Source organism: Calidris pugnax, unplaced genomic scaffold (genome assembly GCF_001431845.1).
Source record: "Calidris pugnax isolate Ruff unplaced genomic scaffold, ASM143184v1 scaffold42, whole genome shotgun sequence".
Taxonomy (NCBI): Eukaryota; Metazoa; Chordata; class Aves; order Charadriiformes; family Scolopacidae; genus Calidris; species Calidris pugnax.
The window spans coordinates 9,029,496-9,101,584 of NW_015090920.1; the positions used below are offsets into that span (position 1 = coordinate 9,029,496).

General features: G+C 38.3%; 1 long non-coding RNA gene across 1 annotated transcript; it reads right to left on the reverse strand.

Moving 5' to 3' along the window:
- Nucleotides 1-40,154: 40,154 nt before the first annotated feature.
- LOC106892536 lies at nt 40,155-45,809 on the reverse strand. The gene is made up of 5 exons (XR_001412872.1): nt 45,686-45,809; nt 45,332-45,421; nt 43,500-43,740; nt 41,660-41,703; nt 40,155-40,441 (listed from the first exon to the last, which is right to left on the reverse strand). It is a non-coding gene; the product is annotated as an uncharacterized LOC106892536 (long non-coding RNA).
- Nucleotides 45,810-72,089: the final 26,280 nt, after the last annotated feature.

Here is a 72,089-nt window from a genome sequence, read left to right on the forward strand (position 1 = left end):
TCAGGAATGAAAAGCATGAGATTTAGAATATAAAATAGAATGTAAGGGAATCCTGCTTCTTAGAAAAAGAGCCAAGAGGAGACAGGGAGTGAATAACAAGCAAGTTATAAAAAGATAATGTGAAGATTTTTACTGCTTATGTGCTTCTTTAAATGATCTCTGTCTGTTGCTAAAAAATAGAAGAGGGGGGAAGACAGAATCTACTTCACATCAGGAAAGAATGATGTAAACAAGAAACAGCTGTGCTATTTTGTTTTTACTTATTCTTAATTTCTCTCTTTTGCTGATACTGTCAGGTAGTGTCTAGCAAGCTGACAAATCTGAAAGAAACTGATAAAGCAAAAGAGATCACGGAATTCGAATTACACAAATGAAGCATAAGGGGTTTTTTTAATATGTTCTTGAGAAGAAAATGTGCTTTTACTGTGGTGCTTGCTGTGACCGGTGACCTTTCCATACTGTCCAGTCATAAGGAGTTTGATAGACAGGTTTCATTTGCAGGGATGTTCTCACAGAGACAGAGCTGAGTATACTTGTTCAAAAGATTTGTGGAATGGTTCATATTGCAGATCTCTGTGTCATAATTTAAATTTTTCACAAATCAAATTCTCCAAAAGTATGTTAGCAAATAAACGCTAAGTTGAAAATAACCTCTTTTGTTTAGAATGAAAATAGTAAGATGAGTTACCTAAAAATTGCTACAAAGCTCATACAGGGATAAACAAGTTTCCCACATGGTTGACATTTCTCCATACAAACAATATCTCAAACAAAAATCAATTACAAAGAAATGCACATGAAAAATCAAAAACAATTCAGAAATAATTTGCAAGCAGTCAAAAAGACTAAATTCCTGGAATAAACTGATCACTAGTAATAGCCTTTCTCTAATTTGGAATGACACCAGCTGTCAGCAATTTGCTGAGAATTCAGATTTTGGTGTGGAAACTCTTTTCACTTCATCCGTCACAGTCTGACATGAGAGGGTTAGAAGATAAAGGGACAAAAAGTAAATAAATTCTGCTTGTTGCCCAAGGCAAGATTTAGTTTGTTACACAGCTTGTTGCAGTATGCTTCACTTTTAATGAACTTTTTAATGAAATCCACTTATTTGATTGACTATGTATTTATTTCTTCTGTGAAAGAAAAAAACATGTTTGTATGCCTTAGAGTTCAAGAAGTCCCGTGTGAATGAAATGTGAAGAATGAGACTGCCATGTTTGTTGAGATCTTGCAGCATATTGTTAATTAAGAGGTTAAGGTGGCACTTGACATGCTTGTCTCCGATCTCCATCAAGACTAAATGCAGGAACAATTAGTATTCTCTTGATTATCAATAAATGAAACCAAAGAAACTGTTGTCCAAAGACCAAACAAAAAGAAAAAAAAAAAGACCAGGATTGATTTAATTGCCATTGTGTGAAAGAGTCAAAAGACAACACAGACCACAAGCGGAAAAATGTGAAACCTCAAAAAAACCCACGTGTGCTGTGGTAGAGGGAGAGTAACAAAAAGAGTGGGAGGTTTCAGAGAAATCTCCGCCTTCTGTAAATAACCAAATCAGTCAACTTTGGTTGCTCAGGTAATATTAGATAAGAGAACTTTGGAGACTATTTTCACAAGTAAATCTTGTTGTTGGGAAAATCTCCGCCTCCTGTAAATAACCAAATCAGTCAACTTTGGTTGCTCAGGTAATATTAGATAAGAGAACTTTGGAGACTATTTTCACAAGTAAATCTTGTTGTTGGGAAATGAGGGAGTAACCAACCTTCACAAAAATTGCTTCCATTTGGCCAGTCGTCCTGATGGTGGCACTCTTCACTCTTAGATTCACTCGCTCACACCTGCCATGTAAAGAACAAGAAATAGGATTGCTTTAACGTTCAGAAATACGTAAAGACTAGCTTCCCCCATTTTTTACATGCCTGGCTCAAAAAACCAGCTGTATAAATGTGCTATTTTAAAAAACAATGAATTTTAATAATGACAGAGCAAAATCATGTCATTCCAATCTCAAACCTTTTCGAGTCTAAAAGGACCTCTCTTCACTTTCTCTATATTTTTCTCCTCCCACTGTGAATGGCTGAGAGAACTATTTTTCCTACTCAGTGCTTTTATTTGATCTTTTCGCTCTCCTTTTCATCAAGCTAAAATGTTTCTGCAATATTCATGAATTCAGCAGCAGCCCAGGAGTGGGTGTAGGGTGTTGTTTTGCTCCTGTTTCTCCTGCTGGGCCCCCTGCTCAACTAGAAAGTATAATCACATTGTAGAATTTAACGGGCTTTAAACTGGGGGGAGGTGGGGTTGGGTTTTGTTGTTGTTGTTGGAGGGGTTTTATGTGTTTTTTTCTTCGTGGGTGGAACATGCTGGTTGTGGTGGTGGTGTCCTTTATACCTACGCCTGAAGGAAGAAATGTTCTGAACATGATAGGGCTTTGCCGATTCTTGCATTGCTACATTAATACCTTCCCATATTAGGTCAAAACTACATCTGATATATATGGGTCTGGAAGATAGTGTCAAAAACCTGTGAGCAGCTTGAAGGATAGCCCCAAATTGCTGTCAGAAGAGTGGAAACGGCGTGTTTGTATGTACATGTTTCCATTTACATGGTGGAAATGAGTACGTTGAAATTTACATTTATATTGGAATTTCTCAGAGAAATTAATCCCGTTCTCAGACAGCAGTTCAGTTCATTCCTCTACAAACTCTTGTGCAGATCAGCCAAACAATTTGTCTTGTCAGATGATTCAGATTAAACGGATACAACCAGCCCAAGTATGACTAGACAGGTATTTTAGCCTGAAATAAAACTGATAGGCTCTTCTCCTTCTCTTCTTTTTCCTTCCCTCTTCTCTTCCTCTATCATAACATTAAAAAAAAAGGGGGGAAAAGTAGAGTATTTTCTAGCCTAATTGACAGCAGTGAGCTAAAGACAAGATGTTGCCTTTATTTGACAGCAGTATTCAGCAGCCTCCCTCAGGTTTAGGGAACCTGAGGGTTGTGCTACCTGTACGAACAAGTGAGGAGAAGGCAAACCTTGGTCCCCAGCAGACTTAGAGTCTTAGAAGGGGCAGCAGATGGATAGGTAAGAAATACAGCCACAATGTTGAAGTAAATAAAGAAAGGGAAGAATTGATATAACTATTAATTATATGTTGTTGGGATTTTTTTTTTTTCACTTAGAGGGAGGGTAATGGAGAGTTTAATTAGAAAAAAGAAATAAGAAAAGGAAGGCAATTACTGTTACAGTCCATCACTTCCCTCAACATGATTAACAGCTAGAATTTTGTAGGCCTTAGGGCAGAGTTGAGTCTTGAGGAAGTATTTGAAAGAGATATCATTTTTATAGATCACATCAGGAAAAAAATTCACACTTTTAAGTCATATCCTGCACAGATAATACAGTCAAAGAAAAATGACAGTATTAGAGATATTTATCAGTTGGAACAGTATTACATCTGTGAATACTGTTGCCAGTAAATTTGGTATCTGCAACCTTAGGGAATATAGGATATTTATGATAAAAACTGGTGAAAGGTAAAGGCAGCTGAATTTTAGCAAGTGCAAGTCAAGATTATGTTACAGCATTTTCTAAGATGAATGACTAGCATGGGAACAAAGAAAGCCAATCAAGCAAGGTTGATTTGAAAAAAAACAGCTTACAGGATTAAAAATTACAGAGAAGTTAATTTTAAGTATACTAAAAGAGGAGGGAACATAGAACTGTATCAGAAAGCAGCCACTGCCGCAAGAAAGGTAAAATCCAGTTTGGAGAAAGAAAAGCATGAAGGACAAATTCAAGACAAGGTGGGGTAGATGTCACAGCTGAAAAGGTAGAAAGGAGAGAAGAGACTGAATCATAGGATCGTAGAGTCGTTTGGGTCGGAAGGGACCTTTAAAGGTCATCTAGTTCAACCCCCCTGCAATGGGCAGGGACATCTTCAAGTAGATCAGGTTGCTCAGAGCCCCTTCCCACTGGATCCTGAACGTTTCCAGGGATGGGGCAGTTGCAGCTGAAGGAAGGTTATGAAACAGTAAGGTATGTTAATCACTGTGAAGTGGTGTGCTCTCCCTGTGTGGCAGGACACTACAGAATAGGTGAAAATCCAGCAAGGATTACTCAAGATGTGTGAAAGATAGTGTGTTTGGTTAGCTTGTTTCATTTTTCCCTTCCCTTTTTTTTTTTTGTTGAGACTGAGGAAGATTATTCACTGTCTGTCCTGATGTCATGAAGGTACCTTTGTGGAAGGCATTCACTGTATATCCTCTTAGAAGGGCTGCATGCTGTGTTATTGGAAATAAGTTACCACTGCTTTTAGAGACAGAAAATGAGCTGCTAGGCTGATTCCTGATGATGCACAATGGGTCTTACATGGCTTCCTAATGAAAGGCAGGGTTCCTTCTTCCACTCGCTGGCAAATGGCAAAAGAACAAAGGTAAACTATATCCTGGTTGTTACAGGCTTGGTCTAAGGTGTCAAATACATTTTTTTAAGTTTTCTTTGCAACACTTTTCACTGCTCTTTATGAACAGTATACATTGTTAATAGTTCCTCATCTAAATGTTGTTTGAAGAAATGATGATTATTTTAGCTGTCCTTGATGTGCCTAAGAACAACACAGTGACCTTCTTTAAAGTAATTCCTATGCGGTGTTCTAAATACAGTTTTAAATAGATGTACAGAGAACAGCCATTTCCTCATATCCAGAAACTAATAACACTGCTGCCATCCTCTGCTTTTCATTTACGTACACTCATCTTACACTCCTACACAGCTCTCCCTGCCTCTGCCTCTGCACGGTTTTGAAGAATAAAAATGGAAAAGTCTGTAATCACTACCAAATATTATTTAATTGCCTAGAAGCAGGTAACAGTGTGTCTGCGTGGCCAGTTGCAGAAATGATGTAATTGTCTAGGAGGCTGATAACATGCAAGGCAGCTAGAGACTGCTTTCCTATTCCCTCCATGGTATCCAGCTGTACTATTTGCAAAACTCCTGTTGTGTTTGCATTAGTCTGTGTGTGTGTGTGTGTGCACAGCTGGTTAGCAAAGAATGCAGACACTTATGTGTATATATATATATATATATATATATATAAAAAGAGTACTCTAATCTCACTTCAGAAGATATTTCTTCATCTTGCTAAACAAGAATACAATTCACCAGTCTTGGCAGAGCCATTTCAAGATATCCTAGAAGGGCATAACAGAATCGTGAGAGAACATAGCCAAGATCCACAGTCCAGAAGCATACAAAATAGCAAGCACAGTACCTGTCTGCTGGCCTCTGTGGAATTTTCTGACGCCTTATTTGCCTGAGAGCTGTAATTGTACACACACACACATTCGCTGTCCTCCCTCTGTTTATGTCAGAAGCTGAAAGAGAACTATGGATGTGCAATACCTTATCATAAGAAAATGATAGAGAATATCTCACTTCTGGCTGAAATATATCCTCGTGAAAACTATCCAGCCTTAGTTCAACCTGATCTCTGCAAAAGATTACCAGTGAGAGATTTCTAGTGTCAGTGCAACTTAAAGTGCACACGAAAATGCAATTTTTGTGGGAGAAACTAAGGTTCATCTTGTTGTTTGTTTTTTTTTTTCTTTCTTTTTAGTCTGGGTTCAGCAGTAGATGGAAACAGTGATTGCTGATACATAGTTACTCACCTTTCCAGTAGATGGTAGTACAGATGTGCTTAAAAGAATATTACATTTGGGACTGAAACAAACAGTATGTAGGCATTTTCAAATACTGAATATGGAGGAATTTTTAGCTCTGTCAGTTCTTAAAACTAAGTCATGTGAAACTGCCATTGGGAAAAAATGAACATCAGGACCTTTTTTATTCTAGCCACTGATCTTTAGCAAGCTACTGAAAGTTTTATTTTGATAGAAAACTTGGTTGAAATGCAAATATTCATAACTGCTAGACAGGGATCTCTATAAACCAGTGACACTCCAATTTATGTAGTGTTTTATATTCTGAGTGGTGGTGCATGATAGTCCCAGCAAATGCAAAAGCCTATGACTGTATTATGTGTATTATAAGCTGCATGTGTTCATTTTTTTAACCAGGCTTGACTTAGCTATATTGGTAGAGACAGAGATAAAAATCCTTTGTGTGACCAGCTTCACAGATTTTCCCTCACAAATTTGTTACGCCTGTACATGCTGATTTTATCAGCAATAACTAAACATGCATAGGATAACAAGGGCAGTTCATTAATGTTCTAAGTATAATTTAAAAAGTAAGCCATATAAATTGGAGATATTTCTTAGAATAACAGTTTAATTTATAAGCTAAGTTTTTAATTTTTTTTACAGTGTTATAACTTTTTACCAAATTGTGACAGAAGAATGACTGAAGGAAGAGAAACGGATTACAATTTTTCTGAAAACCAAAAGTCAGAATTTATTGAAGCCATTTTAATTATAACTTAAATGTAAAAAAACAGATGTCAAAGATTTGGCAGTTATTTAGCACATAAATTTCTAAATTTTTCCTCATGGGGAATATTAACATATGGTCTGTTAATACCTACAGAATATTTTCATCAATCACATCTATACTTAAGTTCCTTGGGATGCTTTCTGCCATTATTGTTGCTACTAGTTCATTTCAGAGTTATGTAGAGGTTACTGGATGCACTAAAGCTTGCTTGGAATAAATCTCCATGTACTTTCTGAACATTGATTACCAGCAACAGCTGACATAAGTCAATATTGCAGTCATATTACCTTTGAAGCCCTACAGCATTAACATAAAACCCTAATTAATGACAGATGTAAATATAAGAGAGATAGGAAGGAGTATAAAAGCATTAATTACCTGTTATATTTTGCTGTTGTCTGATATATTGTAATGATTGCCACTGAGGAGACTCCTGTGTGGGATTTAGACCCGAGGTAAAAGCCAGTGGTTCATTTTAAATGACACACTCAAAGAATCAAGATCGGTGGCGAGGCAGAAGGGGAGTAATTACGTGGAAGACCATGGATGCTGCTCCCATAATCTGTTTCCAGCAAAAATAGTAGAGATACGGCAATAAGAGCAACTACCTTCTGGATGATGTCAAAAGAGAAATTGTCTTGACAAATGAGGGAGATTTTAAATGGGAGTTTTCTCTGACCTACAATACAAGGAAAGGTTATGCTAATGTCTTAAGGCACAGGCCTTTACTAATGGCTGAGCTGTAGACAAGGCTGTGTAGCTCCAGATGAGAGTCAGGTTTCTGTGCTTCTTTCTCCCCGAGTGACTGAGAAACACTCATTATCCTATCCTAGGTTAGCCTATTATAAATGCTCTTAGCTTATTATAAATGTTCTCTGATATAAATCTTGCAAACAGTGATCTTGGAGAAGAAAGTGTGAAGTTAGCATCTGGCACAAAGAGGACAAACTACTTCTGTTTTAAAATTAAGGACAGCAGTTGTCTTGTTTGAGCCACATTCTGTTCTCATGAACAATCATCTGTCAATCTATGCAACCAGCTATAAATCTATTTTTTCCCCAAAATACGTATTTTTCTGATTAAAGCCAGATTTGGCCCTGAATTATTCTACTTGCACTTTTCCCCGTGCACAGTGAACTGAAAAAATATTAATCTTTTTAAAGCACCTTGAAGCCCATTTCTCTTTTCACTAATGAACTATGTAAAGGAGCCTCAGTTGCCTCAGGGAAGCTTGTCAAACCCATCACAAGGAGCTTTTATAAAGCCTAAAGGACATGTATCATAATGTATAAAATTTGTCATAGCATATCATTATTACCTTTTGGGAGGCTTGTTACAACAATTACGGATGATTAAGCCGTATTAAAAAAAAAAAGGCAGTTCCGTGACCAGTAGAACAAAGGAGGCGAAGTTTCCCATGTTTGCAGCTTTTTTGTTATTGTTTAGTTTAGTGGGATAGAAAATGAAATCGTCATTAAAGATTTTCCTGGCGTAAAGGTGTTTATAGGAGCCCTCTCCAGGCAGGATTCTTTGGTGTCCAATATTGCATTTATGCAAGACTCTGCAGTTCCCCTCCCTGGGTTGTCTGCGGCTACAAAACTCGAACCCATGTAATTATTTTGGAGACCTCTACCTTCCATGAAATCTGGTTGCAATGAACCGTGCAGAAATGATCAGAAGTTACTGGGGGATGTGGGAGGCACACAGACGGGCACACAGATGCATTTGGAAAGGTATACAATTGCAGCCTGATGACAACTGTGAGGAACAAGGCTGAAAAAAGTACTGACATTCAACCTTCCCCATTTTTTTTACCATCCTGAGTGTTTCCTCTCTCACTTGTCATTTCAGACTGAAGACCAGCGTGCGCCAGATTATGCAGAGGAATGCGTGCAGCTCTGCCCTGGCAGAAGGATGGGAAGGAGAGTTTGGCCCAAGGGACAAACCCAGACTCCCCACATCACTGCAGTGTCAAACTCAGGCGTGCCCTTCGCTCTCCACAGCTCCTGTGCAGTGAGCAGTCCCAGTCTCAACAGGAGGAGGGAGGTAGGTGAGCCTCGGGCGGGCTTGAGAAAGATGAGATTCAAAATCTTTGTCACGAGGAGGGAACAGCACTCAGGTCCTTAACTGCTCAGCTAATGTGTAAAAAGCATCTTAGTTTTATATCCTGCAGCCAGCCTTGCTCAGTGTGCTGACTGTTTTGAATCTCCAACAGAAACTCTTAACTCTCCCTCTGCACTGTAGGCTTCCTTTTGTGTTTTTTGTTGTTATTGTTTTTTAATTGTAGCTAAGCCTAAGATGAATTTGATGCCTGTGTACAGTGTGTTTTGGAGCACCAGGCAGCAATCTCTAAACCCATCGTGACCAAACCAGTGGCAATAAAGCTCATCAGCTCAGCCATAATAAGCTGAGACAAAGTACTGCACTAATAGCGCTCTGATGCTTTCGAGACAAACCAGTAGATGATACCGCACAGGAATGTGCTGCACTGCACCACGTTCAACATATTCATACTGGTTTGCATAACCTTGCATTTCTAGGAGGATTTCACAAATTCACCTTGCTTGGCACCATCACTGACAAGATAGATAACAATAGGTATCCCTCTCAGTGGCAGAAGAAGGTGTAAGTGCCACCATTGCTAGTGGAGACTTTTGTGTCAGCTCACAGATTCTCCTGCAGTCTGGCTAACCATCCAAACTGAAACACATTTCAACTTGCATTTTAAATATTACTTGGAAAATTTTTTTTCATGAAATGGAATTAATAAAGAGCCTTGCTAAAGTTCTCATCACTGTCAGTAACCTGATAGGGTACATAAATTTTGCTATATAAGCTTTCAGAGTGAAACTTTGAAGAAGACTAGGTTGTCTAGAAATTATCAGTGTAAATTAGTTATACCTAATAGACACTGCAATTATCTTCTGATATAATTATGGGCCACCTTTTTAACTCTGCCCATTTTTTTGATCTTCAGGAATAACCACATCAGCTAGCAATCACTAATACAATGGAATAGCAAGTCTACAAGCCATCTATCACAAAGACAATATTTTTTTAAGTGTTTATGCAAAACAAATAGCTGTTCTGTTCCATCTTTTGTACCTTTTTGTAATGAAAACCACTGCCTTAAGTTATTTTCTTAAATCACGTCTTTTATTATCCATGTTTTATGCCAAATTTCCTTTTTTGTGATAGCTATTTATCATAGCAAAAGCAAAACAGAAACATACTTCAATGTGGGAGTTTTATTTTTATAGTAGGAGGCTTTAGTGGAGATGGGATTGATACATCAAAGTCTTATCCCATGATAACAGATGTATTTAAATATTTACCTTCATTTTTGTCCTCTACAGTTAATACAATATTTCCCTAACATAAGCTGCTAAATGTATTTTCCTCTTTTTTATTCTTATTAAAATTGTGATTTGAAGATATATTCCTAAAGCTGTGAATAGTTATTAACATTTCTTTAAAGGCTTCAATATTTGAATGGCCAAATTCCAGCTTGAGTAATTACATTCTGCCTACTTAAATTCCCCACACAGTTTCAATTAGATAAGTTATTCTTCTACTTTTTATGTCCTAAAACTGTTCTGCAGCATTGCTGCCACTATTAAACAGCTGCTGAATTTTGCCCCAGAGGTGACTGAACTGATCCCTGTATGCAAAACACAATATATAAAACAAACTGAACTTTTGCTGGATGGAAGTTGGTAAATATATGTTTTATGATGGCCAAGTATTATTTTCGAATGCCCACTTTTTGCGCTTATTTTAAGGGTAACGATAATGAAACCTTTCCCACAGCGTCCAATTAACAGTGCTCAAGAAAGGAAGAAGAGGAGGATTTGTCTTCCGTACATGTTCAGAGCATTTCCAGGGACTATTATCAAGAATAGTGCCCTTAAATTGTAGGCACATTGCCATGTGGGTACAGAAATGACCTCACCAAAGAGATAAAAGAACTGTAGGCTACATTTTATAGATACTTAGGTACTTAAAGCCTCAGAAGGAAGCTAATATCTATGTCAGACATACCGTGGAGGACTCTTCCCCATATGCTTTTGGAAATCCTGCTAGGGCCTTTAAAAGGAAATACAACCCCAAATATCTTTAAAAGACTTTCCCCATATACTACAACCTCAGCCTGGAACTGTCAAGTCACACGTAATTTTACTTTACCAAGCAAATCCTTTTCTTTCTTCTGTTGTTAAACCTGTGAGATTCTCTTCCTTGAAGAAATAGGTGAGAAAGGATCTGAAGTAGCAAAGGGCACTACCTGCATCATTTAAGAACAGTTTTAGTGTGGTCCCAGGCTGGCAGCGTGCTGCAATGCATTAAAGATTTTGTTCATATCCAGACCTCTATTTCTGCTCTTTACAAGGGACCTGTTCAGATTACAGTGGTTACTGTAACTTCAAGGTAATCTGATGCTGCTGGGAGGTTGTGTGGGAAATCCCTGTGTAACTGCACATCAATAATTAAGCCAAATTCTAGAACAGGCTTTTGGATTTAGGCCTTTGTAAATGAAATCCTCCCTTCTTCCTCCATAAAAGATTTCTGTAGATAAATCTTCAAATAGTCCTAGGACAGGTAGGCCCTGGGCTTATATATAAATTGAAATTATTTCTGGGGTCAATTAAAAATGCAGGTTTAAATACAGAACCTGTGAAAGCAGAAGGAACGCTTAAACATTTATAAATTTGAATGCTGCTGTGGCTGAATGGGGCCTCTTTTTGTTTTCCTTCTTCGTGTTTCCTGCAGTAGGTGACAATACACTTGGCGAATATGTACCTCAGAACAGGCATTTCTCTATTTCTTTTTTCTTTTTTGTTATTCTCTCTTGCAGAAGTCAGCCTGCTCTCTAGAAGAAAGATAAATACTTTTCTTGTCTGCAGTATTTCTTTTTCTTGAGGGGATATAAGGCTTTTCTCTTTTCTTGATGAACTGATGACGTTTAGGGCATCACCTAAAAGAGATTCTGCACTTTGAGATTTCTGCTCTTCTTTTTTTTGGCCTTTTTCTTCTGAATTCTGATTTTTTCCTAATCTCCAGTCTTCATCCACATACTTTCCATATCTGTGAATCCTCCCTCCATACAGTCCAATCTTTTTCTATATATTCTATTTCAGATAGCGAATCTCTTCTCTTGCTTATCCATCCCCATTCTGTGTCCATTTCGGTTCCTTCTCAGCCCCAGGCTTTTCCTTGCTGCAGCATTAGGGGCAAAATGCTGCCTACCAATCCTTCTGATTATACTGAGCTGCACTTCAGGATGCAGAGCTGAGCTTGAACACCACTTGCCGCCTTCTGCTTGTGCTGAAGAGCTGAGGCAAATGAGGCAACAGTCCTCAAACCCGGGTAGCTGCTAAACTCTTCTTCACACCACCATCTGAAACACAGATGTTGAGAAGGGAATTGCAGAAAATGTCTGGACTACAGAGTCTTAGTGCAACATAAGAACTTGGAGCAAATCAAACAAAGGAAGGACATGGCAGTTTATGAATCAGCACAATATGCTACTTGCAGCGCAAACCCACAACAAAATTAGTAGTTTACTAGGACTATGTCAAGTATCAAAGTATCAATATCATTTTAAGTAAAACTCTTAACCAAAGCATGCCAGGATTCCTCTTAAAAGTCAAGGTTGCCACAATATTTCTGTAGAGTCTCTGTCTCTACTAATAAAGCTACTCATGGCTTCTTAGCATTTGCACTCACCAGAGGCAGAGCACAGACAGCGTTAAATGTCCCGTGGTGCTGCTGCTGCAGAGATGGACAGCATCGGTCCCGTCTGCCTCCTCTTTGGTGTTCCAAGAAAAGCTCTGCCGTGGATGTGGGCTTGACTTAAAACAGCAGCTCTTTGCAAGGTTTGTTAACTAGATCTTTTAATTTCAAAAGAAACATGCTCAAATTTTACAAATTTCCCTGTCAAAAAAACACCCAACACCTGATTTCCACAGCGCAGCTGCTGTTGTTAAAAAAAAAAGACTATTTTCTTTGTCCATAAGGAAGAAAACACAGTAAAAGTCAGCGCTGAAGAATGCTCATTCTTGTGAACTGTCCCAATGTGTATCACATTTCTTAAAACATTACCAAACTACCAGCTGTACAGTTTAGCTGGCTGATAAAAAATAATACTCTCATAAAAAGATCTTATTTTTTAGACAGACTTCGTTATAGACCTTCTCAAGATGAATTTGGAATAGAAATTTTCACAAAGCAGGGTATGGAAACTATTCAGACATTTTTCTTGTCCTCCAAATTTTCACTGTACTTGAGTTAAGTTAGTTACATATATAAACAGCTTCACTGTACTTTCTTCTAATTAGTATAATAACTGCAATAATTGTAAGGCCAGGATTTCAAAGTACAGAAGAGAAACTGAAAAACCTGTACTTTTTCATGTATTAAGATAGACAGTCAAATGCATTAGTCATTATTGAAGACTGAATAATTATATTTGCATTTTATATTCAATTTGATTTTTAAAAATGATACTACTTCAGCACATTTACCATATGTTACTTAAGAAGCCATTATCTAAAGTTTGAAATAATAGAGAAGACTCTGGATCTCTATGTATAATTTGCCAATGTATTCTGCATTTTTCTAAAAGCCTACAAAGAAAGCTTTTCTAATTAGAGATTAAAGGGAGAAAAGCATTTCCCTCACAATTGCAAGAAAAAGAAAGGAAGTTTTAATTTTTAAAGAAACTGCTCCAGAATCTGATACAGCTTATATATTCACTTATATTTTAATTAATGATTCTCCAAATGTGTCAGATCTATAAGAATATGTGCATTGTTAGTATTAATATATTTCCACCATATATCCATTGTTAAGAGAAGTACAGTATTGCACACAAGGACATCATTGAATGTTAAAAGTAAAAAAAAAATACAAAGTTTAATATTCTGGGCTTTGGTCAGGGTATTGAAAGTTATACTGACTTGATGCTTGTCGGTGTATTTCATATATTAAAATATAATTTGATTTTTAAACTATTTTTTATGCATACAAACGTTATCACATTGATAATGAAAAACATGCAATTATTACTGAAGTACTGTGTCACAAAACAAATATAATTTACATTAGTTCATTGGGTTCTAACTTTACGAGGAACGTTAGGAATGACTGTGCTTGAAGGGACCCTAAATATTTCTTGAGCAGAGTCCTACCGATGGCATTCAGGGTGAGGCTGAAACTTTACTTACAGTCGTTCCCTGTAGTTCTATACTGTGGCATATTCTTTCTATCATATAATACTTGTTTGTTGACAGATCACTGTAACATAATCAGAACAGAGGATTGCTTTAACCTTCTTATTGCCTAGTCAAACGTGAACTCATTGCATGGCATACAGTACGGAGGAACACACAATGGACTGTAATAATGGACAAAATTAAGTGCTTCCTTTACGTAGATGTTTTGGTATTGCCATTTTCTAGTTAAGATTTATATGTTGGTGTATATATACATGTACGCTCACACAGATGTATATATATATATAAATATATATATAAATGCCACCAGCTCTCCCTCATAGGTAGGTCTGGGAGTGAATGAAATGCAAGGACCTAGTCTGAAACGCTTCAAAGTTTGAACAAAACTCAGCCTTTGATCTCGATTGTGACTGTTATGGCCAGCACAGAATCAGTGATGGGGAAATCTATCGCTTGCAGTTTGCACCTTCACAAGAACCCTTGCTTGCTTATTTTCATCAAGCTTCATTCTAGTCTCACTCCCCAAACATAAGGCAACTGCTTATTTACCATAAAGGAAAATACTACAAAACGATTACTGACTTACATGCTTATTCATCTATTTTTGCGTTCATATTATACTAATAAACATTTGACATATTTTTGGCCTACAAAACATTGGTCATTATTTAGGTGGCCAGTATGTATCATGATGATAAGCTTAGTTTCACTGTTTTGTCATGATCCTTTATCTTACTATACAGACCTAGATAATCTCTTCTGAATGTACTCAGTCTGGTGGCGCCCTCAAATCCATACGGGAAGACTCGAAAGTGCTATGATAGGATAAACAAGAAAAGGTCATTACAGCAAGAGTCAAGCCTAAGCTATAAATTGGAGACCTAAGCTTCTTTAAAGTGTGGGGTTTCTGGTTGGCAGTTCTCCAGTACTGGACAGTTATATCCATGTTTAGCATTTTGCTTACAGTCGTCTCGTAATTAAGTTATATCAATGCCATCTCGTGCGCTGCTGTGTTCCCTGTAGTTCTATACTGTGGCATATTCTTTCTATCATATAATACTTGTTTGTTGACAGATCACTGTAACATAATCAGAACAGAGGATTGCTTTAACCTTCTTATTGCCTAGTCAAACGTGAACTCATTGCATGGCATACAGTACGGAGGAACACACAATGGACTGTAATAATGGACAAAATTAAGTGCTTCCTTTACGTAGACGTTTTGGTATTGCCATTTTCTAGTTAAGATTTATATGTTGGTGTATATATACATGTACGCTCACACAGATGTATATATATATATAAATATATATATAAATGCCACCAGCTCTCCCTCATAGGTAGGTCTGGGAGTGAATGAAATGCAAGGACCTAGTCTGAAACGCTTCAAAGTTTGAACAAAACTCAGCCTTTGATCTCGATTGTGACTGTTATGGCCAGCACAGAATCAGTGATGGGGAAATCTATCGCTTGCAGTTTGCACCTTCACAAGAACCCTTGCTTGCTTATTTTCATCAAGCTTCATTCTAGTCTCACTCCCCAAACATAAGGCAACTGCTTATTTACCATAAAGGAAAATACTACAAAACGATTACTGACTTACATGCTTATTCATCTATTTTTGCGTTCATATTATACTAATAAACATTTGACATATTTTTGGCCTACAAAACATTGGTCATTATTTAGGTGGCCAGTATGTATCATGATGATAAGCTTAGTTTCACTGTTTTGTCATGATCCTTTATCTTACTATACAGACCTAGATAATCTCTTCTGAATGTACTCACTCAGTCTGGTGGCGCCCTCAAATCCATACGGGAAGACTCGAAAGTGCTATGATAGGATAAACAAGAAAAGGTCATTACAGCAAGAGTCAAGCCTAAGCTATAAATTGGAGACCTAAGCTTCTTTAAAGTGTGGGGTTTCTGGTTGGCAGTTCTCCAGTACTGGACAGTTATATCCATGTTTAGCATTTTGCTTACAGTCGTCTCGTAATTAAGTTATATCAATGCCATCTCGTGCAAATTGTTTATATAAGAAAGAAGCCATTCAAATGCATTGTGTATCCATATATGAATTTCAAAATCAGTTAAGATAATCATGTCACATTAAGTAGCATAAGGTGACAGAAGGTTCAAGTGGGAGGCTTTGGCAGTTTTAGCAGACATCCTAAAATCAACAACATAAATTTTAATATAGTAATTGTATTACACCAAATGGATGTGTTAATAGGATACTGCTTCCAGACTATTTACAGAGAATGCAAGAGAGAAGTAAAATAATACAAATATATTCACATTTTTTTAACCTCTTTGTTTTTTAAATCTTCTGCAAACAATCCAGCCCAAACAAATCTTTGGTTTTATAATCTACTCCATTTCTGAAACCCCTACTGGGTTAGACTTTCCAATTAAAATATGATTCTTTATGCATGTTTCATAGAAGATGTTTACTCAGCCATTGTGTTTACTGCAATGTATGGCTTTGGCATTGCAAGAAAACGAAAATTTCCAGAATCTTGTTTACAGCTCTTTTCTACTAACAATTCACATACAAGTATCTGTAAATTTATCCTGTGCAGACAGGAGGACCACCACATTTTGTGACACTGTTTGGTGATGTAAGCTGACTAAAAATTGTCAAGATTTTCCCACATTCCCTTTTTTTAGGATTGTGACAAGGTGAAAGGAATTAGAGAATTGCCTATTTATTTACACAGCAATACAAGAAATATCAAGACCACCTGTTCACCTACTCTTGGGTGCTGGTGCCATTCCACCAGCCAACAGCAATGGCTACCAGGGCAGGTTTTACAGCACAGTGGAAGTATGTGAGTAAAGGAAACCAGTCAATGCCAAGAATTCAGTATTGACACCATTATGTGCTTTGCAGGGGCTTCTTCATACTCACCCTGTGCTCTGAGCATTCTTTGATGGTTGAAGTGCAGAAGGCAAGTTCTTGGAGTGTGCATCTTCCAGTTTTGTTTTGCCTAAAAGGAGGTGCTTCTCAAGCTCTGGTTCCCACTGTGGAACAGCCTCAATGTACTCCAAGTAGAGGTGGATCAGGAGATGAATTTTGTGTAGAAGAATTGCAAAGCAGCTGCCCAATGCCTGCATGGTCCACCAATGCTGATTAGAGATGGCAGATAGCCCTCTGGAGTTTTCACCACATTGGAATAGCATTTGTTTTTGATGGAGATGGAAATCTGGAAAAACATGTTAGGGAGCACATAAGAGTAACTTGTTCCAGGGACAACACCACCTCACCAGTCTGGAGCTGTGGTGGGGTTGTGAACAGTGAGAACTGCTCAATGCACATCCATTGTCAAACACTTCTCATCAGTGGTGGCATTTCCTCCAGGCCTGCAGTGGCAGTTCTTTGCAAAAGGTTTCCTTTCCTGCCTCTCTCTCTCTCGAACCACTAAAATCAGATAAAGAAGAGATAGTGTGGTCTCTTAAATAACCACTTCTCTGGGGGGACAGTTCTGTTCCTTTTATAATATAAAATTTACCATCCCAGAGTTAGAAAGCTACAAAAAAAAAATTGTTCTAAATCTAATAAGCAATTAAAGAGATTTCTTATTATGCTAAACCCTGAGATTGGGTGCTACTGCTACAATATATACAAAAAACAATACATGTTCAAAATCAATTGTTTACATTAATGTGACTCCAGATTATGTAAAAGAAAGGTAACTGCTATTTAACTCTAGCATCTTCGCAAGTGTCTATTTTAACTATTGTCCTGGGCTACTCAGCTTTATATTTAGTTTATGTATAGTATATATATTCTATGTTACAGTGCGTTAGTATAGAGTGAGACTAATTGAGATCACCATGGAAATTAAGATTACATATTGATAAATGCCAGGATGATACTGTGCTTCAGCAACCCTCATCAGTGCAGCCATGAAAATTAATACTATTTCTGCATTGCACTATTTTCTTCTAACAGTTTTAATGAAAAACATCTGATCTGGAATTGTTTGCCATAGATAAAAGGAGCCTGCATGGTAAAGGATCTGACATATTTGTAAACCAGCAATTATGGCATATACCCAGCAATTTGAAATATTTCTGAATTGTTCAGCACATCCCCAAATTGCTCATGTAATGAAAGCACATGAAAATGTTATTATCATTGTTTCTAGTTGTCTTCCATTTCCCACTGGAGACTTTTTTGTCAGCTTAATACATTTTTGTTTGTTTTCAGCTCTGGCTTTATTTGGTTTTGGTCCTGGAATGAAAATCAGCTAATGACACCTTTTCTCAGTCTACAGAGACTTCTGCTGTCTAGCGAGAATGGATTAGTTACTCAGTGCATGATCTCAGAGCGAGATTGGGGTTGGCTGCTTTATTTGTTTATTTAGATTTATTTTAGAGGAGGGAGCTCCATGACACAGCTGTGCAGGACTGTCATCTACACTGTCTGAAGGCTACTTAATAAACAGCCACTTCATATCTCAAGAATAAACACAATGAACTTTTCACTGATAGGCTAAATTTTTTCCAAATTAAATGAAGGAATGCAATAGAAATCTGAAGAACCTTGTATCAAAGGCCCAACTTACCAGCCCATAGTACTTTCAAGAGTTGAGAGCCCAAGTGACTCAGGGATTAGGAATGACAGTTGTGCCATTTCATCTCCTGATTCTCAGTTTGAAGCTAGTCGGGTTGGTGACAAATAGTAGCAGAGGCACTACTGAACAGCTTAGAATACGGCACAGAAGGATGGTCACAGTCCCCCAGCCCCGTGCTCCGAGTGGTGTTTTATGGATGCTTTGTGCTGTGCTGGAAGCACAGGACAGCTGTAACCCAACTGAAATAGCTCTCAGATGACTTTTCTGCCTAATCCCTGAGTGGCGCAGAGTTGCTTTATTCTCTGCAGCCCTGGTACCGCAGCCAGGGACGGGCAGGGATGGCTGCGGCGTCTCCATCATCGGCCGCTGCCAAAACCATGCCTGGGGAGCACAGAGAGTCTCGGAAAATGGAGCGGTTCTGAGGATGCTCCGATTCACTGGGGAGGAGCAGCTGGCACCTACTCAAAAGAACTGGGAAATCAGGGAGGTTTACCTCAAAAGCAAATTAGCTCGTAAAAAGGATTTTGATGATAGTGCCCAAATGTAAGATAGCGCTCATAAAGAATTAAAATATGACAACTGTCATAACAACAGAGAGCATTGTTATAATGTGAGATCGTCTTACTAATTTGTCATGGCATCCCTGAGGATAAGCAGGCATTTGGGTTCTCAGTTTTTCATTTTGTTTGACTGATATCAACCTGAACATCTAGGCTGTACCGCTCAAAAATACAAACCTTGTAGAGGAATATCAAGCTGTGTGCATACAAATTGGAGATGGATTTGCCAGTGCAACATATTGTCTCTGGTATAATTACTCAGTTACCAGTAAAACCTCTGCAAACAAATGTTTAAAAAAGAATGTAATAAGATACATACTTTGAAATTGCAAAGTCTACATAAGCTAAATAAATCATCAGGCCACAGCAAATAACAGGATTATTCTAAGTCCAAACCTAATGATGAAAAGCAATTTTTAAATATATTCTTATGAAAGGACAGAAGAAAGTGTGGGCAAAATCAGATTATTTGGATCATCAATAGTTTGTTCTGGGTTTGTACAACTTTCACAGCCCAAAGACACTTTGTCCATGGTTGAGTCTCCCCAGCATTATTGCAGCACAAGCACACGAAGAAAACACAAAGTTATTAGCATAGGCTTCAAACCAATCTGAACAACTCATATCCATAGCTGACACACAGGGAAATAAATATACAGGTATGAATAAACCAAAAATAAATTCCTAAGGAGAACAGAAAGACACGGGCCTGTTCTCTGTCTCACATCAGTTCACAGCCGTACTGCTGGCACAGATGGGTGTTTTGAGGGAGGGGATGAAGTTGTCTTCACTTTCTACAACTCAAAGACCACTGTCAAAAGAACTATATTTCAAGGGCTGTGAAGGTTCATACCATTTCAGCTTCTAACTCTTTAAAGATATGATAGAGTTGCTACAAAAAAAACCCCTAAGTAATAAAAATTTGATAAACTCTTGATAAACACTTGTTAGCAGTCACTTTTTACAGTTTTTATTATGTAGATTTGATATATTTTCTCCATTGTATCAGGCCTGTTCTGTTAGTGCACTTATATACTAAATACACAATAGCTGTGCAAATTTCTTCATTTTCTTATGACAAGAATCTCTTGACATTTGCATTTTCCATTTAATAGTCTGAAACTTCAGCAACTGAAAAGTTTATAACATACAAAGGTGAAAACTCTGAGAATAATCTATTTTTGCAATAGGCAGTGCTCGGTATGATCATAATTTCGAAAAACAAAATTAATTGTTTTTTCTTTTCAGCTTTTGATGGGAAGAAACTGCTTTCATATTATTGTGCAGATTGATAGGACTAAGAGTTACTGTGGAGTAATATTGAATATGTTATTAACTGTGCAAGTTATATAGAACTGAAAACACCCACAGAAATATAACAGTTCAGACACACAGCTGTACTTACTTATGCCCGGCACTTTGTTCTTCTTTTTTCCTCTCTCTTCTAGCTGTTTTCTTCCGCATTTCAGTATTTTCTTGAGATTACCACTAAGAGTGTCTTCTTTCTTCTCCTTGTCGTCCAGGATTCTTTTCCGGAGTCAAAATGAAGCTATTTGTGGTTTTCAGTCTTGAAACACTTCAAGTCTTTCCCGTTTACTTCTTTTTAACTATTTCTCCTCCTATTTCATGTCATAACAGTTAAAATAAATTGAAAGCAGGAAATAAAAAAAAAGGTTCATAATTCTCCAGTAGAAGCTGAAGGGAAACAGAGGGAGAGTACTGCAGATAAGATGTCAATTGCTAAAATTACCTTGTCTCCATGATCAGACAGGCCTTGGATTTATTGAACTACAGGGCACTCTACAGGGTCTGTTTAGTTTCTCACATTTGTTTCACAGCACTGAACTGAAGGGAGTGAGTGATTTGAACATGGTTATTGATTAATACTGTCTATTGCATATATTGTTCCAGGCACTTAGGGAAAAATATAGGTATGTTTAAAAGAAAATAAATACATAAGTAAGATGGTGAGCTGGACACCCTCTTTCTTGCTCTCCCACTGCACATTTATGCGTTGGCACAGCTCTGAAACACCACCTGGACAATTCATAACGACAGCAGGCACTTAGGAAAAAGTATCACTACATTTAAAACAAAAATACATACATTAATAAGATAGCAAGGCAAGCTGTATCTCTCTGTCAGCAGCGATATGAAAGCCGTTTGAAGAATTCTGTCAGCAGGAAGTGTAGCACAGGGCAACTGCAGGAACCCCCAGATGGAAGGGACCAGGATAATTCCTTCCCTGAGAGAGCATGACTTAGCCATCCAAAGGACACACACAGGACAACTGGGAGTGTGAAGGTTCTGCCTGGAGGAGTGCTGGGTGCTATTTGGATAAGATTTCTTTTCTCCCCCTCAGAGTACTAAATCATAGCTGAAATTTTAAGAAAAAACTCAAAAAGTCAGGATTTCAAACACATGCGTAAAAGTACAGAACTGCTTAATGTTTTCATGTTTTCGTTAGTTTAATTCATGGCAAGAAAAAAACCTTCTACTAAAACCCTGTTTTCTGAAATGACCTGAAATTAACATATTCTAGTCCCTGGTGTGGCTGTTACTATTTCTTACTAAAAACATTTTCTAAATGGTTTTAACCAAATCACAGAAAGGCCGTGAGCACCTACAAAGGCTGCCCAAACCGGGAGTTAGCCTGCAACAGTTTCTGCTCTCAATTCACACAATTTCTCACTGGAGTCTTCATGTAGACAGACTCTTCCTAGTGACTGAAACAGATTTTCTGCGTCAAAGATGTCTCTTATTTGTGTTGTAATGAAGAGGTTTCATACTTCAAAGTGTCAAACTGTGTCACTATAAGACAAACAGCAAACGCTTTGATCTCAAAGTACGTCTACACAACGTACTGAAGGTGTGATGGCAGTACAGACATCCATCCTAGTTTGAATTTAGCTTGCCTGGGTAACGGTAAGAGCCTGCACGTCGAAGCAGAAACTGGGAGAAACCTGCTGGGGACGCTCCCTTGGGCTGCCAAGGAATAGAAAGGAGCCATTCTCTGTGGCTAACAGATTCCTGACAGACCCGTCTCGGTTCAGTCTGCAGTCCAGAGGCTGCACGTGGAATGCTGGTACAGGGCAACACACGTTCATTTCATATTATCTCAGTTTTAATTTATAATCTATTGGGCTTTAATATTAATATATTCCAGTCTGAAGGCTTATTCTATCAAATTCTGTTATGCCGGCGAAATAATAAATTTAGACTAAACCATACGTTTTCATAAACTATTAATATTTCCTTGTTTCTCTTGTTTATTCACTGTATTTCTGGCACTGATATACAGACAGTAAGATTTCCAGCCAATGATCCACTGTCTTCCTCCTTGCCTCTTCTTAGACCTTACAATGAATAACCCAGTCTTTTCCCAGGTTTTATATCCTTGTCCAGATTTTATATCTGCTTATGATTACCTGGGACCTTTTGTTCCTAAGTCTGCACAGGCTTGATGCTAACAAAGCTTTCCTTTTTATTCCAGCATTTTGGATCAAAAAACCTCTCTTGGGCTTAGAAAAGAGAAAGTACTCCCGCTAACAAGTGGCAAACATTCAGTAACGGATGCTAAAAATAAAGTATGAATTAGGATAATTCAAATGTTACCTCATGTCAGAATTTCAGAGGTGTGTAACAGTTGTACATTTATACATGGCCACTGCTCTGTGACATAATCAAACACAGAAATAACAATATGACTGTAGATTACAAATGAAACTCAAACCAAAAAGTAAAACTCTTAAACAAAATTTGAACATCTGTAGAAAATCTTGAAATAACATGCTATACTGATTTGGAGGAAACTGTTCCCTGATTTTGGAGAGGGTGAGATTTATGCTTGTTATGGATCAGAATAGAAAGATTCTGAAATGTCATCTTTTCTGGTAAAATGGAAAATGAAATTTTTGAGCAGGGCTATTAATCCTTGCACTGAACGTGGCCTGTATGACATGAAAAAGTGTCAGATTGAGCCACCACAGGAGCTGGAAGCTCCCCTTGTTTGATAATGAAGAAACAAGTAGACGTCCTCTTTTGTTACAGTTCTAATTCACAGACTCTGTTAAATCTAACAGAATACTAATTACCTTAAGTGGATTTCACAGTTGACAGAGACCTTTGCTGGGAAGACGAGCTTGACAAAGGCAATTGAAACTTAGCTAATGAAGAATACTAGATCCACCTTTGAGGAATGTTAAGTAAGTGCTTTGCTTTTCATGAAAGGTACCTCTTTTATATGTAAAGTAACCGTAGAAATGTCAACATTTCATTCTTAGACACCTTGCTAAATTCTGCAGAGGGTTATCAAATTACCTTTAGGTTTTCCTTTTCCGTAATTGTATTTATTCATACAGCATTTCCTTGCAGCGAAGCTCTGTGGCCCAGTCCTGAAAAAGGCACACTCAACATTTGCTTAACACAGCTTAATCAAACCAGTCTTCCTATTGACAGTCACAGTATGGCAGAAATTTCTTCCTTGCAAATGAGGGCTCTGCAGGTGTGTCCAATTATTGCAGCACTGCTTGGAGCACACAAGAGTGCAGGTGAGAGCTGGGACCGTAAAAAAGTTCTTTTGTGACCATGTTACCTCGGGTGGCTCAAAATCCACGGATAGCTACTGCCTTGTGTGGGACCCCAGAGCTAATACCAGCTCAGGATCAGGGCAAAGTTGGGGTGCTTTAAAAGCTGCTGAGAAATACGGGCTTGTACGGTTACCCGGGCATTCTGCTGGTTTCCTAGATCATAACCTAACTACGTTTTCACTGTGCTAATTGCGATGCTTCACGTGATGCTGCTTCTCAACACAGCAGAGGAGCTGATGGGAGCATGAGAGATCACTGGGAGATGGTGTTCACGTACTCTGAAGAAGTTCTGGTCCCTTGGCAATCCTCAAAAAGACACACAATCCAAAAGCTTTAAGATTAACTCTGTCCTTTTCATCCTTAAAGTTGCTTCATGTTTTAATCTGGTGGTACTGCAGCATTTGTACACACCAGAGAGTGTACGGCTGTCATCCCTGGGCTACTGTGAAGTATTTAATGACTTACCTGGATTTTTCAGGGAATTTAATGTTTGGTTTTCAGCCCCAATAAGACTTCCTATATGCATGTAAATTAAAGTTGTTCAGGTAGTGACCAAGTTTCCAAGACTTTCTAAAGCCAGAAAACAGTTTATTTTCTAATTATTCAGGGTTTTACTGAAGAAGCCAATCAGAGAATGATTTCTTTGAAAATGATCTAGTTTAAAGTTTTTGCTCTCTCTTTACTGAATCATGTCCTACATGATAGTTTCAATTATTTATTATAAGGCAATGGTAAAAAAGTGTTAATTAGCAAAGATGAAAAAGACTGACTCAATGGGAGCTCCTGTAAAGAAGCTCTTATTTCTAATGCCTGAGGTGACCACTAATTTACAGCTTTTGATAGCTTGCATGCATGGTTCACAGAATAAATTGGTCTTGGGGAAAAAATACTGTACACCTTATTCACTGTGGTTAATGAAGAAGGTCTAGGGTTTGCTGTTGTTTTTGTTTTTATTTTTTTAGTTCAGGCAATTTAGTTTTGATAAAACGGTTTAGCTTGACAGCAATAGAAATTAAAATATGCAAAGAGAGAAAGTATGACACTGGAACTGCAAGATTTTCTCCATTCAGCTGAAATGCCCAAACCCGGCCCAAGAGGCCAGCTCTAAAAATAATCATGCTTTTTTTTCCCCCCTCTTTCTGTGCTGATTTCAGCTAGTTTTTTCCATCTTCTAAAAATCTTTAAGATTAAAAAAAAAGCTTTCAAAATACTAATATCCCAAGATCATTACACTTCTTTTGTTTGTCTTACTGAAAATAAGACAAAAAATAAGAGACAACAATAAATGACTGTGCTAATAATGGGAATCATACAGAAGACAAACTACAATTTCTCTTAAACATAATGCATCAAAATTACCATCATATTTTGTTTGTATGTTTTATTATTTAATCATAAGTAGACCTAAACAACAGTGTGAAACAAGTTCCTTAACAAAATGAATTCTTTCAATTAATTAGAATGCTTAACGAGGGCCAATAATACACTGGACAGAAGTCTAGTTTGACTGTTTTTTGCCTGTAATCTCCATCGGACTTATCAACTTGTTTCTTGAAAGTTACCACACAGGAACTCATTACCAGTTGTCCTAACTGGGTTTTAAATAGACATGACTTTCATGTGAAGGATTCTATCTCTCCCTTTTTTTTTTTTTGCCTTTTTTTCCCAGCTTTCCCAAGTCTCCTCATCATTCTCAAAAAATCCCAACAATCAAACAAACAAACAAAACCAAAACACCCCCACCACAACCCCCAAACTAAATTAGTCTTCAGGTTTCGTACATCCATTTTGGCATTTATCGTAGCTTGGGCAAAAGAACAATGTAAAGTATTTCGTGACCAATACGGGAGAGTGGGTCCCAAGAACCTGAGACGTGCTGCACATCCTGCACATCCCTCACACCGAGCCCTTGCTGTTCAGCTGGTAGGAATGACTGAAATATTTTTTTTCCAATGATAGCTGAAAATGAAAAGTTTTTGACTGTCTGTTCCATCTACAGTAACCCAGAGTCCTGACTGTCCTGCTCTCTTTCCCAGTTCTGTCAATTTCCGTATTCTTCATGTTTTTTCACGACATTCCCGCTGTGCAGGACCTCCAAGCAGATGAATTCACGTGAAAAACTCACTTCTTAATTCTTTATGTTTAGATCTTTCAAGCCTTTCAGATCTTCCTCAATTAACACCTTTCCGCTTAGCCTATTTTCCTTGTTTGTTTGTTCATTTTGTTGTTATTTTCTTTATTAATGAGATATTAATTGACAGTCTCTGTGATGTTTCTTATGCTTCAAGCTTTTTTTCATCTCCTGACGAGTCTTGCTGAACATAAAACGAGAACAATGAACAAAGTCATTGTGAGAGTTAAATTAAAAGAACTATAAAATGGTAAAGTCCAGAATCAACAGCAACAGATAAAAGATTAACGTGATGCTGCTGTTGTGAGGACTTCATTATCACCATGTTCCTAGGCAGAACAAAGGTGTGAAAGGACAGGAAGGTTTAAAAATTTAAGAGTGTGATGTGAAAATAAATGAGATATTCATGGTCCACAGTAAGTTGCTACGGGCTTCAGGACATTTAAAATCCAGGAACAATTAAAATCCAGATTACTGAAATGCTTCAGAACTAATTGAAGTAATTCTACTATAGGGTAGAAAGGTAAATTTACTGATGTTGGTATCTGAGGTGCATCCCTTCATCTGGAAGCTCAGATTTTTGAAAAAATGTTGGAGTATTACTTGATTTTATTATTTTAATGACAGAAAGTAATGTTCTTTGTTTAATATCAGTCTGATCTTCAAAATGTATACATTTTTACCAATCTGGAAAATATTTTGGATATTTAGCATTACTGAGGGTAGACAGAGTTTTACAAAGGTTGATTCTCCCCATTATCTTACAGAGGCTTCCAGCCTTAATTTATTACCCTTTATTACCCTCTCTGCATTGATTAAAAAGCCTAGGAGACCCACTAGGAGGAGATGTCTAGTTCTTACCTGGCTGAGGTTGGATGTAATGAATTTCATACGTGTCACCATGTGCCAGTGTTTGTGAAAATTCGTGCCTCCTTAAATTCATGTCCTCTGTTTAAAACAAAATAAAAGCCTGTGTTTGTTGGTTTTTTTTTTTCATTTTTGCATGTCTTCCCATGGAAAGTATTTTACCAAACAGGGAAAGGACCATGGACCACACGCTGATATTTCTTTCAGGCAGGGCCAGCGCCAACCTGAAACAGTAAAAAATAACTTGAAAGTACACAGAGAGAGCAGATGATGTCATCTGCTGGTACTGAGGAGGGAGCATTTTCTGAGACTGATTCTTTTCTCTTTGACTTTCTGGCAGCATAAAAATGTGGTCATTGGGTTTTCGAGATCTGTTCTGGAAGTAGGCTTAACCAATCAGGAAATTAGAGTCCCTATCACCCAGCTTCTCTAGTGAATCACAGAAGGGGGTGAAACAAAGCAAAAGGGGATTTATTAAAGATAAAATTTAATTAAAAGTACAGAATATGAAATATAATAAATATTAAAATAAAGAAATGCCTTCTGGGGCAGGTAGTGACATGAACACGGGATTAATTTTAATAAGGTGAATAACCCTTCACTAATATGAGGAGTATTGGGGTCAGAGTCTAGCCTAAGCATTTGAATATTTTCCTTCGTTCAGATTATTCTTTTCACAGATATGAAACAGTCAACTTTTTCTGTTCTAGCTGCACATAATTTTGAAAATTGGTTGGTGAACAAAAAGAAAGAAGAATGGAAAGTTACAAGTTTGCGTTTCATATGGAGGGGGAAGACAAGCCCCTTCAGTTTTAATTAAGTTCTTCAAGTTTCACTTGAGAAGACACCGGTGTACCAGAAGACACAAAAAAATAAGTTAACTCATGTTCCCGTACAAAAGTAGATGACAAGTGAAACTCAAACGCAAGGCATATTATGCAGATTTTTTTCCTGAATGGCAGCTACAGATTTACATAAAATTAAAATAACCTTTAAAATTAGGACAGCCGGGTCACTCTAATGTGATCTGAATTACTGAGCTAATGATATTCTTATCCCTCCATGTCCTCTCAGGCACTGCCATTGAAAATTTAAACCGTGCAAGAAAACTTAAGTCGGAAGAGCTACCCTTGGGAAAGTGCTCAGTACTTCTCTGTTGGTGCTACAGCTGAAGTCAAAAGACAGTTCTTAAGTAGATATTTAAAACCAGAAATGTTTAGGGCCTAAAATAAACAAAACAGCCATTATTTTGTATTACTCTTCCATTTGCATTTTGGACCAGTACTTTTTTTATGCAGACAGAGATTTCATTTTGGTGCGTGTTCTTAATATACTGTAAAAACTGCGAAGTCATCGGTTAGCCAGTAGTAATGAAATTAGCAAATACTACTTAATTGATTTTCTGAAAAGTATAGTCAAGATCCAGCTGCATAAAAGGTACTTTTTTGCTGTACTACTGGTAAAAACAAAGCCAAAACTGGATTAAGTGGTCAGCTGGGGATACTCACTGCATAATTGAAGACCTGAGTGATAAACAAGTATTTTAATTATCTGAAAGAAAAGAGCGTCCAGGGGCAGAGGAGAGGAGTGACCAGAGTACAGGGTATCCTGGCAGTCTTCTAAGGATCCAGTCACTGCTCAAGACTATAAATTAGAGCAGTCCTAAAGAATGTAAAATCACTCACATGTTCCATTTCAGACTTCCACATGGATGCCAGAATCCAGGCTACTAGTTTTAAATAACCAGGTATGCAGACTTCCTTACTTTCAGGACAGGAGTTTTAACTCTTTGTCCTTTGTGACTCCTGTGTGCGGCAAACTCTTTTCACAGCTTTTCAGTGATAAAATCATTTTTGTCAGGTTCGTATACGGTTACTAGATGTGATTTGTCTAAGTTTATTTAGGCCAATTATAACTAGCTGACTAGGAGCATCTCTTGCTATTAGAGAACACTTCCAATGATACATATATATATATATGCTTCCAACCTGTACACATCTATAGGTGCGTATTTCTTAAGTGATCAGAGTCAAGCACTTTAAAGACAGAGTGTTGTTTGTAGTGGAGTGATACAGGACTCCACTCCAGGACTCTAGGATAAATCCTTCTCAATATTTTGAGCAATGATTTGGAAATAAGCACAAAATCACTGCTGATAAAATTCATGGCTGATGCAAAGATTGGTTGAGTGGTAAATAATTATAATCAGGCCTCACATTCATCTGGAATGATCTGGATTGCAACAGTTATATTTATTTGACTTCTGTTGTTGGTTTGGGGTCTGCTCTGAGGCAGCCAGACACGTGCTAGCTCTGATTCGGAGGGCACGCAGATGTGGTCAGCCCAACAAGTGTGTCTGAACTCTGAGCAGCGTTCATTAGCTTATTGAGCAGACCTGCACAGCTTCCATCTTGCTGTTTTCTGGGTTTGGAGTATTAGTAGGAAGTGCTTGTGTCTTCCATAAAAATCCCTTCAAGCCTGGAAACTCTGGGCTTATTCCAGCAAAATGAGTTTTAAAGTAAGGAAGTGCAATGTTTTTCATCTACTGAAAAGAAATGTGAGCCCTACCTATAGCACAGGGGACTGAGCTGTGGTTTTCAAGGACAGAAGTCTATTGTGGGGATTATATTGGAGAAACAAACTTAGGTATACAAAAATGAAATTAAAATAAGCTATCTTACCGTCCTTTGAACTCGGCAATAATGGACAGGAGCAGTTAGGTGGTGTTAATCCCTCTAGGAAGCACTGAGGATACCAATGCTCTAATGTTTTATCCTGATCTCCTGTCCACATTAAAAAAAAAAACTGAAAAAATTATGAAAAATTATGAAAATGAGAAGTCACAATTTTTATAGTTAGAAAAAAAGATCTCAGTCTCTGTATTTCCAGAAAAAACACTGGGGAAAACCGAACTGTAGAATTACGTGTGAAGGACAACAAAATACTGAATTCTGAAAGGTCCTTTTTTATCTCTTGGAGAAGGGTATATCAAACACCTGAGTAGCATACACACAAAATATGATTGCCTCACAGAGCTGGACGCTGAGATGATTTTAACCTAATGACTTCTGACTGGGTTGTTGGAGACTATAAGGATATACTCACATATATATACTTTTGGAAGCAGGGAAAATTATTAACTATGAAACAGATGAAAACAGAGATTCTCTGTTCCCTTGGGCCAGATACCTGGCAGTAGGTGAAACGTTTTTTTTAATGTTATAATGACACGTTTATCCTGACTATATTTTGTGTATATCCATACGCGTTAGTACGATCTATCAGAAGTACTGCAGCTGGATTTTGTCTCCCAGATGTAACATTGCAACACGTATTTGCATAAGCACTTTTAAGTATGGAACACAGTACATTTCCTTCTCTCATCAGTACAGATTTGCAGAATTTATTTATATACGAGTCTATAGAGAATAAAAGAATACTTCAGGTTACAAAAAATTTACGCCTGATGACGGTTTTGATTGCTGCCGTTTTCACCTTAAACTTTAGGTTTAAGAGTTTAATGCATTTCTTTCAAACCTCTCACTGGAGGATTTTATCTAAAGTTATTCAATATCCAGTAACCAAATTGGCAGGATCTCTCTTCTTGTTTTTTCATCATGAATATAACTTGTTTATTATTAGCCTGTTATTACTGTTGCTTGTTAATTACTGTTTGTTAATTGGCTTTTAACTCAATTACCAGTAAACTTCCCAAGATTCCTGTATAAAAGAGGATCTAAGTAGAAGACTTTACAGTTGCCTTAAAAATCAAATCTAAAAAGAACAGACTTTCCCATAGGTCTATGTGGAAACTGAACTATGTTGATAAATACATGTACTTGACTAAATACAAAGCTACATTTGTAGTAAAAAGATTTTGTTTGCTTTGCTCAGCCTGAGGGGAAATGTCAAAAGGTCTGATACACAGAAAAAAACCTGCCACTCACCCACTGAAAATGAACTCTTTTGAAGTTGCTGCAGTTCAGGCAATCAAACTCGGGCATCAAAAAGAAAAGGCATCTACATTTTAACATATTTTATATTACATAAAAGTTTTTATTTGTGGAGTCTGTACTGATACTGACACACATGATAAATATTAATAAGCCACTATGAGAATAAGTATCTAAAAAGGTAGTAAATACAGAGTTTCTAAGCGACTCTGTTGTGATGTTCCTTCCCAGGTTTCCATTCCAGATCTGTGTTCTGCTTTCCTTTTACTTTGCTATCACATTGTGTCGTTGACTGCACTGGTGTTTGAATGGAGATTTTGCCTAAGAGCCCTAAGTTCAGACACTGTATATTAATTTTTAGTACATTCTGTGACCAAAAAAGACATACTAAAAAACTTGTTATTCATTTACATTTTGACTGCTCAGTACTATCACCAAAGTTCAGTCACCTTGGACATTTCATGCTACATTTTTGTGCTACAGTTTCCTTATTTCCTGAATGCTTCTTAACAATACCCTTCTTCACAAAATGCTCTATGAAGACTTTAAGTAAAAGGTGAAATATAAAATTATTTAAATCAGGAGAAAAGCTGCAGGGTAAAGCTGCCCTTCAAAGGGGACTTGACAAGCTGGAAAAACCTCGTGAAGCTCAATGAAGGAAAAGGCAGAGCCTGGCTGCTGGGACGCAGTGTCCCCACTCACCTGAGCGGTCCTGATGAGGCACAAGAGCCACTGGGGTGTCTGGAGAGGCTGGAAGACACAGCCAAGGTTTTGACTGGGCCAGGCCTTGAGCAACCTCACTCAGCTCCGGAGTGGAATCTGCCTCGGGGTTGAAGTTGCTTTGAGTCAGGTGCCAGAGCAGAGAGCACCAGGAGGTCCTGCTGAAAAAAAGATATTCTGTGTCTCTATCTCAGCACAGTTTCTTTCAGCGTCCTACCTGTAAGAGCTACAGCAGTGCTCAAAATCTGAAAGCGCATGAAGGAGTCCATTCCTCCTCCTTTTCCCCCTAAAAAAAAAAAAAAAAAAAAAAAAAAAAGGTAATTTTTAGTGCATAAAAGGAAGTTATTGTCTCTTTTTATTGGTTTCTGAGCACTTAAAAGTGCAACGGAAAATAATGTCTATTTTCTGTGATTAGATCTAAAATGCCACAAGACTAGGCAGCAGGTTGCTTATTCTCAACTGTAAATTTTATGACTACTACTTCCTGAATTCTCTACTAAAAACGGACAGCTTGTGAAATACTTCAGCCTGTCTGGCTTCTGACAGGTCTTCCTACAAAAACCTGAGTTATCCAAGAACACTCTGTACCTGTCATGGCTAACTATCACTCCACAAGCCTGACTTCTAAAGAAAAATCCTTTGGGAATCACAGAATAACAGCAACATTAGCCACAACGTCCACCTTTCTGTGGAAAAGCACACAAGTGGAATTTATTTTTGTGTCATATCTCTGAATTTGGGAAGAATGTTGCTTCCAATTCTGTATGAATGACCAGAGTGCTGCAATACATCCACACATTTTTCTCAGGAAGACATAGGTAAAGATCAGACACTGTTAAAAAAAACCAACACGGCAGACCCTTACTGCTAAGTAAGTTATTAAGTACTTATCGATAATGACAGAAATTGAGCATATGGGGGTTTTAATCTACTGCTAATAGTAATACAAATATTGATGATGAATATTCAAATACTGTTCTGCCATTGCACTAAATGTGCTCTATGGTTAAGACACCCTCACTGTGGAAAATCCAGAATACGCAAGGAAATAATGGATTTGTATCAAGAAAATTGCTTACATAGTAATACACTTACTGACTTAATCAAAAAATGCAAAAATGACTGCTTTGTAACACTTAGAAGATCATTAGACTTAGTATCTCTCTCTTGACACACTAACCTTTCTACAACCATGACGATATATAAACATTGGGGTTGGTTTTCTTTGGTTTTTTGTTTTTTAGTAAATATAAAGTTAAAAATTTAAGTTGGGTTTCAACAGTTATATTGGGATTGTTGGATATGATTTTAAAGCTATGAAGATTTCAATGTGTGTTCCAATATTTCTAAATTACTGGAACCCTAGAAATTGAATGTACTTTTCATGGTCTCCTTTCAGTTTTCTCCCATCTGTTTTTTTAAGTGCTCCAACTTCCATTAGGCTAAACATTTTAAAGCACAGACTGCTTTTCTAGAGTTTCTGATGTCAAGTTTCTCCAGAGCCACATTAACAAATTACATATATATAATGCGCTTTCAAAATACATAAATCTGGCATTCCTTGAGAGAGTTTTCTTGCCAGTACATTAATTAGGAAAATGTTCCTTATGACTATCTCTTTAAATTACCATTGTTTAATTAGTCATTATTGCTGAATTAAGGATTGATTTCTCATATCCATATGTATTGGTCCAGGTTCTCGCCCATTGTAGCCAAGTTTGCTGAGATGAGAAGCGCAATGAGGAGGTGACCTTGGGTTCTGGCGATGCCTGATGCCGGCTGATCCAGCCATTAAAGGCCAGAGAAACACAAAGTTGGTCCGACTCGTTTGAGTTGCCAACAGCAGATTGAGACAGGTCCAGGTAGACCTGTCAGCTTTATGGAGAAAGGTTTTATTCTTTTTTAAGAGTTGTTATGAAAGTTCTGTGCCATCAAACTTTCTCCAAAGATACTTTGGCTGCAGAGCAGTTGTGCTGAAGGTGCCTTTGTTGTGAGGGAAATTAAGCAGTGCCGGTGTAGTCCTCTATTGAAGCCACTGACTTCTGCTCTGAAAGAGTGATCCCTGTTTTTACAAGTTGACTCCCAAGTCTGTTGAAATAACTAAGTTTCCACAAATGTTTGGATGCATACTTTTTGTTTGGAATTAAAACTGAATGGACATACATGCAAGATAATCTATTATCTATAAAGTTAAAAAATTAATTAACAAAAATCGCACCACAAGTAGTTCTGAAAACAATTTAAAAAGATGCAATAAAGAAATAGGGATATTGGGAAGTTCAGCAACCTTCTGGTTCTTGTGTTCAGAACACAATTTACAGGGAAAACTGGCTGGAGCCAATTCTACAGAACAAATAAAAGTTTTCATTTTCTAAACCATGCTAAAGAACGTCTACTGAGATCATATTATTCTTCTGATCGTCCAAATTCCCAGGCTAAGATTTTACTGCCCATAAAATTAAGCAATCGTTGAAGGGATTCCTGACTTCTGTCCAATCCTAGCGTGCAGCAGACCATAGAACTAAACTCTCAATTCAGAGTTGCCCAATTAACAGTTCTGCTCTCATCAAATTTGTGGCCTAGACATGATTAAGAAATAAAAAAAACAATGGAAAATAGGCTGGCATTGTAACATTTCTTGCCAAGATGAAACCAGATGCTGCAAAATGACACTCAAAAAGTCAGATATTTGAATCTGAGCTTGGACCTGAATTTAAGGACTAAAGAGGCTTAAGTTAAAAAAGAAAAAAAAGAAAATGAAATTGTGCGTGCTTACCCACAGTGCTTGATATGCAGGTGTCCTGGCACCATCAGGAAAAAGCAAGCGCCTTTCCTTTCTACCCAGGGTGCTTGATATGCAGGTGATGGATGCATTTTTGTCCTGGCACCATCAGGAAAAAGCAAGCGCCTTTCCTTTCCTGGTAGGAAAACAAAATTAATTCCACCCATTAGTGACCTTTCACAAGTTTAACTTCCCCTGAACCTTTTGGTACAACTACTTAAAGAAGGTGATAAATAAGGACAATATCTAACACGGTGAGGTCTAAACACATCATCTTCCATAGCAATGAAATGATAATATTATAAAGAACTTGTGGAGCTCTGTATTCCCACGGTGGGACTATAATAACTGCATCCATTGAAGTTGCAGCTTCTTCAGAAAGTAAAAGGGATGAGCATTTTAAAGCACTTGGAGAACTGAACGAGCTGTATAATCAATGGCTCCCCTCCCAAGTTGCACGTGATAAATGGAGAATAGTAAAACAATAGATGTATCTGATGTTGGAATTCAGAATCCATCACTTCACAGGTTCACAGTCGTTATTTGATCTACATAACTATACTGAACATTTCAATTAAACTAAGAATAATTAAGTAAGAAAATGGTCTGAACCTCATTTCAAAAGAAGACTTGGCTACAGTTAGAAAATATTTTTGCATGTCTATCTTAAAGTGTATGAAGTGTATATTAAAGTGTATGACAATGGAAATATGATTACATCTAAATTTGTCCTAAAAATAGAAATCTAATATATGCATCTATTATTTTAAAATATTTTAATTTTCAATATTATGGCAGAGAATAAAGAAATAGTTAAGAAGAGGTAAGCGATCGCCCTGGAAAAAAGTAAATACTTTCTGATGTTTTTTTTTTTTTAAGGAGTCAGTTCCCCTGCCCAGTTGAGCACTAAGCTGTGGAAGCAGCGGTACCAGCACCGCAGCAAGAGGGCAGGGAGCAGCGGTTGGAGATAAGGACATTGGAGCCAGTGTTGCCTTCAGAGAAACGCACGTGGCACCCTCCTTCTGGGGGAGAAATCAGTCCCTGGGAAGAGCCCGTGCTCCTCATCTGAATTCTCCAACCCTCCTGTGCGTGGGCTGCACCGTGACCCCAATGCTGTAAAAGCACTCTGGCCATGAGCACTTTCACCCCTAATCTGATCCCTGAAAACCAAGCCTTAGAAGATGTGTAAAGTACTTACTCACTTCTGAACATGCTTTAAAGCTATCCCTTGGAGCAGACGGAGTTTATTTTGTAATCTCTTTACAGCAGCTGAGCCACAAAAAAATATACTGCAGTGCAGTCCAGAGTCAGTGTCTCCCTTTAAATTATTTGAAATATTATAAAAATTACTCTGTGGCTAATAGAGGTACCCTTTCCTGTCAAAAGGGAAAGCTTAAGTTATTGTCAATGACGTTTGATTAAATATTTGCTAATCAAATTTATTTTTCATTAATGGATGGATTTGTTAGTCTCTGCGTCTCAGTGGTAGCCTCAAGAACTCAGCACTAGAAAATCTTTGATTATCCTTGTACAGATTTATAAATATTTTAGTGATCTAATCAAAGTAAAGGAACAATGGAATATGATTTAGGTAAGTGGTATAAAAAGAGCTAGTGAACAGCCAGTCTATCTTTGCACAATCTATTTTTGAGTAATTTTGAATAAGAACGAATTCCTTAATTTCAGTCTGTTTGGAAATAATTTATGAACAGAATAAGGACAGACATTCTTGAATATGTTATTTTTTGGAAGTTGTTTCCCCAGTTCTAATAAATGTTAAAAATAAAAGTCGTTAGAAAATATATCCCCATTTGAGCCTGGATTTCTCTCTGAGAAGAATCTGACACAATCTGGAAGCTCAATTTTTTCTTGTTTTTAGAGGAATTGGGGCAACTGAAAGTGAAGAATGACAGAGGCTTTATACTGTTCTATACTAAGAACATAATACTATTATATATATATAAATTACATATTGTTTACATCTTATAATAATAGCTCTATACTACCATTCTATACTCACTTTTTTTTTAAATTGAATGTTGGAAAGAGGAACAGAAGACTTGATGATATACTTCAATTACCACTTACTTGTTTCAACATAATATATGCTTTAGTTGATGTTACTTGCACTTTAGTTTTTTATGATAATTGCCTACTTACCCTGTTCTTGTCAGCTAATCAGGAGTAATTATTACATCTCTAATTGACCAACAATAACTACTGTATCTTGTTTTGTTAATTAAATGCTTGTTTAGGAGACTATTTGCCGCAGTAACTTTTTCTTTCTTGGCGAGCAAGTCAACGTAACTTTATTCTTATTCTCCCTGTATAAGGCAGTGCATGCAAAGCTCCTAAGAAGATTATGTCTAACACCTTATATCTGCCATAAAAGGGCTCAGCTCAAGCTTATGTTATTGTTAAACGTCTTGTAAAAAGAATCTGCAACAAAGTTTCAGTTACGATATGGAAAGCGTTCCAGCACGGGAAAAGCTCGAGAAAATGAGGTGATTTTCCCCATAGATAATATGTTTGGATTTTATTTTGGGCTAACTCCCAGCTTACACAGGCTGTACTGAGATCCCAAAGAAAACATCCTATTGTCGAAGTCACGGCTCTTTGTTCGTAACGCAGAGGGGACAATTACCAGGAGCCAGCAGTGTCCTCGGGGTGTCAGTCATCTGAGAAGCTGGGCTGGAGCAGAGGAGGGAAGCAGGAGAACCCGGGGCTGTTATTCCAGCCCTCGAGCTCTGGAGCTGCCCCGTGCGGGGAGGTCGGAGCGGCAGTAACGCACCATGGTCTTTGGGGAGATGGTCTGCAGTTGCTCACGGAGGGGAGGGAGCCTTCATGCTCAGCCAGACAACAGGATTTCACGCCCAGTTACTACAGTTGCCACTTCCTACCACAGACACCACACTGCTTCGGCCTTCCTAAATCCTCAGATTTAGCAAATCTGTGTGTAGGGACGAACTAGTGAGTTCTAACCACATCTTGCTGTAATTTAGTTTGATGAGCTACACACATAACAAGTTAAAGACCCCTATAAGAAACTAGAATTCACATAGTGCTGACTCAGTAAACTGCAGAGTTTCTTTGTTTAAGTGTTTGCTCTGCGGTTAAAGGTCCACATTTGCTTCTGTTATTTTAGAGTTCCTAAAAAAGCTCACTCTGGTGTCGTTCCACAATGCAGTGCAATTTATGTAAGCTCATGAACCAATACAACGAATGCAAACTCACTCTGTTGACGAAAAAGAAGAGGTCAATAGGCGTTCCGGACTCCACAAAGCATCATCTGAGAGCTACAGAACTACAAAATAAAGTTCTTCATCTGTTCCCTCTAATCAATTATTATTAATGATGGGAAAGAGGAGGAGTGGAATGTTTACCTTAGTCTTACAATTTTTGAGAAGAAGAAAGTCTTCAATGCATCCAAGGGCTTTTTTTCAGTGAAGATGATCTTTCTGTGAAAAAGACAAGGACGTTTCTTTCTTACAGAAATTTCTACAAATAAGTGTATTACAATAGAAAATACGGCCTGAGAAACATGCTTGGCATGCAGTTGAAAAGATTTAAATCATGTGATATGTAGCATAATAAATAAAGTATTTTTTTCCAGGGAAAAAAAAAAAAAAAGCTGTTCTGAACAACCTTGGTAAAATCCGAATGTTTTTCACTCGTAATAAACTACAGGTATTGTCTGCAAGGCCACACCTTGCATAAGCAGTGACCTTCATGTCCCTGTCACCAGCCTGGGAAGCACAGGAATATACAAATACTTTTTTCTGCTATTCTGAAATAACTCTGGCAGTATTCTCTAGTTCTGACTAATTCCCCACCCGGTGAAATTACTTAGCCCTTGGGCTTTGGATGCCACGTTTTAATCTGTACCTTATTTGAAGGAGGGCGCCGCTTTGCAGTGGCAGGGGAGGAGGTACCACTCCCCTCCCACGCGATGCTCCCGGAGTTCAGGTTATTTCTGTCTGTGGGGGCCTCAGTGGCGCTGCGTAAGGGAGGGCAGCTCTTTATGGAAGTGAGACATGATCCTTGGAGCCTGTCCAAGCTGTAGTGGTTGTAGCCGATCGCATGCTTACAGGAGAGGGGACTGGTGTGTGGTATTTTACGTACGTCCTTGGTCTTGAACGTTTGCTACCGGATTTGAACAACTTGGCCTGTGCTTACCTGCAGAGTCAGAGGGGCACGAAGGCTGTTTCTGAAGGAAGACTTGAAAGGAAAATAAATCCAGGATCCTTCTAGTAGCAAGCGCGGAATTAAATTGGAATATTTAATAAAGCCCGTATTGCTAAATATCATATCGAGTTGGAAACAGCTGGTTTAAATATGCAGAAGCTTAAAAAAAAATATATGGGAAATTATATGTGATTGGGAGAGTACTTCAAAGTGCTTTTTGGCATAACACACAATTATTTCATACTAAGTAGGACTCAAACTACAAATGATTAAAAAAGAAACTGGAGAACATGAGCCAAAGAGGTAGCAAATCTTGATAAATAAAGCAAAGGTTCATAACGCAGTGGTTTATCAGTATGCAATAGACTAAATTCTTCCTATTTGGATTTTTTTTTTAACTTATTCAAGGAAAACCAAAGCCATTGAGGACCCGCAGCTCAAGCCAGGCTTGGTAGAACAGCTGGTGTGGCTGGTTTAGAAGGTTTTCAGTGGAAGTGGAAAGTGTTTCTAGCATTCCTGACCTGGATTTAAGAGGTTGCAGAATCTGAGAGTGAATTCCACACCAAATTAAAGGTGTGCTGAATCTAAGTGGCAGGCTTTATTCCAATTACTTGATTTTTTAAAGAAGTAGTCAGATTGGGTTAACTAGGTTTATTAATTGTGACACAAGCTCTGTAGTTTTTACAGTTCTTAAATGTTGTAAACATTTAAGTTATAATCTAAATCTACAACATTGCCCCTACCTCTACTGCTCAGCTGATTAATATCTTATTCATTGTAAGTTTTCATGCTAATAAGTGTATGTTTAAGCAGGCAATGGTGCTGAATAAAGGCAATATTAATAGATCTAATATGAATAAATACCAATTTCCCCACTTGTTCAAGTGAGAGTGGCTGATTTCAACACGGAGCTTGAAAAAGGCTCGTTTGTAAATAGGCAACTTCAGTGGAGTATTCATAAAAATTTGGATTCAAAATATCCAGAAGAGCTTGTTTTCATGCTTAAGATATCAGTACATTTGAAGCTACACAACATGCAGAGGCAGAACTGAAAAGCTGAAGGGAAAAATTGCTGTGATAGGTGAAAAGCAGCTATTTCTCATTTTATATTGAAATTAAACCATTTGGGGCCTGAGTCCTTAGGCAATTTTCTACATAGGAATCCATTTAATGCTGTTATTATTTTTCCCTCAAATTGATGAAATAAGACCATGGAAGACATTATACTTTTAAATACTCCTTTCATATGTGGAAAAGATCAGAGAAGAGCGAACTCCTCCAGATCTCATTTTCTGCTGGAGCAGAACAGAATTTCTGGCCAGATCTCACTCTGCACGAACCACAACCATCTGTTCCCAAAGCCTAATACCAACTCGTAGCCGTCTGTCCTGCAACAGGCAGGTACCAGGGTGCAGTAAAACCATCACCTTACCTGAGGGTCACCCCTGAGTACAAAGCATGCTGTCCCTGTAGAAATCATCCCACGCAGTCAAAAACAAACAAAAAAACCCCAAAACACAACCCCCAAACCTGTTAATGGAATGAAATATAAGCATGATACATTGGACAAAATCTGTATTGCGGCAAAACACTGACACGGACTTAAAATGGGATTTTGGCAAAATAAAACACTGACACGGACTTAAAATGGGATTTTCAAAAGCAGCAGCTGCCAAAACAAGCTCAGCTTGTCTTTCTGGGCTGTTTTTTACCACATCTACCTCAGACATTCCCCAAACCAGGCACGACAAAAATCAAAGCAGTTCTGTGCATTTCCAAACCAGCACCGTTTCAACCATTCCTGGAAATACATCTTGGCCCTTCATAATAAAATCTTCCTTTGACTGGCGATAGAGAGCACACCCACTGGCAGCCCGAGAGCAGTCCTAAACCCATGCACACATTCCATGTTGTTTTAAAACACATTTTCCCCAAAATATAACTGCTGGTATTTGTAATCTGGTGGAAAAAAAAAAAAACAACAAACAAGATAAAAGACACTTGAAAATTGAGATAAAGTAAAAAATAATTTTGTCATTTATTAGTTTCTTTTTCAGTTTTTCCTAGATTAAACTCTAATAAAAGAACAGAATGGTTTGAAAATGCCAAAAAAGAAAGGAATTAAATAGGAAATAAATGGATGTGACAGAGAGGTGTAGTTCATTTGTAAATTGGATAACAGCAGAGGTAGTAAATGTAACTATTATATATAATTGACTTACCGAGATCCAAGAGATGAGGCCTGAAGGGGTGCTAAGCTATTTACTCACGACTTATGGATTTATACGAATTCCTCTGTTACTCAGTCCAGTGCCCAGTTCGTTATTATCTCTCTCGAATTTGGAGGACAGCCAGTAACTTCAGTAGCAGCTATGCAAGTGGATCTAAGGGTGATGTTTGTGCAAATAAAAAGGTCATTTTCCCACATGAAAGAGAATGTTTCAACAATAGAGTATGCAGGTACATTTCTTAAGTACAGTGATATGGCATAAACTAAAAAACAAGCTAATTTAGTGTGGTGTGGAAACCAGTGTGGGTGTTACTGCTCAATTCGAGACATCCCTGGAAGAGCGCAAAAGTACAGGCGCTTTTTTGTTGATATACTTTATCCCCACCTCTTTTGCCCCATTTTTCATGGCTGAATTTTCCCAGATACTTGCCCAGAATCTGTCCCAGCCTCTCCTTACTTTGTCACTTTTCTTTGCCTCTTGTTGAGTTATACTGTGCTCTCCCTGTAGCACCACATTGCCCTCTTCCTGTTCTGAGAGGGTGGGTCTGCACCCAGTGCTCCACCTGAGGTGACACAGCTCTATGTGCAGTGCCTTACAATGCTCTCTGCTTTACTCTTTTTTTTTTTTCCTAAAAAATATTTGGGGTTTTTGACCACAGAGGAAATTAAAAATGGTTTTCATAAAACTCTTCTTTACAATACTCAAGAAGAAGATTCTCAGTGCAAGAGTTAATTCACAACCTACCATTATGTATGTTAAATTGTAATTATTTTTCTTCCTGTGTTTCCCACGCTGCATATACCAGCGTGGATCTTGAGCTGCTATTTTACCAGCCAGTCCCCGAGAGCACCTTCCGCATCTTTTTTATCATTACCCTTGCCTTCATTACCCTGAATAACTTAGCAAACCGTGTCACTTCAGTGCTCATTCTCTTTTTCAGCTCACTGATGAATACGTCCCCGTGAGACTCCACGGTGATTTTCTTCCAGCAAGAAAACTGACCATTAACTCCCCCTCCCCACACGATAAGCTGCTTCCGTGCGTGGTAAATGTGCAGAGTGGGAGGCTTCTTTTTATATACCTGCACCTCTTAAAAAATTATTCCATCTACCTTGTAATTATGTCTAATACATAAATGTTATTTTAATGATATAAATATATTCCTAGAAAGAGACTCGGCAATTATTCTTTTGAATGCGAACAATTTTTTTTTCCCTATTGGAAGTAATTTAGGTTTGCCCTCTGTCGCACCTTGACATTTTTGCTCAGCTTCTATTTTTTACGTGTGTGAATCACTGGCTTTTCAACGCAGAACTGTCACAGACTTGTATATTTTGAAAAGAAGCCAAGTTTCAGTATCATTATACTTACACATTCACCCTGAGGCATAATTGTTCTAATACACAGTTTTCATCCTGCAATTTAAAGGAGAGTTAGTGTGTCTTTTTGCCTTCCAGTACCTGTCATAGGGTTTTCAGTATGCATTGGGTAACACAAGCCCTTTCCTGTTCCCATGGAAATCAATAGTAACACTTCATACTCATTAAAATCTATCAGAGGAAAAAAAAAAAAGGGATCTAGGTAATTAGAACCCACTTCTGTTTGGTCCCTGGTTTATCTGAAATCAGGAGAACTGTCAGTCAGGGAAGTGCAGGGGGGTCTGCAACGAGCTGAAATCTCCAGACAGCAGAAATAGGGGTGAAATGCTCCGTGTCCCTCCTGGTGGGAGCCACGCTGCTCCTGTCCCCCCCCCACGGAGCACGTCACCCTGTGCCAGCGGCAGTGCCAGGCTGAAGGAAGAGTGACTCACCCGGGCGCAGAGGTGCCCCTGGGGAGCGGCGCTGCCCGAGGCACAGCCAGGAGGAGCGGGAGAGGGAGCAAGCAAACCCTGTGTGAGCAGCTGCGCCGAGTGAGAACTTCTCCTCGTCCAGCAATGGGAGACCCGGGCAAAGGTAAACCTCTGCCTGGTTTTTCTGCTCTCACATTTCACCTCAGCGTCGCTGGGCATCGTGACATCAACTCAGTGGGACGCTTTGAAGTGTACCAAGAGATCACTCTAGGAGACAGAGTAAAAGTAATAAAATTTCGCCATCCATATTCCTTTTCTTCAGGTTTCTGCGTCAGGTTTGTGTGCCCACAGAGGCCCTTCTCTCAGGGGAGATTTAAAGCAGTTTTAACTCAATTCACTGAAATAATGACACTAAGGATCTGCCAATTTAAACGGGCTGTCATCATCTCTTGGGTGGCAAAATAAAATATATTTAGTTGAAGTAAAAATAAGGAAAAATATTTTTTCATTTTCCATAAAAACACCCTGGTTTTGAAAGACAGAGAAAAGCTAGAGCTAATCACATGTGGGATTAATCAGAGATTGCTGTAAATACAAGTTTTATTAAATAAAAGGAAGAAGAATTTGCCAGATTTACCAGTAACTGAGAGACAAGAGAAAGTTGAGAATCAACCCAGTAGCAATACTGTGTGCTAGGAGGGCAGAAAGTAACATAAAAATGCAATGAGACTCAGCAAAACCAAATTCCCAACTTCTCAAAGGAATATGGTTCAAATATCGATCACATGCAGTGTATTCGGGGCCTTAAGAGACAGCCCTTGCACTAAGTGTCTTGGGATCACTGCAAGTTTTCTGGATAGTGTAATATTTTGGACTCCCACTACTGCTACCAGGAGCGAGCAGAGAGTTTAAAGCTCTGTGGGGACCCGACTACGCCGCCTTCTTGCTGTAGGCAAAGGCACAGCCCCAGCAGTGACCTGTGACAGCGCCCCAGCTCACCACACGGGTTTAGAACCCGCTTCGTTCTTGTGCTCTCCAGTGTCTTTCAATTCTGTTCAAATAAACTCGTGCAGTATTTTCTAAAAATATGAATATCCAGCTATTTCTTTAGCATATTCCTTTGATTTGTTTTCCAGAACCCAGCAAAAATATAATCTAAGTCATACTGTGTAAAAATGAAATGCAGTATTACACATACATTTCACTGAAGCAAAAAAAAAATAAAATTAAATCTTGTTTACTGTATACCTAGTGTGATTCATCTTTGACTTAACGAGTACCTAAAAAGAACAGAAGCAAGCAGGAAAGCACTAACTTGCCACTCTCTGACCCCAAACATAAGTTTTAAATACCAGCCTCGATTCTTGCAGACCTCGTTTGTTCTCAACTCTTAACCACACATTCAGTTCTAATAGTACTTACGCTTATAGTGTTCTTAATAAAATGTAGCACAAAGCACAACTTCATTCCAGATCTCTGAAGCAGAATAAAATAGCTTGTGCCAAAGATTCCTAAAGAGTGGTACGCAAGATCAATTTAATTCTTGATAAAGTGCACCGTGATTTGAAGAATTTCAGGTTTTTGGTTTTCCTTATGTTCCAGCTGTGCTTGGGATCCACGGAGCTTTCAAATTTAGAAATCGGTATTGCATGTAGAAGATGTCCTGGGAAATTTTACCATGAAAAAAGGTTGATAAAAGCCTGTAAGCATAAAATAGTGACCCAGATATCCTGAAAGAAGTGTGGTATGGACATTGTCTAGTCACTACAAATTGTGCGAAACCTACAAAGCTAATTAAAAATTCTATTCAATAGAAGAAACAGCACAACAGAGATAAGTAACTATGAATAACCATTTTATTTTTACACCCTGTTGATGCTCTGTGTACTAGCACACACTCAGTAATTAAAATATTCCAAGAACACATCTCTACCTGATGATCTCTCTTTTCCTTTCACCAGTCTTGCCCTCCAATTTTTCATCCCTTAGTTTTTTTCATAGTGATGCATTGACCCTGCAAGCTATTACTTGTCTATTTTTGAGTTTAAAAAAATCTATTTTACAAGTCTGATTTTGTACTGAAAAGGTCTCAAGTAGCAATGCACGTTATTAAAATAAGCATAATTGTATAAACAAAATGTTCTGCTTGTTCTTTAAAATGTATTACACCCATCAAATAAGTAGAGAAAAAGAGAAGAGCACATTCTTAGTGCAACTTGTACATTATCTAGTTATCATAACTTCTTTACAGCTGTAGGAGACAAGCCCCCTAACCAGCAAGAAGCACAATAAATAGCAATTGCTACCACTGATACATTTCACAGATCTTTGCTATCCTCTCAGTTGTCGAGTACATGGACCTATTTTGGTGCTCCAAGTACAGTATTAGTTTCGAGTTCTTTTTAACAAAATAGCTAAGAAAACTGACCTATTTAGAAAGCTTGCAATACTATATGGAAAGGTATTTTCAAAACACGCTTTTTTTAAAAAGGGGAGCCAAACCATCAGAAAGGCTGCCTGTATTTGTCTATAATGAAAAACAGGTCAATTTTGATAAAGCAACCGAGATTTAATAAATCTGTATAAATCCATTGGTATATATGTGCACAGCAGGTCTGATAACTAAAGAGAGTATAGACACACATGTATGTTTTCTTTCTGAACCAATTAACATACCTCACAGGTTTGGTCCTGCTAAAAGGATCAAACAATGGGATACTCTAATGAACTTTAAGATGTTTCTAAGAGATAGGACATATTACAGTGGGTTGAATAAAATCATTGCTATTACTTGCCTATCTAATAACATTGGTGGATTTGAATAAACGTTATGCAGAAATACAACAGAATGAGCTAGAAGATGGAAGATATTGAGCAAATCTGCCAGCTTTAGGCATCTATTCCCAACATATTTGTTGTTGCTCTGCTGAAGCTAACAAGGTAGAAAAGCAAAAAAAAAAAAAAATCTGCTATGATTTGACTATTACCAACCTCTTTCCTGTAACACTAATGCTACAGTAAAACAGGAACAGCCGTAAGTACAGAGTAAAAACAAATACTGCAATGTAAAGGTTTTTTATGTCAATGGAGTTTTGTCAATAATTTCGGTGAGACTCGCTTCACCAAAACCTTGCAATAGTATGTTGGAAGGCAATTCAAGTATTTCCATATGATTCCTGCTGAGTTCCAGAAGTAAAAAAAGTTTAGCTGTTTCTGAACTTTATGGAAAGTATGTTCAAAACAAGCCTACATACCATCACATGAGAAGATTCTGATTGTCAGGAGCTTTATATTCAGAAGATGAGGCAGATATGATCTACTTGACATTTCATCAGCATCTCAGCCTAAGTGCAAAGAAGGAAATTCAGTCCCAGAGTGCTTCACAGGAAAGCTTTGTATTTTATCTTATTTTTATTATTTTTATTTTAAACTAAGGTAAAGCATCTAACTTTGAAAAGACATGCAAAGTTTTAGTACAGCAAACATAAAAGAAGTGTCTTTCAGTTTTGTTTTCTTCCTAGGTAAGGGTAGGTAAATGTCAAGAAATCTCTTTAATTTTATATTCTAAAAAAGAATGATTTATGGAGAAGAGAAATCAAATTACTTACCTATAATAGGAGATTTTTGAAGGTAGTGCCCCTGTTTCCCTAAAGGTAACACTGAAAGATCTGTGATGATTCACCAGTTTGTACTACAAAGTTAGGAGGCAGAAAGTCCATTAATTATTTAACTCTATTAAGGAAAAGAAAGACAATGAAGAAAATTAAACATAGGCAACATGGAAATGAAAAGAAAAATATTCACCTTTTCCTCACCTGTCAAAAATCCCCAGAAGCTTCTAATGAGAAAAACAGGTGAGCTGAGCCTTCTGGAAGAAAAAAACTGCTAAATTCAGGGAAAGAGAGTTTTCAGAAGCATGATGCCATCGCTGCAGATTCCTGCTCTCCTGTATGCGGGGACGTTGGTTCCCAACAGAACCAGGCAGGTGTTTGCATCTTTTAGCATGTAAATGCAGGTATAAACCTGGCCATTCCCAACTGAGCCTTTCCTGTGTTTCAGTGAACTGGACAGCCCAGTACTGCAGGCTGAGGCTTCACGCTTTCAGCGTAAACACCACCTTCAGCTCACATAATTTAGCAGCTTTCTGTGCACCCCAGTGGAGCAAAATGGATTTACTAAGTACTGTCCCTTAGATTTTAGTGACCACCTGTGTATGGCAGAAGGATGTTGTGTGCACATGGCAAATGGTGTCCGATGTAAATGTGCACACACCAACCTAGAGATAAGGATCACAAACCCATAACGTAGAAATCTAAATGCCTATTTCAAAAGCACACAGCTGGGAAAGTTTAAAAGCAGAGGGAAGAGAGAAAATGTAGGTACACATCAGAAGTGAAAGAAAAGTCTCATATTTCTAATTTATTGAGCACTGAATTAGGAATTTAATATGAAAGAAAGGACTTCGAAACATTACCTCAGTTTCAACCAAATTTAGAAGGCTGTTATATTGGAAGGTCTGGTGGTATTTCTACCCTGAAGAACCTGGTGCAGTTCCTTAATTCCTGTGCATATATTGAAATTGAAATGAGGAAACAAAATCTTTATGATTTGTAGTGAAAAACTCTACAGATAAGCTTTAAGGGATCAATTCTCAGATAAAATAACTCTGTGTAAACCTGTCTCATATACACACTCTTTAACTTACATCTTTCTATCTGTAATGCATCCAACATAATGCATCTGAACATCTGCTTGAATGCTCCATAATTTTAATTGATTATCATAGATGATTAAAAGGAAGGTATAACGATCGCACATCTCGAGAGAACATGATCTGTATTTGTTTAGATCTGTAGAATTAGCTTGTCCGAAAGGAACTGTTAAAACCAGTCTTATAAAACCACAAGATCAGTTCCTAGAAGTGATAGTTAAATCAATAACATGTGCAACCTATTATTCAGGTTGACATAAGCCTTGAGTAGTCTGTCAGCAGAAGGTTATGCTATGAAACATAATTAAAGAGAGATAAAATTGATTACATATCTACGTCTTGAAACTGGAAAGGTATTTCTGATGATTATTGAAATATTGAAGTGCTTAATTTATCTTCTGTTTGCACCAAATCAGTAGAAAAATATCTTTTGCAATTTTAATGTATTACTCCTAAATTTGCTTTTATTATAAGAATGTACTTTTCCACTCTAAGAGGTGGTTATGAATAGATAACTGATGTTCTTTGAAAATACCAGTTTGAAATGTATAGTAATGAAATCAGATGAACACTTCCTAAAATATTTCTGAGCTTATTTTACTGTATCTCTAGAAGAGCTTTACACGTAAATTAAAACTGTAGAATAATCATAATTGCTACTTGTATTTTTAAGATAGTTTTCCTCTAAAGTTTACAGGACAACAAGAACAAGGCATGGATCTTGCTTTCATATGTGTCTCTGGGATGATTTGGATTATAATGGGTCCCGAATAAGAGAGAATCCCTACAGTGTTGTACATCTGACAAAGCCTTTATGTGGAGCTACGTAAGATGTCATTGTTCAAAGCCTATTTATTTTTCTTTTTGTAGAAAAGAAAGTCATTTTATTGGTCTTTATGCAGAATCGGGGTTAGATGATCTGAAATCTAGTTTCATATGTAGCTGTGAAGATACTGTGCAACTTTAAATAGGTCAGTTAACTATTGTACAGATCAGTTTGCCTTTCTGTGAAAGAAGAACAAGGTAGATAAAGACCTAATGATACAGTATAATAATATTTATATTTTCAGTGGTGTTGCAAGGCTTATTTAATTTGCCTCAGTTACACCCATGTCATGTAGCCGCTGTTACAGAACTATGATTAATCTATGTCTACAATGAAAAAACTACTGTATCTTGCTCTCTTTTTATTATACAATTTTTATAATAGTGTAACTTCAAAGATTTCAGTGCAAAGACATAGTACTCATGTGCCCTGACAGCAGAATAGAGCTCATTGTGTATCATGCCCACCTGGTGCTTCTTCTTTGTATAATTTTATTTGTTGGCCGAAGCATTGAAATGAGCAGAATGCAATCATTAGTCGGCACCATAATCAAGAATCAACTTTGCATAGGTAGTTTGTCTAATTCCATTTTCTTGAAATCTCTTTTAAACTGCCTTTTTGCTCTAAATGAAGCAAGCTTATTTTGGTGAGCCACGTTACTTCTCTCATTTCAACTGCATCCCAATGGTTAATAACACACATCACACAAGAGCAAGCAAATGTTTCCCAGTTTCTTGCTTTCCTTCCTCCATTTATACCACACTGGGAGCCAAACCTAGCGGTTGAAGAAAATAAAGCATCATGCACAAATTCTGGCAGCCAGCCAGCCTATGAATTTCAGAGCTGTCAAGGCTGCATGTTTCAATCAGTTTTGACATCTCTTGGCATTTCTCTTCAGATTCTGCTTTCTATAAATAATTCCCTTACTTGGGTGTTATTTCTAGTTCATTTCTGAAGATAGAGGAAGAATGCTTCTCACCTCTTACTATGGCTTTTCTTTGTCTTCACTTTGGAAACCTATGTGAACACGAATTAAAACTTACTTGGCATTAAAATAGTCTGATATGTTTGGATGATGGAATATATGTTGCATTTTAAATTACATTTGGAATTCTCACACTGAGATCTTGGAGAAATTACCAGCATCCCCTTTTCTTACTTGACATAATCTGAGTTTCCTCTCAGCCTTTTGAATGCGTTGGCAAATTACCAGTCTCCACCACAACAGGAGAGCCTGGGGACTGGGTTACGTACTTCCATACTTTCTCCCTTGATTCAGAGAGCAGTAAGTTATGGTGTGATTTCCTTGCACACCCATTCACCTCTACTAGTGCTGCTGTAGGTTGTAAGGTGTGCACAGACAGCAGCCACTGCTTTTCCCATACAGCTCCTTTAAGAGATCACATATTTCCCTTCAGAAGGGGAGGCCACTTTGCACCCTCACGCCTGGTATTGCATTTGACCTGAGCTCTGCAAGGCTCTTGGGGCCTCTGGAGAAAAAGCCCTCCTAGGACTTGGTGGCTAAACCTCTTCTTTTCCCCTCAGATATTTGTACCTTCCTGATTTCTTCTGCTTTCTGAACTACAGAGAGATGACAGGAATTGCTGATCCTCTAGGAAGCATTCCTTAGCACAGCTGCTTCCAACACAAGGCATATGTCAGGCCATCACCAGGCTCTTCAGCTTCCTTTTTGGGAATTGTCCTGGCCAGGAGAACATTTCAAGTCTCTCAACAAGGGGGGAAATATTCTGTGGCTTGAAGTATTCCTGAGATGTTCACCTTCCAGTCTCATTCTGCAGTAAGTGGGAATAATACCCATCCCTTTTGGTAGCCAAAAAGAATGAGATAAGAGAACTGCCCCAGGGAACCAGTAAGTGAAGGTCCTGATGAATCTTGAATAGGGAGTATTGATTTAAGCCTCTACGAGGAGTAAACTTCATAAAGATAATTAAAGGCTTTTCATGCAGTTCTCTGACCTCAGATCTTTTCTAGCAAACTTGGGGGGGTTTGCTGTTGGTTTTTTGGTTATTTTTTAAAGATTGCAGGTTTGATTGATAAAGCCACCTCGGTTATTTTCCACTCTCCAGGTAGTTTTACTTAACTAAAGAAAACTTGTAAATGGAATGAACAGATCGTGCAATAAAATGGATTTCAAGTTAAACCAAACTGAAATTTCATTGATGGAGAACCATCAACAGACCCTTATGAGGTCCATACTTTGAAAAAAGCTCTTCTGTATTTTCATCAGTAGCTCGAATTATAATATAATTACCAGCATCTCTGCCACATCTACAAAAGTTTTTAAGGATAATAACCAATTAAAAGAACCATTAAAGAATTATCAGATTGCCTGGATGCCAATAAGTAAGTTTTAATACTGAAAAATTCAGTGCAAGATAAATGTGAAGAAAACATTCAAGCTCTGACAAAAGACCCTTTCTGAGAAAACAGGATTTATAAACACTGCAGTATATAAGCTTGTCATTGCTAAAGGTATAATGAAGTCTGGGGATATACAAAAAGGGAGATTTTAACTCTGAAGAAGGTCCACCCATTGCTAATAAGATCTGTATTAAATACCTAGCATCTCTGTCCTGTTTTGAGCAATACAAACGGTTCAAAACGAGTGTGGAAAAACAAAAGGAATCCAGCAAAGAAAAAAATATATATATATCTGGATCTTATTCTCATTCTAGTGCAAGAGTAAAAGCAACTCAGCTTTTTCGTCTGGCAGAAAAGGAAGCCATCATCCTGTTTTACAGAGTCTTGGAAAAATGTTTTGAGATTAGAATAGGGACAATGTATGGAAAAAGCTTTACAACTTTGCTGAGAAAGGCACAGAAAGCTCTGAACGTTAGAAACTGACTTCCTGTGAGCCTTGCCAAGAATCCGGCATTTCTGGTTTAGCTAAGACATGTCCTAAAAGTTCATTTGAAGACCTCAACCAAAGTATCTCTGATAGAGTTGTTTCAGTAATTAATTACATGCTATGTTATAAATATACCTTATTTTTCATCTGAAACTAGATTCAACTTTCCGTCCCTAGAATTTCTTGTGAGCTAGCATGACAATTGAAAAGTCATCAAAACCCACCTTTCTTGAGTGGGTCCTAGAGGGGCATGCTTCCTAGTTTCTTTACTTTCCTGCTGAAAAGCAGATATTTTTAACTTCAGATCACTCCTGCAGCTCTTTCTTGAGCTCATTTTAAAACTACAATGAAACTTGACCCAACAGTTGATAATGCTCTCATGAATGTTACATACAGTAGAATAGTAAATACCCACTTTTACTCCATATTCTCCTGAGTTTCCATCCAGGAATCCTATCTTAAAATTTTAAATAAGGAGCCTGGTTTAAACCTGTGATGCTACGAGTCTTCTCAGTAAGCGCGGCTTATATTTCTGTTTCAAGAGAAATATTGATCCATACAGATAAAACAACACATTGGAAATATGGAAAATTTGATGACTTAGACAAGTCTGTAAGAACTATCTGTCTCATCAGTTTACCTCTGCAAAACTACAGTTCTCTGTAAAATTTAGTACTTTTTTTTAATGCTGTGGCCCAGAGTGAGCTTGCCAGCCCAGTGCAGCCAAATGCTGTTTTCATTTAGAACAATGCCAGTTTGGCCTATGACTTCAGTTAATAGATACAGAGATTGGCTAGTACTGGGCCAAGAAGAGATAACTGCAGAAACTGTTAGAAGTTCTCTGAGCAGATGATTTCCTATGTACAATTACTTTTTAAGATCAGTCACTCTATATTACAAATACCTGCTGTTTAGTGTGATCAGGAGGGAAAAAGAAATGTACTTACTTGAAGCTGTAAAACTTATGTCCTTGCTGATCCACACCAAAGGGGACTCTATGCCATCCTGCTCAAGCCATGCTGTGACTCAGGGCTGAAAAAAGAAAAATAAAGCAAAACCAATCTTTCACACGAATCTAGAAGTTGAAGTTACCATGTTTATTTTCAACTATTGACCTCTTGCCTATTTATGGAGCTGGGACTATGAGACTCTGCAGAAATACTTCTCGAGGTGCCAAATCATTGTCAATAGAATTAGTAGGAATTCCTTACTATAACCAGAAAAAAAAGAGAACAAAAGTAAAATGTCAAAAGCTTTTTGCCTTTCTTTTGCCCTCCCAGCCAACGGCTGGAATTTTTTTAGCCACTTTGGTTTGGAAACCTTTTCTTCCTCATCAATTTGCCTCCGTAGATTTTTCACTGCTGGCAATTAGCAAGTAGAAGAAATCCTGCTGAGGAGAGCAAGTTAAAAGGGGACTTAAGAATGCCTGTGCCTGGGAAAGAAGCAGCCAATCTGGAGCAGCAGACTTCCAAATTTCAAATAGACACATTACAGAGATGAACAGCCAGAGCAACCTCTCTTCTTAATTCCTTTTATCTGGGTCTCCAATCTGCTCACAACAGTGTTTAGTCCAAAACTTAGTCCACTTCAATAGGCTTGGAAAGGAAATTACTAAGATTCCAGCATTCATTGTACCCCCAAAAAAGAACAATTTAGATAATGGCTTGCTCCATCTGGATAATAACCAAATGGCACTTTTCACATCCAAACCATTTCAGCCTGGCATCTTCCAGGAAGCCCTGATGTCTACAGATGAACACTAGAACATTTACACAGGGGGAAGGCTCTTCCTGCTGCCCAGCTTTCATCTGCAACAGGAAGAAAGTGAAGACGCTGTCAGTGATTTCAGTAAATCAGGGCAGTCAGTCTTATGTGCCATATTTATGAGGAGGGAAATAATCTTACAACTATGGATCAGCTTGAGATCTTTCCTTAAGGTCATAAAAGCTGCATAAACACAAGGCTTCAGAGGAAAAATGTTCCCCGAGTGCAACTCTATTACAGCTGCTGTTGCCGAAAATGCATTTTTGAACTTTCAGAGATGATCTTGGTGTCCCTATTCATGAAGCCCGCATGATATTTTAACAGCGTGCATAAATGACAATGACTGTAGGTAAATTACCTTAAAAAAATTGTCAGAACACTGTTAAATAAAAGATGGCTTTTCAAACAGAATGTAAAATGTCACATAATATATTATCATTAAATAACTGTATTTTGAGGGAAAGCAAAACCAAAGATGCAAAACTCTCTCTAGGAATATTCACTTCTCACAAACAAAATCTGAAAATACAGAAAACATTTCAAAACCCAATTAATTTCACAGTTTCCAGCATCAAAAAACTGAACATACTTCTTGAAGTTGCCTGGTTCTTTTTGGTTTGGCTCTAAACTATCAAAATACAACAAGACCTATGAAGAATTATGCATACAGAAAAGCAAGATAAGAGGGTTTTTTACTAGTTTTTAAAAATAAACTAAACAAAAAGAAAACCATCCAAATGACACAGGAATTCACTTTGTAGCTACTCCAGCAGGCTGGAATCTATCATTGCCATTGTGTTTTTGCACTCATGCTCCCGCCTGCTTTCCTGTTCTGAACAGTTTCTTGCCCCCCACAGCACTGCAGGCTTCTACCCCAACCACATCCAGGGACAATCAGAGCGAGACCATTTGGTCATCACGCTTAACGGTCACGCAGTCTGGAATCACTTCTCAACAGTCATTTTCTACTAACGCGGACGTTTGACAAAGGACTGCAGATGGTACTAAAGTATAGATACGTAGGGTTGATCCTGAATTACTACATTGAATTTCTGATCTGAATTTTCATGATGTTTTGAGGAATTTTCCATCCAGGGTTTTGATTTTGGAATATTCTTCACAATTTGTTTAGGCAAGAGTAAATTACAGACCAAGATTTCCCAGTCTGTAATTCTGTTATAGATCAGTGTTGACATTTTGGCTAAATCCTGCCCTTACCAAGTCAGTGGGAGTTTTTCCTATCGCCTTTAGCAGGACCAGGATTATTCTTCTTCAGCTCTTATTAGCATTGCTCAGTTTCTTTGTCCCAATTACATACTTCATTGTGATATTATTATGCATTTTCAACTGATGAGATTGCACATACATACTGGTGTACAAACAAACCTATAAGCCTCCATCCAGCCATTTCAACTTTTCCTGTCTTTGAAGTAAAATCACTCAAATAAATCAGGGCAACTGGTCCACTTATTACCTGGTCCACTGAAAAGGCTGTGGTGAAGAGACCAAAAAAGGTGTTGTCTGAGTGCTGCCAGGACAGCGAAGTGTTTCCTCTTCTCACCACCTCATTTACAGCAGGTGCAACAAAAAGCAAGGAAAGAAGAGCTTTTCTCTTCCTACGGTCTTATCATCTTCCCGATGAATTCACTAGGCCCTCAGAGAGAGTCACTACAAATGAAAACTTATCAGCAGATCTTTCCGACATCTACTTATTTAATTTTCTGCCTCCACAAAAGGTTTTCACAGAGGGGCTGGATGGGTCAGGCTGTGAAATCTCCCTCTTGTTCTGATGGACTAAACCTCATGGTTCCACCTTCACCGGTCTCTCTGCAGTTCTGTGTTTCAGGAGCGTAAGCAGACCAACTGAAATGAATCCTGCCTATTAAAAGTTGCATCCTTTGAGAACATTTTTGGCTGAATGCCTTTCTTACATTTCATTCTGAATCACATATTCTACTTCTTTGCCACAGTTTCCTATCATCTCTCTTGTTGTCTGACCATGTTGACTAAAGGAGGGCAAATTCATCTCAGCAGTGCAGAACTGCCTCGCTCCTGCAGTCATCCTCCACTGCAGGAAGAGTGAAGACTGAGAGACACCCTGGTTTTGTCCTAAATGTCCTGAAACCTTCAGGAGAAAATTACTGGTGGCAGGCAGTCCATCTGGCTGCTTGCACAAAGCTCACCAGCACTAGGAGATGTAGATGTGCCACTGGAAATCCAGTTTCAACATGGATAGGCAAATAGTTATAATTTAATGGAACGCTTCAGAGGTAAGTATGTGTGTAGTATAGGGGATGCAGACCATATCCAAAGCTGTCAATCTATTTTAGAGTTTCTACCCCTAAAATAGCCAGAAGGGGGTGTCCACCCTCCCTCCACACTACATATTCTAATAATGTATCAGTGGGATTTGCAGCCTTTGCCACTTCAGTGATGAGCACAAAATTCCGACTAGAGGTGATGTAATCTTGGGACACCAGATCAGCCAGTCTTCATATTAATCCTTTGCTCCTAATTTCATTTACAAGCAATGAAACAGAATGGATGTAAAAGATTGAGATCATCTGTTCCCAGAACACTTTCTTAGCATTTTTTATGGCTCTATTCAGCATTTTATCTGTGTTTTCATCATTCCTTTTGGGGAATCAACAATGCAACTTGGCCGTTTATGAATGACAGATGTATCAAGGTATATGCTCTTAGACCACTGTATTTTAAAGTTCCAAATATCTAGTATAATGTAGTTAATTTTATAATTAAAGTATGGCTAAATATTTCAATTGTAAATTGAACCACACTAGCTTAAGCCTGCAGTAAGGAGACCGTGATGCTTTCAGTCCCTTTCAAAGTAATATTTGGCAGGGACCCTCTTTAGTATCTAATCGCATGAAAAAGTTTGAGTGGTCAGAAGCACCTTTTCTTATTTTTTTAAAAACAGGAAATATTAACTACTTTAATTAAATCCAACCTGCTAAGCTCACACAACATTCTCCATAATCATTTTCATGACATGTAGGGTTTTTACTCGTATTAGAGAGAATCTAATTTTGCACAATAGCGGTTCCAAAGGAGTGTTTGCTGCACATGGGGTAAATGACGTGCATTTTTGGATTTGTTTATTCATTCATTTGAAATTGCCAGCAAACTCCACTGGAGGGGGAATGGTATGTTGAACAGGAAGATACTCCTGTTAAATGGCACATAGCTCATCCTAGTTTTTATTGTTTCTCCTGAAAATGTTGGAGATAATAAGAAATCAGCTTATATTTGCTTTTGCTTTATGCACGCCAAATAAAGAGAGGCTGAAGCAGTCAGGGGATATGATATTAAAAGTCAAATTACAATAGGAAATCACAACGAACGGTTCTTTATAACAGCCAAAAATTAAAAGCAAATAACAAAAGCATTCCTTTGGGTTTTTGATTCGATAAAGTACTAAAATATGTTCACATATTTATGCAAAATAATAGATCCACTGGAATTGAAGATAGAGTAACATTAGGCCCAAGCTTCATAGCACTAAACTGAATTCTAGCTTAAAACATACATATATTTCCTCAGAAAGATGCATGTCCAACTTGAATTGTATGAAAAAAAAAATATATATATTAGTGTTGCTGTATAATTAAATAGGCTGATAGACATACCTTACTAAAGAAAATCCGAATTACTCTGTCTTTATGGATTACAGTAGGACAAGTAAGCTATCCCATGTTTCCCTCTTGTCAGCACTTCCCAAGGATTTTTCTTTTTATCATCCTTTCCTTCCTTCCAAAGTTCCTTTGCATTAAAAGCAACTTATCACAGGAAATCCTACGAAGCCCCACAGAAAACATACTTCCTTTAATTAAAGCTGAACCTCATCACTGATTTTTTGTCAAGTGACAAAAAATGTATATTTATTTATTTAATGGGACGTTGAGAGACAATTTTTCCTCTTTTCTTCCTCTGGGAAGTGTTTTATTGTTTGCTTCCTTTCTCTTGCCTGCTTGCTGTGTAATTTAAGACTGATGCCTCCCTGTGGGAAACAAAACTTGATCAGAGAACAGCCTGCACTGCCACCTAAACAAATTATGTTTTAGTCACTGCTGATGTTGGCTCTGTCATAATGGAAATGTATAATTAATGCCTTTGCTTTTACTGCTTTGGAAAGAGAACTCCCTGAAACTGGTTCAAGAGGGGGAATTTTAGGACTGCAGCCTTTCCCTTTCTAACTGTTACCACAATGGATCGCTACAGCTGCCTCTAAAAATGAATGATCGGGTCCCTGATCTCCACAGTTATTTATTCAATCTACAGTCAAGGCAATTTATTACTATTAAATAATAAAAATCTGCTGTGCAGTAAGAATTTGGCAAGGAATAAGAGAGGAGGGAAAACGCAGTAACACAGGTGAAATCCTATATTTCTCCTTTTAGAGAAGCATGAAAAGATTAAGCTATTTCCATTAGTTTCCTGCAGAGTAGCAAGCAGTGATAATAGACATGTGCTAATTTCACTATTGCATTGTGCTACGAAGCAGCATTTTAGATCATCTTTCACCTGTGACATGACTCCAAATATCCCCATTAAGAGCTTGATTTTTATTTTCAGTTTCTGTTGTTGAATTTATAGCAATGGCTAAACATCTGGTATTATGACTGCAAATAGTCTCCATCTTCTCACCTCTGGGATGCAGTATAGCTTTAGACTATTTATACTTTGATCTAAAATTCTAAATGACCAAATTATTCTGCTGTAATAGGTCCTAAGTGACATTAAATGGATGGTCTCAGCTTTTTCTTTCCAAAATGGACAGCTCTCTCACCTCTACTGCACTGCATGAAAAGTTCAGCACAATGGAAAAACAGCAACACCATTTTCAGGACTGAAACAACCTTTGATTTCTACAAAGACACATGCAGGCCAGGAAACAGCAAAGGCAACGAATGCAGTAACTGTGCTTTAGGCACATTCTTGTGCCATCAGTAACTCATCATTTTTAGTTAAAGTTTATTATCAGTGTGTCTGGAGTTGTACAGAAACCAGAGTGAGGAGGGGAAGGTATCCATCCATCTTTAAAGAGTCATGATCTAGGTTGGTTGAAAACATGGACAAAACAGGCTTGGCTTCTAAAACAAAACTGTTTCTGTACGCCATTTCCCAGTATGATATTCCTAGGTATCATTCCCATACAGTTTCTTATTTCCACAGACATTTCATTCTGAAAATCTCAAATTCTGTTGTTTGCTATCACTATCCAAGCAACGTATGTAATTATCATCCTCATCATCCTATTTTACAAAAGAAAACAACGGGGTACAGGGGTTAAGTCATTTGCTGGACTTCTTACATAAGTGGGGTTTTTTTTGTCTGAGCTGGAAATAGATGGGATGAAGTTGTAAAGCACAAGTCTTGAGCTGATGTAAATTAGGTTACTTACTCTGAAGCCATAAATAGCTAAGATGAATTCAGACAAGTCTTAAATCTCTCCCCAAATCTTCTGACTTCTGGTCTTGTAACTGAATCACTGAAGTATTCTCGCTCTGTTTCAAATCCAAAGAGGCAGATAGATATAGCTGCTGAGTGTGACACTGTTCATTGATATACCCAAAATTATGAAACTTACATCAAAAAAAAAAGTCTGATACAAGTTCAAGCTAACAATAGTTCTCCCTAAGGAGAACTAAATCTAAAATACCACCTCCTTTTTAAATGATAAAAAAATTATTTCCAGACATTAGTTTAAGGAAAGTAAGTGATTTTTAAACCAATCAAAAGTTAACCAGAACTTTTCTCATCTTTTGAATCTGAATTAATTTTTTTTTCCTGTGAAAACTTTCCTTCATTTCCCTCTGGCTTTTTATTATTCTACTTTTTGTTTATGGACTAGGATCTCCTGAGAAAGCAGCCGGGACAGAAGAAGAACGGGATAGAAAAAGAAACATCTTGTTACCAGCCTTATTCAGAGAAGCCTAGATCATCGAGAGATTACAGGCCAACAGCAAATTAACTCTCAGATCTCAAATTAGGCTGGATTCCAGATGCTGTGTGGGACATCACTCTGTGGGATGTCATCTTCTTACAGACATTCAGGTAAGGAAAGAGTGGGAAGAGGCTCGGCTGCTTGCTCTGGCTTGGGCTGGAGGGGGACGGGACCTCCTTTGCAGCCCACTGCAAACTGGAGGAAACTGGTTCCTCCAATTTCTCCCCTTTCAATTAGTGATACATCAGCTGTTGAAGACCCATTTTTTTTGAGTGTACACACAGCTGCAAATGGGTCAAGCCTTTTGGGGGGTGACATAAGGCCTTTGGGGTGTGTGTCCTGCCTACAAACACCCCAATGATGTGCTCAGTGGGCAGGACAGCTGTGATCTGGATGTGCTCTGAAGACCTGCCTCACGCACCAAGGGGGCTGACGTGGGTCGTTCTTGCCCAGCACGACAGCGTAGCCCTGCCTAATGCCTCTTCTCCCTTCTGCAAGAGCAGCAGATTGGTGAAAACAAAGCTATTTATAGTCTGATGTGTTTGGAGACAACAAGACCACAAGGCATATTAAAGTAGAGAGAAGGCCACTTGGCCCATGCTGCTTTCCTTATTAAAATTCTCTCCTTGCTCCTACTCGTACATCACCTCGGTTGGCTCCTTCCTCTGAAACGATGAGCGCCAATAAGCTGATATCGGAACACACGGAAAAGACTAAAGAGGATGGCCTGCCCCAAGCTGAGAGTTTGGGGTTGTTAATGATGATTTCCTCGCAGTAGAAACTTCATGGTCATTAGGTATTCAGCACGGCGGAGGAGCCTACATCTCAGAGCTTTCAGCATTAATAATATCGGGACCTAAAGTTTCCAGAACACGGGAACTTTCCACTGAGCACTGAAAAAGATAAGAGAGGAAGGAAACTAAAAGGAGCTGTGAGGCGAAACGACAACGGCTGCGAGAGTCACTCATCACCATCAGAAAAGCTGTCATGCATCTGCGCCGGCACCTATAGCAAGTGACTGGCAGCTGTGTTAAAGGTCATGAAAGCTCTCTCACTGCACCCAGCTCACCACCACATACGCAGAAGACCACAGAAAACAAGCAAACCCGACAATTATATGCATATACACACACGCACAGATGAGCAGAGAAGAAAAAGGCCAAAGTCTCTCTGAACGTTCGAGTAATTGGGAAGTACACAATACCCCTGGGTAACCACATTTTTCTGAAAATCTATTACTGGAAATCCTGTTTGCTAAACTTAACAGTCTGACATGGGATTCCTCACACACATCACTGCAGGCAGGCGAACGTATGAATCCCTTTGAGGTCTTCATAACGCTGTCAACAGATATCCCTGCGTTAACCTCCCTCCCGCACAGCTATTTCCAGTCGTCGCCTCAGTCTGTAGACGCTAAGGGTATAATTTATTTTAATTATTTGTTTTCAAGTTGAATGGCTGCAGACTCTGAACAAGAAATATCATTAGGCTTCAGCATATCAAATAGCATTGTAAAGATGCTATTCATTTTATAGGCATGCTAAGGGAATGTTAGCATTTTCATTTAATTTATTGATACGTTGAACATACTTATTTAGAAAGATAGCACACCAACATATAAAACAATAAAATGCATTCTATAACATCGTGGCAAAGATGTTGAGATAACAGCATTATCAAAGGAGAAAAATAGGATAGGAAATATTATAGCACATTTATCATTTATATACCTTGTGAGGTTAGGACCCTTATCTTCCTCACAGTTGTTTCACTTGAGTGCTATAAGGATAAATGTATTCGACTGTACCTTTGTCTTCACAGTTGTGCATCGTGCCATCTTTCACTCACTACGGGCAAAGGTAGAAAGGGAATTACGTTACAACAACCTGTCTTTTTTCCATGCTCGGTTCCATCTTCCTCTGTGCACTGCAGCATTTACAATAAATAGACGGAATTACGTTACAGCGACCTGTCTTTTTTCCACGCTCGGTTCCATCTTCCTCCCTCTGTGCACTGCAGCATTTACAATAAATAGCTTAATATAAGTTTAGCTGAATTTGCATCTATACGTTATCCATAAAGATAGTTCAGAAAGTCACGTTTCAACGTAACCGGGGAGTAATATCACCGGAGAGAAGGAAATTAAACTGAAATAAAAATATTGCGAGTTGAGAGTTGGGACTAAAACCTCAAGACGATTGCACAGAACCACTGTGAGGTTCCTTTATTATTTTATAATTAGAAGGAAAGCGCAGACTTGAAAGTCAAGATGGAGGGGGGAAAAAAGCAGGTAAGAGCTGCAGCAGCTGTCTCAAAAGACCAATACCGATGAGAGCACCTTCTGCCATGCCCTCTGCCTCCCGCTGGGCCACCTTTCCTTCCCTAGGACCAGCTGTGTTTTCCGCACGGGGGACAGAGGGCGGGTGACAAACAGCCTCCCAGCCAGGGAGGCAGCCAAGGGACTCAGAGGAATTTCCACTCTTCCACTGTCGTAAGCTTACACATGGGAGTCCCTGATATAGACTACCGGCTTGGTTTAGTATGACACATAAACCCTTATTTTCCTCCCTATTTGCGTGTGGAACAGAGCTTTCTGTGTCATGGAGTGGAAATTCTGTCTTCAGTGCCCATTACTGCCTGGAAGGCCAGTGGATTTATTTTTCCTTGTACCACTACTGTCTATCACTGTAACATTTTCCACCTGAATCACTAATGATAGTTTCACAATTAAATGAACAAAACCTTACAACATTTTTTCTAAAATATTCACAACCCTAATTTTGCAAACACATCCCACAATTCAGTTGAGTTCAGCTTGAGCCCTACACCCTTTTTGCCTCCTAACCCTGACCAAAAATTGAGATGGCCATCTCTCGGGAAATACCCCTTACAGCAGAGGCGATTTTCATCCTTAATTTGTATCTAATGCCACCATAGTCTTGTTTTCATTCACAGAAGCCAAAGTGCTTCATTTCACCCTGACAAAAAGCCTCTCCAGTGGTTTTTGCCTCTTTTGTCCTGCATTCTGTCAATGAGCAGCACAGCTCTAAGGAATACATTATTACTGCTGCAGGCCACTCCAAATGATTCAGAGACACCCTTTATATCATAGCCAAAAACAGATGAAGAAGAATTGGGTCCCCTGGGAGCCAGATATTACCCAGTTCAGCTGAAGCCATTCTCACTTGGTTTGTCTTAGAGTGATTTTGCATTTTAATTTTTAATAATTCTTTAATCCATCTCAAATAGGGGAGAGCGAGCAAACAAAACAGAATCCCTCTGCAGCATCCCTCCTTTCTGCCTTATTCTTATTCCCATTTTTTTTTCCCTAAATTCCATGTTCTTTAGGTTTAGGAGATATTGGTTGAATATATTAGTACTTCTTTGCTGTACTTGGAAGTACTAGGAACTTGCACAGTAATTTTTTTTCTACTATTGTTGTAAATTCTATTGTTCTATATTTTGCTATGAAAATCTTCATTGAAGGCATCCTTTTATTATTGCATTGAGTGTCGGAGGCTCATAGGAACGGCCAAACTAGAATTAGGGTTCCCCCGTACACTTTACAAATTCTCTCCTTTTCTATTTCACCTCCTCCCTCTTGTAACCTAACTTTTCTGTGCCATTTCTACCTACTGTAAGTTCTTTCATTTCAGCAGATTTCTTTATCACACCTTGTCCTACCATGGACTATTTTCTGTATATTCCTTGTAGAGATGTGTGTATATTACTGAAACTCCCTCAGAACCTTAAAGCTTTTTCTTTATTTTAAAAGCAGTCTTATCTCAGTTTCATAAAGAAAAAGATTAACTTTAGCTCAAAGCTGCTCTCTGACAAAAAGTCCCACTTCTAAATGCATGAACCAGAGAGAACACCCTGAAATCTCGGCAGGTAGCCATTTTTGCCAGCAATTTAAAAACAAAAGCAGCAACGAAATACAATTCCGAGGGGGAAGCCGAACAGCAAGTTTAGGACAAATGGGATCTACTTCCATCTTCACAACTTCAGAGCCTGAAAAATCTGTGTGTACTGAGCCCGTATCTTACACACAATTACATGTAATCTTAAGAGCTGAAATGGAGAGGATTAGTTCTAACCGCCAGTTCCGGCGAATACCAGCAGCCTGATTGTATGTTCAGGGCACTGGTGGGCAGCAGCAGATGGTGGTCATTTCCCTGGCAGGCCATATCGGGGGTAATCACCAGACGGAGTTCCAAGGTTTATGGTATTATAAACCTCTCTTTCATTTCTCATTCTCTGCATGTGGAAAGCATGGCCCTTTTAGCTCCTTTCTTATTGATTTTATACTAGTGTAACACCTTTGCCTTCAATGATTTTGAAATGATTCACTGGTGAAGTAAAACAAGAAATAGAACTTTTAAGTCAATAAAAATAAAAAAAAAATATTGATCTTAATGCTGTTCTTATTTTTTGCATTTGAAAATGAGGAATAGCTTTATGTTGATTAGTGAAACAAAACACAATAATTACGAGCAGAATTTGCAGCATGGGGTCCTGGCAGAATTTAGTACCACAGCCTTTTAAAAACTGCTGATGCTTAAGATGATTGTGAAATAAATTAGGCTGTGAGCTAACTATACCTACAAGACTAGTAATACTTGAAATGGGCCAGCCAGAATCCAGAATGCCTGTTTTGAATTGGACTAGGTGAAACTTTTTGGTTCAGTCTGATCTGGATTGATTGTAGTACAACAAATACGGAAGATCAAACTGAGGCCTTAGGGAGTTTACAGAATAGACGGTAACGCAAGTCAGAGCACATGGGTCAAGATCAGGCCCAGATCTCCTATTTCAGCAGAACACTCTTGTTCAAAATGTTTTATAGCAAGGGGAAAGAAATTAACTGCATGATGTGTCTCTAATAACAATGAAGAGACTCGCTTTTCTAATAAACTTAATTCAATGTGGTTAAATTGGCTAAGTCTGATCTTTTAACACACTTCAGAGATTCAATCTCTGAGCAGGGAGATTTACCCAGTCAGTCCAAAAGGACCTTGAAAAGCTTCAAAATCGGGCCAACTCAAGTTCAACAAAGAAAAGCAAAAAGTTCTGCACCTAGGGCAGAGTAACCTTGTGTGTCAGTACAGGCTGGAAGCCCACCTCCAGGGTACCAGCTACGCTGGAAAAGGTCCGGCAATTACTGTGGACGCCTTGTTGAAAATAAAGAGCATGCTCTCATAACAACAAGGCACAGTACACATGCACATTACAAGGAGAACCACCAGCAGAGCAAGATAAATACCAGCAGAGCAAGATAAATTATTATACCCATCTAACTCAGCGCTCGTTGAGGCTCACCTGAAATGCCGTGACCAGTTTTTGGACTCTCAAGTTCAAGAGAGATGTTGAGAATTTGGAGAAAATCTGGCAGAAGACTACCAAGACAATAAAGGCCCTGCAGCACATGACTTGTGAGGAGAGACTGAGGAAGCTGGGTTTGTTTAGTTCAGGGAGTAGGTGGCTATGCAGCCTGCAGCTATTTGGCAGGCACTTAAAAACATAATGCAGCCCAGCTCTCCTTAGTACTGGTGGGTACTATAATGTCCCAGAGGAAAGCGTTCCTCGTTGGGAATAGAGGGCAGAGCTGGAAGGTGTTAGCCTAAGAGGCAGTACAAACTCCATCCTTGGAAGTTCTCCAGTCTCCAGCAGACCAAGCCCTGGCTGACCTGATCTAGGGCTGGTGACAGTCCTGGTTTGAGATGAATGCTCCACAGGGTGACCTCCTTTTCAAGAATAGGAGGATATTAAAAACAGAAAAAGAAAAAAAAAGAGTAACAATTCCAAATTAGCTGATCAGAGTATTCCAGGCATCTTTTTTTTGCATCTAGCTAGAAGACAAAGAAAGTGTTAGCATACTTCACGTAGGCCAGGTAGTTTCCAAAGTGTAAGATATATTGCCATGGAGATAATCCATGCTGTGAACCCATTACTGTATTGTCCCTGATTTTGTTTCAGGTATGGGAAAACTATATCATCTCACACAAGTATGTGGGTTATTACAGCGGGGTGGTGAAGAAGAACTTCTTGTTTTGTAGAAACTATTACAGAAAGTAAAAAATGTCCAGCTATCTTTTATCTGAGATCTTCTTAGGGACTCCGGTCACAGTGACCTCCCATGGCGATTCCCTTCAGATCTCGCCAGAATTGCTCCTAGGCAAGCTCAGAAACAAGGAAAAAATGAGAATTGACAGAAGATACTCTTCCTAGAAGTAAAAATATTGCCTCCCATCCTTTACTGTCCCTGAGTAATAACAGACTTGTCCTGAAGCATTCACTTGGCTTGTGAAGTGCTGTAAGAAAATGAAAATGTGGTCTGTGAGATACTAATATTTCTTGAAACAAGGGGGAGATCATTCCGGCCCTCTGAATTATCCCTCATACACTGCTCTAGTCCATTAGAGACATAAAGGTGCCTTTAACAGGCCTCTGAGCAAAGTGCTTTATGCAATGTATTCCCTGTCCTTGACACAGAGACAGACAGTATCTTAAGCAGTGTCTCTCACTAACACAAAGTATTCGGAAACAGAGGAATGCCTCCAGGGAGCTCTTTCTGCCAAGAGAAATTAGAGCAGCTCATGGTTATTCTAACTTACGGGGAAAACCACACCGTGCCCGGGGCTGTGGGGTCGGAAAGGTGCTGACTACGACCTGTGCTGCTTGGGTGGGCTCCGTGGAGGAACCACGGCAGGAGCTCCAGTGACTGTGAGTGCATCCCAACCGTCCCTGCAATCACTGCAACACCCCTAATAAAATGAGGAAGGTGGCAAAACTTCAGAAAATTATTGTGCTAATCAATACGGTTATGGCTTTGGTGCCATTTACACCTCATTGTGCAAGACTATATTAAAAGTGACTAAGAACTGTTAGTTGTTTCATATAAAAACAGGAGGGCTGCTCTGTGAAAAAGAGAATATGACTTATTTAGGGTGACTTAGACTGTACTAAACAATTTAAGGAAGAGGAGAGATGTTTCAAATACACTTTCATTTCTAAGTGAGATGGATACAGATAGCAGCACGCACTGCCTAATGGCATTGTTAGGCTACTACTCAATACTAAGCTGCAACGTATTGGCTAACTTTTTAGGAGACAGTTTCGAACATGCCTGATACAAGCAGCTCTCTGGGCCCTGCCTGGTAACATTTGAAAGCACACATGCTGTAGGGCATGACCTCCATATGATCTTCTCTGTCATTTTCTTATTGTCTTCTTATAAGTGCTGGAAACTGTAATCCTATATGCAAGGTTGGGCCATCCACTCAAAGATGACAAAGCCTGTCCAATGAATCTACAGCAGTGTAGCTGCAGAGGAAAGTAGGAAGATATAAAATAGAAAAGATGACCGGCTACGAAAATAAACAATTCAAGAATGTTAACACATAATCAGAAATTTTGGGGAAAGGGGAAGGAATAAAAGAAGAAGGAAAAGATTTCTCTGTAGTACTTCTACTAAAGTATTATCAAAGATTACTTTGCTAACAGGACCAGTTCCTTATGATCACCAACACAACAACTAATAAAAACTCATACGAAGAGTTACAGGCGTGGCCTGTTTTGCCTCAGGAGTAGCCTGTCTGTTGGCATTATTCCAGTCTGTCACTTAACGTCTTTACAATATGCATCATGTTAAACCAGAATGTTTGAGTAACAAGGTTATTTTCTCCCAGTAACCCACCACATATTCCACCAGCGTTGTATTTCTCACATGGGTATTTCCCTTCAAAGCTGTATTTTACAGCAAAACACTCAGAATAGAATTACATACAGTAAAATTTTAAACTAGCAGGAATCTGCTCATCTCTGACATCCACAATTTTCTTGAATTTAGGATGTATGCATTTCTGCCATACTGTATGGTTACACAGAAGCTCTTTCAGAAGCAATTTTACAATTGAAGCTGGAAGCCAATGTCAGGAACTCGGTAAGTGTTACTGTTTATGCAACTGAAATGCCTGTTGAATAAATGGTCCTCTGCAGTGCTGTTATACTTGTCTATTTCTGTATGCCAACTATGATATTTTCTAAAGTATATACCCTCATGGTATCTAATCACTGACAGTCAAACACTCCACTTAGGTATGGTTCCAGCAGTGCATAGGAGCCATAAAGAAAACTTAATGAGCTTCCTGGGGTTTGCCTATAATAGAGAAACGTGCATGTGGCATATAGCTGCTTGGTGCTAATTCTGAGAGAAAAAAAAAAAAAAAAAGAGGTGTAAAATCTAATAGAGGGAAGTCTTGCACCAATGGGAGAAAACTATCAAGTGCTGAATTTATAGCAAACCTTTTTAAAGTGCTAACCTGGAGATTAATGAAAAGATCCGAGACATCAGAAAATTTCTTCATTTAAATTACTTCTTTCATAAGAAGTATAGCTAACAAAGTTCCTCCTATAGATTTATGACATATCCCTCTCTACTGTAACTCTAATTCTTCCCTATGCATTCTCACTTTTGCAATATTAAGTCCTTCCTCCAGATCCTCTAAGCTCCTCCTGCTGTTCTCCCATCCCTCTACCATCTCCCCTCTTAATAGAAACCTATTAAGAAATCATGACTGATTTTGAGTCACAAGTATTTTGAGTAACTCATCTAGCACATCAACAAAACAGATCAACTCAAGCTCCCCTTATTTCTTCCCCTAATTCTCATCACTGACATAATGTCCTCCCTCAAGACAGCCACTGAAAATTGTAGGTAGTGAGATGTTAGAAGAAACTTTTTCTCTCGAAGTCAAATTGCTTAATAGGTTGAAAAATTCCTTAGAGGGAACAGAAAGGTGTTTGCAGAACAAATAAAATGAGATGACCACAACAAATAAGCCTAAATAAAAGTAGGAAACCAGGAAATCTGGCTATCAGAATAACTTTGAAACATAGATAGAGGCCCTTCCTGAACAAAAAATTGTATTGTATTGCCACCGTTCCTGAATTTGTTACTCAGGTTGACATCATTTCACCTTTTTGGATACATCTTTCTTCCAAAACATCCCATAAGTTTCAGAGGTAGCTCTGTATTATGCCACAGCACCAGTGCCACTGCAGTGTGATAGTGCAAGGAGCCAGTGTAGCAACGCCAAGTCACTGACAAAGTTTGGGGCTCAGTTGAATTATAGAATTGTCTGGGTTGGAAGGAACCTTCCAGACCATCAACTCCAACTGTCACCCTACCACTGACAAAACCACCACTAAACCATGTCCCTAAGCACAACATCTCACCGTCTTTTCAATACCTCCAGGGATGGCAACTCCACCACTCCCCTGGGCAGCCTCTTCTAATGTTTGATAACCCTTTTGGTGAAGAAATTTTTCCTATTATCTAATCTAAATCTTGCCTTAAATGGGACTTTAAAGAGGATATATTAGGGCCCAGCACCTACTGGGAGTAAGCCAGAGCATGCCACGTACTACAACAGGAGAGAAGATGGCTAAAACCACACAACATCTCGAGGGCCAGTGAGTGGCCAGAGACAGAACAACACCTCAGTACCTCATCCCAAAGGAGTCATTCCCTGCTACGCTCAGCTGAGCTCAACATCTTTGTGTCCTACAGTTTGCTGCACCTGCAGAGTGATGCAAACAGCTGTTTTTCACCCCTTGCTGCTGCCAGGTCTGGGTGCTGCCCCTTCCCAGACAGACTGCTCCTGGTGCTTCCCTTCTGTTTTCATCCCCCTCCCTTCAGCAGCAGCACTGCCAGCTCCACTAAGGATGACACATTTAGAGTGCAGTATTTTTAACACAGATATTTCACCTAATGCTGTTTCCATCCTCTTTGCTGTTGATATCCCTTTCAAAGTAGCATCACGTCCAGTTTAGGACACAATTGTTGCATGGTAGCAGTAGCCTAATTAACAAAGAGCCCAGTGGGCTGACCTACCTTGCACAGAAGGAGCATAAATTAACAGGCACTGGATACATCTGAAGTGGGGACACTTCACCATGTCCAGGCCCAAGTACACGCTGGGCTTCCTCCACCCTGCACACAGTGGGTCAAGACATGGCTGTGCACCATCTCCATACTCCTTGATTTCCACAGGAAGGACACCCAGGTGTGTATACAATGAAACTGCAGTCTGTTCCATAAATCTTTCCAATTGGACTCCTATTCACAGCTAGCTTTACAGTACCTAGTTTGAGCTGTACCGTAGATACAATCATTCCTATAGATGCATATAAGGCTACCGTATACTTTTATTTTTTTTTGGGAGTATTCATTTTCATTTTATAAACAAGAATTTGCTTTCTCTCTTTACAAGGTCCTTTTATTTTATTATCTTTCCTCTCTACCCAAAAATGCAATAAAAAGAGCAAAAACACATAAACATGAGACACTTCATAATAATTTCTTTAAAGCCTAAATGTTTTAAGATCAGACAGGGAAGGACATGTATATTTTATGAAGTTTGCAAGCATCACATTAGATACTCTCTGATCAAAATATGTTGTGTTTTATGCTGAGAATATTTGGGGTGAAGCATTTACTATTATTTGAGATGTACACTTGAACTTCCCTACTTTAACTGAGATTTAAAGTTATCCAGTTCTCCAATCCCACAAGCTTTTCTTATTTTCAGTGATGAATGGTATTAGCTACTGTAAATCAATTTACCTAACACTTAGGAATTATAACATCTAATAGCAGTTCTCCGCCTAAGATCTATTTTGATCAATTGGTGGGAAAAGCTCTGAGTTTTGAGATCACTTGGTCACTATGAAACATTTTCCTACTAACTTAAACAAGGAGTAAAAATAAATAGTTATAAAAAAGTAACTTTAGATAGAGGCAATCATTTGAAGAAAAACAAGTACAATGTATCCTGAAAATTCAAAGTGACACAAATAGAAACTTAATATTTTTACAATCTCAAAAATATTTCTGAAACTGCTGTAGGTTGGAGTAATCAATAACAATTAGAAAAGGTTTCTGCTGTTCCAGCAAAATACAAGCATACCATTGCTCAGCTCCATATCAATAAGCTTTACACTATACCAAGAATACCAGAATACCAAGTTAATAAATTTTTAAAATTTTGAAAATAATTATTGTAAATTGCATTTTTTTCCCATCCTAAGTAGCTATAAATCAAGAGATTTGTAGGAACTCCATAAAGTGATAGTAAGATTTATTTGTTGTGGCTTGCTGATTATCTGCAGCTACTTCCTAAAAGTCTTGAAATTTAGAAAGCTGCTTGTGAAGTTGTGTGCAAGAAGTGGCAAATCATCATTTCTTTGAGCAACCTGCTCTAGTGGGAGGTGTCCCTGCCCATAGCAGGGGGGTTGGAACTTGATGATCTTCAAGGTCCCTTCCAATTCTAACCATTCTATGATTCTATGATCACTTAACACTTAAGATACAACCGGGGGGAAGGGTTCCTCCCTATTGTAGTACATAATTTATTTGGCTTTTCTTCTTGATGGTTTATTATCATCAAATCAATTTTAATTGCTGAGTCATATTTGCACTCGAAAAGCATATTTAGCCAAACTCTTCCCTACTTTTTAAAGGCACCTCTTTTCTCTCAAACAACAAATGCAGCATTCTGTAATCTTCCTGCCTTTGTAAGAAAAAGAAAACAGGGAAGAGCAGGACTGTATATACTGTTATCCAAATTTGAATCTAAAAAAATCACTAAGAGTAATCAAGAAGAAACTGGAAAGACTGCAGAAACACTGATTCTTAAAGACAGATGATGCTAGAATTAGAGTAGACAGACTAAGCAAGAAGTCAAAAGATAACCAAATAACCTTATTCACCTTTTTACATGAGCAATCCTGCTGTAGACAATGGGATAAGTCATACCAGAAAAATCTATGTAACATTTGAAAATGTCACAATCTTCTTAAAGATTATCATGAGAAGTGTTATCATTTTCACACAGACACATACATGAGGAATGTAAGTAAAATCCAAACCTAATTGCTCTTAACAGAGACTCTGGAGATGCATCTTCCCTCCTTTCCCCCCCCCCTAAAACAATTCTTGACCTTCATTTGCCCTGAAAAACATTCCAGGTGTGCATAATAATTTAGCTGGTTATGGTAGACGGTAGTGATACACTTCAGCTCCTTTCATTGTCAAATGTTAAAGATTTACATTACATTGTAAAGACAAAAGTACGTGCATAATTACCTTATTTCTTCCTTTTGTAGATGATCTCGAAATTCTCAGCACCTCTACACTTAGGACTCGCTCCACAAATCAGTCTCCTGAAGGAACAACCCAAGACACGTCCAGCAGAAACTGTGCCCAGCCAAAGGAGCAGGCATGTTGGTTCTGGTTCCCCTCCGGGTGCTGAGCCTGGGAAGAGCAGAGAACCCAATGACTTTTTTTTGTCTGAAATACGTGACGTTACTGGTTTGGCAAAGAGCAAATCTTTATGCTGGCTCTACTAGGGCCCTGTCCCGTGTGCATCGCAGAGCTTTTCCATGCGATACCTTTTGGCTTCTGTTTTGAACGGTGTTTCAGGATCACATGATAACCTGATTTTACTGACACACATGCAGCAGTAATTATGTTTTCGGCCAGTGAGTTACTGAACTGATATCCATACGAGTGAAATTATTCAATCAGATATATCAAGGTCTGGTCTTCTTTCTTCATTTTCACACAGTAGACTGCTCAGACAATAACTTTCCACACCTGCACATGTATTGATACCTACAATTGTACTCAATCACCCATATTCATAACTCCCTTCAGCTTTCAAAATGCTAATGACATACACCGTTTATAGGGCTTGTCCTCTCTTTGCACGCGCTGGAAGTAGTAAGGTCAGAGCCACCAGCTGGACTTTGCATTTTTGTGACAGAGGCAGACTGTCCTCTCTGACTCGTCCACACACCCTGGAGAGGAAGCTGACAAGGGGGTTCTTCTCTCTGTTTCTCATTTTCTATTACACTCTCACTCACTGCTCCTGCATTAATGGCCTTGTTCAGTTCAACAAGATTTTTATGCATGTGTTTCGTTGTTGTTAAGTATTACGCTATGATGAAGTAGCAAATCCTTTTTTTCAGAGGATGTGTTGAATGAATATCCTTCAGGGGATAAAAGCAGGTCAGCTATTTCAGTAGACAGCATCTCCCGATGTAATTCCTCTATGAATTATATACACACAAACTCGCAGACACTCTTAACTGAACTGGCATTTGTAAAAGAAGCAGCAGCAAACTGAAGAAGCCAATTTTCTACAGCAAAAATCCTACAACATGAGTTGTAGCTGCCTTGTACAGACCAACTTCATTTAACTCCTGAAAAAAGGTTTGCTTTGATTTCAGTGGATTTGCTTACTTCAGTTTTGCAAGTCAGGGTCATATATACTGTATTTAAAGAATTCTTTTCAGAGAATGGCAGAAAGAATAATTGGCAGGACAGTATAATTATGAACTGAGAAATTGTTCTATATGATGTGAACTAAAAAAAGCATCGCATTGCTCTAAATTAATGAAGGTCTCCTGTAATACAGGAAATAGTAAAAATAGAATCTCAAATAAATTAAACATATGCCTTAACAATCCTTTAACAGATAAAGTAAGTTTATTTTGGTTGCCAGAGAGATAAATATAGTGCAGAATATCAGTATAAACAGACAAAATCCATAAAATTTACTAATAGTTTAAATAGTCATTTTGTCAAACAAGAATAGAGACAAGAAACTATAATTATGTCATCTACATACCTTTTTCAGCAGTGCTCATCGGTGACAATCAGTATTTTGTGAACTTAGGTGTTTTTCTTTGCTGAAGAGACAACAATCTAGTGCTCTGAAAGTAATCAGAAAGTTTTCATCAGCCTTGAACAGTGATGTATATGGGGTAATTCTGGAGGATATTATGTCCTGTGGGCACACTTTTCCCTTACA